General features: G+C 37.6%; 1 protein-coding gene and 1 pseudogene across 1 annotated transcript; both read left to right on the forward strand.

Moving 5' to 3' along the window:
- The first annotated feature begins 717 nt into the window (after nucleotides 1-717).
- Nucleotides 718-10,402, forward strand: LOC118723649 (annotated as a pseudogene).
- Nucleotides 10,403-11,126: 724 nt separating this feature from the next.
- On the forward strand, nucleotides 11,127-54,604 carry TMPRSS11A (transmembrane serine protease 11A). Its single transcript, XM_036414958.2, has 10 exons — nucleotides 11,127-11,320; nucleotides 19,515-19,636; nucleotides 22,567-22,685; nucleotides 36,623-36,690; nucleotides 37,725-37,885; nucleotides 41,962-42,000; nucleotides 43,910-44,081; nucleotides 46,675-46,934; nucleotides 50,911-51,053; nucleotides 53,785-54,604. The coding sequence occupies exons 1-10, from the start codon at nucleotides 11,310-11,312 to the stop codon at nucleotides 53,944-53,946; spliced, it is 1,257 nt and encodes a 418-aa protein (XP_036270851.1). The 5' UTR covers nucleotides 11,127-11,309; the 3' UTR covers nucleotides 53,947-54,604.
- Nucleotides 54,605-57,966: the final 3,362 nt, after the last annotated feature.

Below are 57,966 nucleotides of genomic sequence, written 5' to 3' on the forward strand. Positions count from 1 at the left end.
TGGTATGTGCAATATGCTAATGTCATTTTGGTTGCCAGAGAGGAGGGAAGGGTGGTGATGAGTAAGAAGGGGAAAAGGAATAAGAGGCACAACTTCCAGTTATAAAATAAAATAGAATAAAATAAGTCATAGTGATATAATGTACAGCCCATGGAATACAGTCAATGATATCATAAAAGTTGTGTACAGTGATAAGTGTTACTAGACATTGTGGAGATCACTTCATAATTAATAAATATATAACTGTTGATTAAATAGGTTGTACACCTGAAATTAATATAATATTTTATGTCAACTATTCATGAATTAAAAAAGAAAAAAAAAAATGCTGCAAGATACTAAGAAACTTAGACCAAATGTGCTACTATACTGCCATCTCCTGGTCAATGTTATTTTAAAAATATATTTTATTGTCATCTCATTTCAAACTATAATTTATACAATCTGTGTCCCAACATAGAGTAATACAAAGAAAAATCTGGCAATCTCTCCCAAATTTTCTCCTGAGTTAATAAAAGTTTCCAGTTTTGTATATCCTTTCATGGTTTTTTTTCTTTGTTTATATAAACATAATCTAAAGGATTTATCTACTTAAAAAATTATATATTTTTATCTGCCCCTCTCTCTCTCATTTCTGCCAAATTGGTGAACTAGCATAGCATACCTTCTCCCTCCAAATCAATCCAATCAAATAAAGTATATAAGAAAGCAGTAAACATGAATTCTAGGCCAGGAAATTATAATAAAAGTGAGAGACGAGGAGATGGAGGCTATCCTGAACTGGAGTACGTGTGTGGGTGGCAGGAGCCTAGAGTGGAATAAGTGAATATTAAAGGAGCAATTTCAAAGCTCTACTTTTTCATCCCTCACCCTGACCCCCAACACCCTTCCTTTCCCAACGTTGCCTTGAGACAATGTTCTCCTGCTTTTCATACCAGACACGAGTCCCAGCAACCCAGGCTGCCGATTTTGGACAGTATCAAGGCACAACAAGAGGATGGCCCTCTGTGAACCAAGCAGCATAAACTGGATTACATCAAAACTTAAAACTTTTCTGCCGAAACCGGTTTGGCTCAGTGGTAGAGCATCGGTCTGTGGACTGAAGGGTCCTGGGTTCGATTCCGGTTAGGGGCATGTGCGTTGGTTGCGGGCACATCCCCGATGAGGGGTGTGCAGGAGGCAACTGGTTGATGTTTCTCTCTCATTGATGTTTCTAGCTCTCTATCTCTCTCCCTTCCTCTCTGTAAAAAATCAATGAAATATATATTTTTTAAAAACAACAAAAAAAAGTAAAACACTTTTCTGCATCAGAAGACACTATCAACACAGTGAAAAGGCAAGCCATGGAATTTGCAAATCATATATTTGATAAGGAATAGCCAAATATTTAAAGAGTTTTGATACAATTCAACAACTAAAAAGCAAACACCAAAATGTAAAAATGGGCAAAGTATTCGAACAGATATTTCTCCAAAGAAGACATAGATATATCAATAAGCACAATACAATGCTCAACATCACTAATCATTAGAGAAATGCACATCAAGATCACAATGAGATACCACTTCACACCCATTAGTAGAGTGAAGAAAGGGAAAGAAGGACTGGTAAGAGATGTGGAGACAGTGGAACCCTGTGCATTCATTCCTGGTGAAATGTAAAATGGTATAACTGCTGTAGAAAATGTTATGGTAGTGCCTTCGCCCATTTTGGCTAACAACAAAAATACCATGGGCTAGGTGGTTTAAACACAAATAATATATTACTCACAGTTACGTAGTCTGGGAAGGTCAAGATCAGGCACCAGCAGATCTGGTATGTCGTGAGATCATGCTGCTTGGTTCACAGAGGGCCATCCTCTTGTTGTGGCCTCACCTGGGAGAAGAGACAAGAGCTCTCTGGGGTCTCTTCTCATAGGGCATTAATCCCATTCATGAGGGTTCCACTCTCATGACTTAATCACCTTCCAGTGGCCCCACCTACTAATACTATCACATCCAGAGCTAGGGTTTCAACATACAGATTTTGAAGAAATTTATTCAGTCTACTACAGGTGGTTCCTCAAAACATTAAGCATAAAATTGTCATATGAAACAACAATTCCACTTCTGGTTATCTATCCAAAATAATTAAAAGCAGGAACAAACAGATACTTATTTATATACCATGTTCACAACAGCGTTATTCTCAATAGCCAAAAGGAAAAGGCAACTGAAAAAGCCATTGACAGACCAATGGAGAAACAAAATGTGGTGTAGATTCATATAATGGAATATTTTTCCGCCTTAAGAAATCAGAACTCTCTGGCATCTGCTATAATATGGATGAACCTTAAGGACATTGTGCTAAGTGAAATAAAGACATGCTGTGTGAGGTACCTAAAGTAGTCAAATTAATAGAGACAGATAGTAGAATGGTGGTTTCCAGAGACTGGGGGAAAGAAAAATTGGAAATTAATGTGTGATGGGCACAGAATTCCAGTTTTGGAAGATGAAGTTCTGGAGATAGATGATGGTGATGGTTGCAGCACAATGTGAATATATTTAATGCCAAGGAACAATATACACCTAAAAACGGTTAAAACAGTAAATTTTGTTATATGTATATTTTATCACAATAAAACAAGAGAGTGCCTGGCTGGTGTGGCTCAATAGTTGAGTGTTGACCTATGAACCAGGAGGTCACAGTTCAATTCCAGGTCAGGGCACATGCCCAGGTTGCTGGCTCAGTCCCCAGTGGGGGGCATGCAGGAGGCAGCCAATCAATGATTCTCTCTCATCACTGATGTTTCAAGCTCTCTCAACCTCTCCCTTCCTCTCTGAAATCAATTTTTAAAAATTCTTTAAAGGAGAGGCTCTTTTGTTCAGCTAAGGAGAGGGCTGTTGGCGTCGGCCTGTTGTACGCCGCTTCAGTGAGGGGCTCAACTGCTGCCACTGGCCTGTTGCTTTTCTGGGCGCCACTCTTCCGGCCCTCCCCTCTCCCCCACCTCACCTCCTGCCCCCATCCCTGACATGACACACTAGTAGTGCAGCACCGATTCCTCTCTTGCTTTTGGGCGCTGCTCTGAGCAGTGTCACCCTTTATACCAGAAAACTGGCGGGCACTATGGGAGAAAAAACAAAACAAGAAGAAAGTGGAGGAGGTGCTAGAAGAGGAGGAAGAGGAATATGTGGTGGGAAAAGTTCTCGATGGTGGAGTGGTAAAGGGCAAAGTGGAGAACCTCCTCAGGTGGAAGGGGTTCTCAGATGAGGACACACGTGGGAGCCAGAAGAGAACTTGGATTGCCCCGACCTCACTGCTGAGTTCTTACAGTCACAGAAAACAGAGACAGATAAATCAGAGGGAGGTGAGCGCAAAGCTGACTCTGATTCTGAAGAGAAGGGAGGGGAGAGTAAACCAAAGAAGAAGAAAGAAGAGCCAGAAAAGCCTCGAGGCTTTGCCTGGGGTTTGGAGCCAGAACGGGTCATTGGAGCTGCAGACTCCAGTGGAGAGCTCATGGTCCTGATGAAACGGAAAACCTCTGATGAGGCTGACCTGGTCCCAGCCAAGGAAGCCAATGTCCAGTGTCCCCAGTTTGCCATATCCTTCCATGAGGAAAGGCTGATGTGGTACTTCTGTCCCTCAGAGGATGATGACAAAAAGTATGACAAGAGCCAGGACCGGTTTGGCTCAGTGGATAGAGCGTCGGCTTGTGGACTGAAAGGTCCCAGGTTCGATTCCAGTCAAGGGCATGTACATTGGTTGCAGGTACATCCCCAGTGGGGGGTGTGCAGGAGGCAGCTGGTCGATATTTCTCTCTCATCAACATTTCTAACTCTCTGTCCGTCTCAGTTCCTTTCTGTGTAAAATCAATAAAATATATTTAAAAAAAAAAAAAAAAAAAGTATGGCAAGAATTAACTCTCTGGAGTACCGGCCCCTGTCACATCTGACTGTGGGTTTCAAGGGGGCAGGGAAGGAGTTCTGCTTGTCCTGAAGTGGCTTGAGAAGATGTCCTTTGAAGAGCCAATATCGTTTCTGTGCCCTACAGCAGCCCAAGTGCTTTAAAGCCATCCCATGCTGCGTAGGTTGCACACACATCCACAGGGAGGGGAAGGAGAATAAGTGTTTCAAGGCAATTCATTCTGCACTTGGCTGAGAAAAGCGAAGGGCCTTTCATAAAGGACAAAACTTGCAGAATGAATATGTGTGAGAGCAAAAAGATACTGTAGATCTTCAAAGAGCATCTCCACAAGCCACAGCCTTCTTCTCTAATAATGTTAACTGCGTTTTTACAGCGTAGCATGTGTGCAGTTTTTGGCTATTACTGCTGTATTATTTGGGGGTGGGAAGGGAGAGGAGTAGGGTTGTTTTATTAAAATTTGGGACCTGGTTGCATAAACGGTGATTCACTTTAAGACACAAAACAAAACTTCTTTTTTTTTTTATTCTAAGAATTAACTAATACCCAAAATGCTGTCCTGACTCATAAAATCCGTCAGTTATTGACATCATCCAGTCCTACATTTAGAACTTCATTGTAAAATCCTTTTAGGCATGTGTTAGATTTCTGTGAAAATGTTGTTTAAATGTAAATTTCATATAACACTGTCAGTATTGTTTTAATAAAACTATAGATTTAAAAAAAATCTTTTAAAAAAAGTAACAAAAGAGAGGGACAGAAAATGAGGGAACACAGAAAGAACAGAAAAGACAGCCATATGGAGACTGAGGCAGAGACTGGAGTTTTCAGACATGAGCCAAGGAATTCCTGGGGCCACCAGAACATGAAGAGGCGAGGAAGGATCCTTCCTAGAGCCTTCGGAAGGAGTGTAATACTGCTGACACCTTAATCCCAGACATGTGGTCTCCTGAACTGTGAAAGAATTAAATTTATGTCTTTTAAGTCACTAGGTTTGTAGTAATTTGTTCCAGCAGACTCAGGAACCTAATACAAAATGTATGAAGAAGGTCATCAGCTAAGAGTGGGAATGAGAGAGTAGCTGAAGGGGTTTGAGGAAAATAGAGAGGTGAGAAATTGCCCTGGATTATGGGAAAGTCAATAGCTTGGAAACATATAAAAAAAGACTGCCTAGGAGCTACTTTAGGATCATAAACAGGAACTTAAAATGAGGTAAATTGGTTTTTGTGGTTTTTCTTACAGATCTGTATATTGTACAAAGGTACAGGTGAAGAATCATAGATACTTGGATTTATCCAAGGTTATCTTTTCATCAAGAGAGTACAAAGTAAAAGACAAGAAAACAGTTGATGATCTATGTAAAGAAATGATTTTAATGATTGTCTTCTTTTGTAACTGCTCTCATCTCCAGGTACCTATAACACACCCTGACACATCATAGGTACAGAGCAAATATCTACTTAACCAATTACTAAATGGCATGGTATTTACCATAGTGGGCTTCTCCAAAATGAACGTAACACAATAGAGTCTGAGCTACCTCACAGATAAACCTTGCCACACCACAATCTCCTGTGTGTGGGTCCATGAAATGCTCTACTTGTGAGCCTAGTTTCCACTAACATCATGACTTCTAAGCTTTGTGATGCTTTCCACCTAGTCCCTTCTTACATGACAACACTTGTTTGTCACCTGGTATCAATTCTGTCACTTCCCATTAGGAGAGAGAGAACAAAAATATCATTTGAAGAGAAATATTCAAAGAAATATTATATAAATTATATTCTCAAAAAAATGGAATTTACATCTCCAAGAAAAGTATATTGCCATTGTTGATATAATCCTTATGCTGCATTTATCAAAACTCAGCATTTTTAGTGAATAGTTCCATGAATTTTGGCAAACACATACAGCCTATAACCACCACCACAAAATAGAAAACCTTTTCATCATCTCTCGTAGTGAGTGCTTCCCTGCCACCATCGGACTCTGGAAATTCTGATCTGTTTTGTCCTTATGAGCATTGTTTTTTCTAGAATGTCCTATTAATGGAATCATGCACTGTGAGCCTCGATTCTTTTACTCAGACTAACTCTTTTAAGGTAATCTCATTTTATTTTCATATATGTTACAATTCTGAGAGAAGAGAAATTATTTCCAGAAAGCTAATGAACCTACTCAAAGCTGTAGTTATTGAGGGTCAGAAATTTGGTTCCAGTTGCTTCAAAGTTGTATGTTTCTTGTTCACTATGCCATATTGCCTTTTGTTAGCTGATGGTTTATACAACTCTCACTACCAATTCTTGAATTTAGCCATTTAGTCCTCTACCTTCCTGCAAACAAAGACCAGAAAGCTAAGAAGACAGACATCAGGGCTAATAGAGGCTGACTAAGCAAACTTCCTGCTATGTTTGCCATGCTGACATTGGTGCAGTCACCATGCTATCTTAATACCGTTAACGATTCAGTTCTTACATGTGCCACTAGTGTGGGGAGCATTTTTCATGCATTCTTTCACTTAATTCTTACAACAGTCTGGAAAGCTATTATGAATTCCATGCCCAGAGGCGGAAGTTTAGGTGCAGAAAGGGCCAACCAGCAGTAGTGTCAGGGAGCCAGGATTTACAGACAAAGGTGTGTTTTATTTTTTTATTTTTTAAAAATATACATTTACATTACTCTCAAATTTACATGGAAATTCACCAATAGATCTATTAAAATTAACAAATTTTAACATAGATATTATATAAATTATATTCTCAAAAAATGGAATTAAACTAGAGCTCAAAAGCAGAAAGATAACTGAAAAATCTCCAAATAATTGGTAATTAACCAGCATACTACTAGTAATGTGTATTTTCCTCCAAAGTCTGGGCTTGGGAAAGGAACCAGGCCTTCAGCCCCCTACAGTGGAAGTTGCTATTTAGTACCAGACAGTGTGCTAGGCAGTGCCACATACATTATGTTATTTAATTCTCACAAAAGTGGTAAACAAATGGTATCAGCTTGTTTCATACAGGAGAGCACATGCTGAAAGGGTTTTTGTAGACTGTTGAAGTTCACCTACTATTAAAAAGTCAGAATTCCATTCTAAGTCCATGCCTCTGTTTGCTATCCCTTGAAGCACTATGTCAGTGGGAGAGGAGGGAGGGGAATGACAAGGAGGGAAAAGATGGAAGGAAAGGAAACAGAAAGGAAGGGAAGGTGTAGCTATGTGTGCTTCTTCCTTGTTAGTTCAATCGAATGAGCTTCCCTAAGGGTTTATCTGAAAAACATTAGCTAAGGAAATATATACAAATAAGTCAAGGACTTCTAACAAGATTAGCTGATGTTTCTGTAATGCTTCCATTGCACAAGGCACTAATCCAAGCATTTTACCCATATTAACACGTTTGTACTTCAAAAAGCCCTATAAGGTAGTCACTAGTATTATTTCTATTTTATAGACTACTACAATTTGAACACTGGCACTCTAATTCTAAAGAGTTTGTCCATGTACAGCATGATATGCACAGTACTAAAATTATTTCAAATGTCCTCTCCCAATGTGTTAGAAGCAATAACTGAAAAAAAAACCTTTGTTTGAATAGTATTTCCCTTTAAATGGGTACAATTTAGTTGTAAGATTATAATCAAGGCTAAGCAGGGTGTTCATACTTCATATAGTCGTCAAACAGAGAAGGTAGGGAGAACCAAGATAGTGGCATCGGTAAGCACCTATACTCACTGTCTCCAACAACCGCATCAAAATTACAACTCAAATACAGAGCAACCATCATCCAGAACACGTGTCAAACACAAGGCCTGGGGGCCAAATCCATCCCGTCAGGCCTTGCAATGTGGCCCGCACCGAGCTGTCATCACTGCACTCCGCTGCGTTTCCATCACAATGACAGTTTATGACTGTTCAGCAAACCATTTGGCCCGCGATTTAGGCTGGATTTTAGATTTTGGCCCCTTCTCTGATTGAGTTCGACACCCCTAATCCAGAACCACTGGAAAGCTGGCTGAAAGCACACTGAGACTGGTAGGAGTGCAGAGGCACAGAACAGGCTGGTCTGGCACCCACCTGTGCTGCTTTTTTAATCAGGAGGGAGATCATCTCTGCAAAGGCCAAGCAGAGGAGCCAGGAGTCCCAGCCCCACACGAGACCCCCACAGTCCAGGGTCTCAGAGCTGGGAAAAGAAGTCCCCATAACTATCCACTATAAAAAACAGTGACACAGAGGCTGCTGGAGCCCCAGCTATTCCTCTTAAAAGGACAGTATCATGAAGTGAACTTACAAGGTCCTGCTTTCTCTAGGTTCCAGCTCCAGGGAGAGGATCTGAGGGATAAATTTGTCTAGCATCAGGGCAGGAACTTGTGGGTGGCTCTCTCTCAGACAGAGGTACTCCCAGGGATCATTGTTCCTGTGCAGGGACCTCCCAGGTTGCAGGGCTGACTGGCAGCCATTTCTGTTTGCTCTGCTCTGGTGATTCCCTAAAATACCACCTCATTCAATTTATTGTATACAATTCCACCCAAGCTGCCTGCAGCAGCCTTTGCATATAAATGGCCTGTCCTTGAAAATCTCATACAAGCTGCAGCTGGGTCAGGGAGCCTCAAGCCTGTCAATAAAAGGCCTAAGACCTGGAACAAGCACCAGCCTGCCTTGCTTCACAGCTGGGCCTCCTCTGAGCACTTCCATATCCAATACAAAGAGGAAGAGTCTATAGATCTCTCTGTGGCCCGGGGCCGTGGCTGACTTTACACCTCTCTAGAGACACACAGCCAGTGTACCCAGTGGTCAATGTCAGACCATACCAGATTATAACTCTACACATCCATAAGCGACATACTCAAGGGGCAGACTCAGTGAGCACCAAAGCCCCACTGAAGCAAATCCTGCTCCATAGGGGTGTTTCCTGAATGGTAGCTCTCCCACTGTAGTCACAGCTGGTCCTCATAGCCAATTCGCCTGGAGGTCAATTTCTCCCAGTGATGCCAATAGCAATAAAGGCTCAACTGTAACAAGACTGGACTCATAGCCCACAAAGGGGTGCACCAGTTCAGGTGACTGGAGAGGCTGAGAGCTAGTGGGCCCTATAGGACATCTTATACACAAGGCCACTCTATCAACTCAAGGAGACTTAGCAGCTACTCAGTACATTGAAACAAACACAGGAGAACAGCCAAAATGTGGAGACAAAGAAACAATTCACAAATGAAAGAAATGGAAGAAAGGTATGATAAAGAGTTCAAACCCACAGTTGTAAGGTTACTCAAGAATCTTCTAGAAATCTGTAAGGGACTTAGGGAAACTTTCAATGATCTTAGTGAGAAGAAATTAGGCATACATTGACTGAAATAAAGAATAATATACAGGTATTCAACGGTAGAGGGTTCTGAGAATCAAATCAATTATTTGAAATATGAGGACGAAAAAAACATCCAACCAGAAAAGCAAAAGAAATAAGAATCCAAAAATATGAAGATAGTGTAAGGAGCCTCTGGGACAACTTCAAGCATACCAACATTCACATTGTGGTGATGCCAACAGAAGAGAGAGAGCAAGATATTGAAAACCTATGTGAAGAAATAATGTTAGAAAACTTCCCCTACCTACTGAAAAAAATAGACTTACAAGTCCAGAAAGCACAGAGTCCCAAACAAGAGGAACCCAAAATAACCACACCAACACACATCATAATTAAAATGCCAAGGGCTAAAGACAAAGAGAGACTATTAAAGGCAGCAAGAGAAAGACAGTTAATTACCTATAAGGGAGTACCCATACGACTGTCAACTGATTTCTCAACAGAAACTATCCAGGCCAGAAGGGAATGGCAAGAAATATTCAAAGTGACAAATACCAAGAACCTACAACCAAGATTACTCTACCTAGCAAAGCTATCATTTAGAATTAAAGATCAGATAAAGAGCTTCACAGAGAAGGAAAAGCTAAGTGAGTTCATCATCACCAAACCAATATTATGTGAAATGTTGAAGGGTTTTCTTTAAGAAGAGGAAGAAGAAGAAAAAGAAAAAGATTAAAAAAAAAATATGAACAACAAAATAGCAACAAATACATACCTATCATCAACTGAATCTAAAAATCAAAATAAATGAATAAGAAATCTAGTGAATAAACTGGAGGATAAAATAGGATCAGAGGCATGGACATGGAACAGGCTGACAGTTCTCAGAGAGAAGGGGCCGGAAGAGATTAAACAAATATCTTATATGCATATATGCCCTACTTATAGTCACAGACAATAGGGTGCTGAAGGCCTGGGGTGGGGCAGGAACTGGGTGGAGGAAGGCAATGGGAGGTGGGGGGACATCTGTAATAATCGCAACAATAAAGATTTATTTTTTTTTTTAAAGAAGAAGATAGATCTGTATTTCCTGACCTAGGAAGATCTTCAAAATACTAAGTGGGGGGGGGGGGGGGGGGCTCCAAAAAAATGGGTGAATATGATGCTTTTAATTTTTTTTTCATGTGTTTTTTTTACAGATATAAGTGTGTGTGTAAATACTTAGTATGTTCTGTAAAAAGAGAGGTCTTTTTAGGACAAGATCAAACAGGACTTTAGTCTCATTTCTAATGTTTCACTATTCACAAAGAGCAGGTATTTATGTTATTTATCTAATGCTCTAATTAAAAATTTTCAAAAATGTTATTTGTTTCTCTTATCTCTTTTTTTGTTTTCTTTATGCTGATAAATCTCTCTCCATATATAGAAAGACATATTTGTGTAATATACACTAGTACAACATAAATGTAAATTGTAATATAAATTTATTATGTAAAATCATTTTGGGGAAAATCTGATTTGATATAAACTTATTTAAAAACTCTCAGAAGTAGATATTTTAAAAGAAAAATTATTATGTATTAATAAATTCACTATATCCTTGTGACACATGGAGATAGCTCTTTTCAACAAAAAAAAATGTAAGGAATATTTCTTGAGTTATTTTATAAATATAAGTTTTAAGAATATCTGGTTGTTTTTATTTAAAGCATTTATGTGAAGGCTTTTTTAAGATATCTGTATACCTACCAGTAATCTTCTTTAAACTCTTAATCCTACTGCATTCCTTAGGTGTTTCTCATTCAAATCCTTCCAACCAGTTTCTTCTCCTTTGATGAAATTAGTCAATACTAAAAAAAAAAAAAAAAAAAAAAAAAAAAAAAGATATTGCTTTCTTGTTGGGACTATGCTGTCTCTGAGCTCTTCAAGCTGTTCTATGGGTTGAGACTTCTCTGTTCAGACTTGTCAAACTAGTTTCATTTCAACTACTTGTAATTTGTTTCCTTATTTCTTGTAGCTGTAGACCTTTAATATACTAGAGATGTCATATAGTTGATTAGGAAGTCGAGTTCAGTGGGTGCATGCTTCCAAGCACATATTTTTCTCCTGTGGATGATGTTGCGGTAAGTTCAGCTTTGTTTTGTAAATGACTTGTTTGCTGTGCTGTGTGTCAGTGGCTAGATTCCTGGTTTGTCAGAGGTTCCTACAAGGTGTCCTCAGTGGATTGAATCTCCACTGGATTTTGTGAGATGTTTGAAGTTGTTATAACAGCTGGAGTAATTAATCTCTGTATTTGAAATTAGTGTTTTTGTATTTAAAGATCATTGTGAGCATGACTGCACATTGTCAATTTCAAATAGTTGGGATTTTAGAAGTTAACGAGAAATATATTACCTTGCATTCTGATTGATTCTGATTTTGGGGTTCGGGGAAAGGTGTTCATTTGTTTTTGAAAAGCCTATTAGCAATCTGACAAAATTTAGCTTCTTTGGTACTTTCCCTTTAGTTGCTTTTCCTTGTACCTTAAAGTTAGTCCCTGGGAACTAATGCAGATTGGGAGGCCAGTAACTATAGAGGCACCTGCCTTCATCATAGAACTGTCAGGACTTCTTAGGGGAAGAAAGATAACAGGAGACCCGGATTGGGGGAAAAACATGTCTATTGTCTTAAAATTTTTCTATTAAATATTAAGAAAAAAGAAAGCTATGATTTCAAGTTGTTTCTGTTTGTTTGTTTGTTTTCAAATGGGGTTTGCTACACGCAAAGGAGAGGGAAAATAAAATTTCTTAATATAACTATACATAATTAAAATAGTGACTTTAAACATCCATGATGACAATAATACTTCACCATTTATGCCATTTCAAAACAGTTATATTTATGTTATTTCATTTAATAGCCAGGACACTCTTGTGAGATCAGTAGAAGAGGTGTTGTTAACTATGACTTTAAAGTGAGAAATCTGAGGGAAACAGAAATGAAGAGGCCTCCCAGGTCTACAGAGCAGTGTAATGACAGAGCCGGAGAGCTGCACTACGCAGCTCCTCAAGTCCAGTCTTCCCAGACTCCTGCAGAGGCTCCAGGAGGCCAGGGCTCCACCGGGGACATGTCAGAGATGAGAACTTGACTCTAGATTGGCCACTAAGTTAATGCACTTTCCTTGGCTTCCTTCCCCACTAATAAAACCCACATTTGTATCAGCACTTTAGTGAGCACATTGCAATTGTCAAAGCTTCTCTGAGATCCTGAGAACAGGTCTAGAATGCTTCACACATAATTGGCACTCGGTAAATATTTGGTGAACACATGAATGAGTAAACATATCTAATTGTTTAGCATTAATGTTTTGCTTATTAAACTTTGTTGATTCTGAAACTGTATATCCCATGTTCATATAAAGCAGTAGTTCCAACCTTTCATATTCACATTCCCCAAATTATTCTTTAAAGAATATGAAGTCTCGTGATTATAGATAGCCAAAATCATTTTTTCTAATGAATATCTGTATTTATAAGAATGTGTTCAGTTTTAGGGAAGTAAATTATAGGAATCATTTTGGAAATCAATGCTCTTGTTTAGGGCACCCATAATATTTATTGTTAAAGAAAGGGGACAGTAGGAATCATCAAAGGTTTATGGTTCCTTTAAGATAAATTCAAGGAATACTAATCCAGGATTTAGGGGATTTGCAGGAGGTGGCAGGTCACACTAACAAGTGAATCTAAGGACTGAGGCAAAACAAAAGCTTAATAATTTCTGGTATCCCCACTTTTCAAAAGTTCATGATATGCCACTACACTTTCCAAAAAAATCTACATTAGTATCTGCTTTTGTTAACTGAAAGAAATTCAAAGAGGACTTTCACTTTTATAAAAAAACAAAAAAACAAAAGAAAAACATGAAAAGCAAAAATAGCATTCAGTGTTTGTTTTGCAGTGAGCGTCAAAAGTGGCATCACCAAGCTCAATCTAGTTTATACCGGCCATGTATTTACCACTATAATTTCTGTTCTTAATTCATGTAGGTGTTACTTTTAGTTACTTTTAGTTTACTTTTATGTGTTATTTGGTATGATCTGGTAAGTTATTTTGGGGGCCTGGGAATGAACAAAAATGTTCCTTACAAATTATTGATAAATGTTTCCTCCCTTTTTGCCATTTATGCTTATCAAAGGTGTCATAGGAATGCTCCACTTTCAGAGAGAGGGGAAAACCAGTGCCATGACATCCTATATCTCACCTACATTAAGTCTACAATATGTTCTACAATCACACTCACCATTCCTACTTCTCAAGGAACAAGAAATACAATGGGGACCCTTGTCAAATATAATTGGCCCATAAATTCACTGTTTCTGCTCTATGGAACCTTAGGTCTCTTCTCTATGGGTTTAGTGACCCTGTTCTCTACATCTCAGAGATATCTTTAGTGTTTGAACTTTGCTGTGAATATTCACTTGCTTTTAGTAATATCCAAACCCCTACTCTTTAAAAATGTATTAATTGGGAGAATTACTCCCTTAAAATCTTAATTATTTCCATTGTATAAATAAAATACTAAATGACTTCATCTGAGATTGTCCTTTTCCCATAAGTCTGCATATCTCTCTCTTCCTATAGCACATTATGTTTGTCATTGCTAACTAAATGCAAAAATTAGATTCTTCCTCTCCATTTTTATTCTTTAAAGGAAAATATCATCCTGGGAAAGTCTTTGCAAACATTTACATTTTACATTTTAATTTCATTCTGAATACTCATTTTAAACAATTTGTTAATTTGCCAAGCCCATTCTCTAATATATTGAAAAAAACAGAATTAATATCAAAAGAGCAAAATAAAACCTTCATGATTCTTACTGATTACTAAGCTTTGTGAAAATGATCAATTTTACTTTTTTTTTAATTTTTCAGCAATCTCATAGTGTTTAGATACTGTTAGATACTATTATTATTATTATCTTCATTTCATAGATAAAAAAGTAACTGGCTGTACATTATGCCAGGTAGTAAAGTGAGGAGTTGGGATTTGAGGAAATCTGGAATCAGAGCTTAACTGTTATGATATTAAAACTGCTTTTCTTGTTTTTGTTTTTGTTCTTTGGTTTATTTGTTTATAATTTTCAAGCCAAAATATTTTTTTTAATTCAAAAAAAGCTGTGGCAACAACTACATGAGATAACCCATATGAATACTCCTGGCCCACAGAATAAATTTAATATGTGCTAGAGTCCTTCATTACTCACGTCATTGCTTCACATCTCTGGGCCATATTTTTTGTCACTGTTTTTAGGTGGGACAATTGAAATTCAGAAAAGTCATATAAATTTCTCATGATACATGTTAAAAGTTACTAGCAGGACTGAAGCCAAATTCTTCTACTCTAAAAGATGAGGCCATATCTACAATATAGGATGCCTTCCGAACATTTGTCCAGGCAGGTGAAGACTTAAAGGAATTTTTAAAACCTTTGTGTTTTTCTTCACTTTCACAACACTTTGACACGGGCTGTATGGGGCTTTCCCCCAAACAATTCTGGAGCACCAGGTGTCCTACAGTTCAGTTCAGTGCTGACAGTAATCAGAATTAGCACAGATCCCCTGGGTGAAGGGCTCATCCCCTTCAGGCTACCCTGGCCCCACTTCAGATGCCAACTCCTCTTCTGGGTTTCTACTCACTTTTTTTTTAATGTTGCTTGAAATTTCACACATTATTCATTTGGGTGAATAGGAAGCTTGTTCTGAAGGGGGGAAAAAATCACTCTCAAAGGGAAGTTTGATATCTCAGAGAAAGATGGGCTTCTGAGTACTAGTGGCAAAAATTAGTGCCGACTGACTGTATGAATTGAGCAAATTATTTGCCTGTAAAATGAAGATAAATAACTCTACTGACAAGAGTGTTTGCAGAGGTTCTCAACCTCTCTGATGCTCTGACCTTTTAATACAGTTCCTCGTGTTGTGGTGACTCCCAACCATAAAATTATTTTTGTTGCTACTTCATAACTGTAATTTTGCTACTGTTATGAATCGTAATGTAAATATCTCTGTTTTCTGATGTCAGCCCTGCTATTGGTTCTCATGACCCACAGGTTGAGAACAGCTGTGGTAGAGCCTAAGACAATTGGAAAACATTACAATTCATTAACAGTAGCAAAATTACAGTTATGAAGTAGCAACAAAAATAATTTTATGGTTGGGGGTCACCATAACACGAGGAACTGTATTAAAGGGTCACGGCAATAGAAAGGTTGAGAACCACTGGTTTAGAGGATGAAAGATTACAAGATATCAACAACTCCTATAAAGTCAGCCCTTAATAAATAGTAGCTCTTGTTCTTATTATTTTTATTATTAAATGGTCATTCTAAAATAGTCATGCATTAGGTCCCCACAAAAGGATGCTTTTCTGTAACAAATGCCTGATATTAGTGGCTCAGAGGGAATGATGATTTTCACTGGTGAAAGGAGAGTTCTGCATTTTGGTTCTATAAGATCTTTCCTCCAGAGGTGGGAACCAGCTTGGAGAAAGAGGAGCATTTTTCTGCACCAAATGGCTCCCAGGAAGTTAGTGCACTTAGCACCTTTGTTCAGTTACATTAGGAGTTAAATAGACATCTTAGTTGGCCCAGAAGCTAACAGATAATTTCTTTTAAAATCAGATAGTATATTTTACACTTCAAAAACTGTCTTTATGAAGAGTTATGAGACCATAATCTATCTGTAAATTGGTGCTTGTAAAACAATCACATGTCTCTACCTGCATTTGTGTAAATATACCTACAAGGAAGCAAAAAGCCCTAACTGGTTTGGCGCAGTGAATAAAGCATCAGCCTGAAGACTGAAGGGTCCTGGGTTCAATTCTGGTCAAGGGCACATACCCAGTTTGTGGTTTTGATCCCCAGGAGAGGGCATGAAGAAGGCAGTCAATAAATGACTTTCTCATCATTGATGTCTCTCTCTTTCTTCTTTCCTCTCTAAAATCAATAAAAATATGAAGCAGAAAAATAATCTTGAAAAAGGAAATATTTGGAGCTTGTAGATAAAATTATAAAGGCATGTGGTTAACTGTTGAGTGAGCCAAAGTTGCTGCCTTCAGGGAAGGCCTTTCTAGAAAAAGGTAGATCCATGTGGAGTAGAGGGGGGCTTTTGCTAACTCACATATATAGAACTCACATATGAAGCCCTCAGGTTAGAGCATGGTTGCTGAGGAAATGAAGATCCCAACTCTGATCATTAACAATTCATACTGCTCTATGTATTCTTCAAGATACATGTCTTTCAATCTAAAATATTGCAAAAAGCAAAATTACCAAATTATTCAAATTATCGCATATTTTTATTGATTACATCTTTGAAAAAATCATGCCATGAATATACTGAATAATCAAGCTTAATGAAGGTATAATGGATATGAAAAACTGGATTTCATGGAATGCAGATTGCCTCATCCCAATGCATATGAGGGGTTAATTTTAGCTTTCTTTCTATTTTAATTTCCAAGGGTTCACATTGCATTCCTCAAATTATTGCTTGGGAAAATACCCCTTAATCTTCTAATTGAATGCTTAACAAAGAATTCCATTGTAATGAAATAATTCTTCATCATCCACACAATTTGAGATTTAAATCTCATGCTTTTTTATGAAGTCTATAGATTTCTGTCCATTTTTATCGAAGTCATAATATTTTGTAATAAATTTGTAAGATTCTTAATCCTGCATGCACATATTCCTTCTCCTATTTATTCAAGTGAATATAGGTGCTGCTGTGAAGGAATTTGGCAAATATAATTAAGGTCTGAATCAGTTGATTTTAAGATGGGGAAATTATTCTTGTGGGCCTAACCTAATCAGGCGATTCCTTAAAAAAGGACTAAGCTCACCCTGGTCAGGTGGCTCAATTGGTTGGAGCATCGTCTCATACACCAAAAAAGTTGTGGGTTTGATTCCTGGAAATTACCTAGTTTGTGAGTTCCATCCCCAGTCATGATTCGTAGAGAAGGGAACTGATGGATGTTTCTCTCTCACATCCATGTTTCCCTCTCTCTCCTCTCTCCCTCCTTTTCTCTCTCTCTCAAATCAATAAAAACATATCCTCAGCTGAGGATTAAAAAAGGACAAGGCTCTACCTGGAGAGAAATTTGGAATATGAGAGAGTTTAAAGTGAGAGAAATTCACCATCACTGGCTTTGAAAATGGAGTGGGCCAAATGGCAGAAAGATTTAAGTTCATAAAACTCCTTGAGTTCTAGCCTTATTTCTTTGGTTCTTTGTGTGGTGTGTGTGTGTGTGTGTGTGTGTGTGTGTGTGTGTCTGTGTTTAAATGACTTGGATACTGATAAGATTCTCTGAGAAAATGAATGGTTAAATGTATAAAGAATAAATGAGTGAGTGACTAAATAACTATATAAATAACAAACATATTTTTAAAATATATTTTATTGATATTTTACAGAGAGGAAGGGAGAGAGATAGAGAGCTAGAATCGTCAATGAGAGAGAAACATCAACCAGATGCCTCTTGCCACACCCCCTACGGGGATGTGCCCGCAACCAAGGTACATGCCCTTGACCGGAATCGAACCTGGGACCTTTCAGTCCACAGACTGACGCTCTACCACTGAGCCAAACCGGTTTTGGCAATAATAAACATATTTAAAAATTAAAATGCAACCAATGGAAAAGCAGTCTGGCCTTGGGGAAAAAAAAATGGTTGAAAGAGTGAAAATTCATGAGTTTAATATTATTAATGGTTCTATTATATTAGAGAAATGACTTTTTCTTCTCTGGGCTTCAGTTTCCTCATCTAGAAAATGCATTAAACTATACTAAGCAGTCTCTAAATTCTCCCTCATATTTGAATTTTTAGACTTTAAGCCATTTAAAAGAATAAGTAATGTTACTCCCCATGGATCTTCTGCTTTTAGCTCATATCATCTTAGTTCTTGTCCATCAGAGGACACACTGCCTTTCCACAGCCAGTTAAAAATAAAATATAAAAAGTAAATGGAGTAAGATATTCTTCTTTTTTACAGTGTATAAATTTACCTGCCACAGTTTTGAACCCACTCATTTACTGATGGACACTTGGGTTGTTTCCAGATCTTAGCTATTGTAAATATCACTGCTATAAACATAGGGGTGCATATATTCTTTCTGATTGGTGTTTCTGGCTTCTTAGGATAGATTCCTAGAAGTGGGATTACTGGGTCAAATGGTAATTCCTTTTTTTTTGGGGGGGGGGGCGGTGGAGGGAGGAACTTCAAACTGCTTTCCACAGTGGTTATACCAATCTGCATTCCCACCAGCAGTGTACTAAGTAGAGTTCCTTTTCTCCACATCCTCACCAGCACTTGTTGTTTGTTGATTTGTTGATGGTAGCCATTTTAGCAGGTGTGAGGTGGTACCTCATCATCATTTTAATTTACATCACTCTGATGGTTAGTGATGTTGAATATTTTTTCATGTCTCTCGGACATTTGTATGTCTTCTTTGGAGAAGTGCCTATTCAGGTTCTCTACCCATTTTTTAATCAGGTTGTTTGTTGATATGGATGAGTACTTTCTTACCCTTTGAGAAATCATGGAGGGACGTGAGAGTATTATGCTAAGTGAAGTCAGCCAGTTAGAAAAAGACAAGTATCACATAATCTCACTTATATGTGGAATCCAATGAACAAAATAAACTAATGAACAAAAAAGATCCAGAAACATTAAAGCAAGTAACAGGCTGACATGTTTCAGAAGAAAGGGGAGGGATATGGAAGAGATTAATCAATGAATTTACTAGTATATTCATAGCCTATACACAGACAATATTGTCGGGAAGACTTGGGGAGGAAGTAGGAGCAGGTAGATTGGATCAAAGTGGGGGAGGAAAGGGAAACATTTGTAATACTTTCAACTGTAAAGACAAATTTTAAAAATGTAAATGGGATTATAGATTTGAAATCACTTTGTATACTCTAAAAGGGTAGACAAATACCCTTAGATATGGTTTTTAAAAGTACCGGAGAAAGAAGAAATGGTCCTTTTTCAAGCATGCATGCTACTTTGGACCACACTGTTAAGGAAAGTCAGATCTGACCACGACAGAGAGCCATCAATAGAAATAGAAGTAGAAGACAGAAGCAATATTCTAGATTCCCAAATTTTTATCTTTTCCACACCTCCCCTCACACCAAGATGACCTTGACCAAAATGGAAGACAAATATCGTCTTGCTGGGAAAGGTAAGCTAAAGCAATTTTTACTTATTCAAGGAGTATCAGAAAGCCTGTAACAATGACTATGTAAGAGTTACTGGTGAGTTTTCCTTTATGCAGACCAGTAGGATTTGGCACCCGAAGCCGAAGTTTGAAACCATGGATGATTGCCCTTCTGGTTGTGTTATTGCTGATTGTGGTGGCAGTGACCATTGCTCTTCTGGCTCACTTCTTAGTCTCTGGTAGGTAAAATTATGGATTTCACTCTGTTTGAGTTCATTTTTCTGTAAAGCTTCACTCGCATACTATGTAAATGTAGTTTCATCCAAAAAACATTTGTACTTTTACCTGTAAATGCCCACATTCTGAATATTTTTATTTATTCAATTATTTCATCAATAACTAATAACTGAATGCCTACTATATGTAATTTAATTACTTTTCTGAGTATTCAAGATAGAGCATTAAGCAAAGCAGACCAATTCCCTATATCTTTGGAGCTCACAATCTAGTATTCTTTTGAGAAATACACAAAAGATCAAAGATAGTAATCATAATATATTCTAATCATCATTGTACATTCAAGGAAAAAACTATGATAAATTACTTACTAAATTTGTAACTAAAATTGGCTCTTTTACTCATCATTTTTCTGTCCACCAACATTTCAAAGCTAAAAGCAAAGCACATGTCCAAGAAAATAATTAATTTTTAAATGACTGGTAAACTATAAATGTGACACAATGTTTTCACTAATTTTTAGAAAAAAATTTGCCATCTCCAAAATAATATTCAGGGATTTTTTGCATTGCCTAATATATTTATAATCACACAAACAATGCATTTTAGAATTGTGTCTTCTAACATGACATTTTTCTCCACACAGAGTAAAATCTATTTACGTTTTTTTGACAAATCTCTACAATGTGACTGACCCAGATTATGTGATATAACAACTACCGTGTTTCCCCCAAAATAAGACATCCCCTAAAAATAAGACCTAGCACAACTTTGGGAGAAAAAATTAATATAAGACACTGTCTTATTTTCGGGAAAACAGAGTAGTTCAGGCTGCTAACTTGAATGGTCTTATCTGCTGTCACTTTCCTCGAACTTGATGAGGGACTGAAGACTCGGTTATGAGCTTTAAAGGGCTTAAGAACATAGTTCTGGCTCCAATATAACAATCCAACCTATAGTTTACATGATGGGAAAGAGTTTTAGGTCAGTTAATTTGATTGCACAAAAACTCCTTTGCTATGATTAAAAAGATGGATCATTGTGGATTGTATAAATAAGTATCAGGGGCACTAAAAAAGCATTCCAGATCCAGAGATGTCCCACTTAGGAGAGAGAGACCATCCCGGGACCCCTGTTTCTTTCCTAGGTCCCTGGGAAACCCTCATCATGTCCTCTCTGTGCCAGGCTCCCCAAGGAGAAAGGTTGTTTTGTGGTTGCTCTGTGCTCAATTTTTAACTCTCTCATAGCTTTCTTGCCCACCCACCCTTCACCTAGAGGCGTTGATCCTGAGATTACCAAATACCTCAGTTTTTTCCACAGTTCTCTGTGTTCTCTGCTTTCTTACTAGTTCATTCCAGTTACACACTGTTCTCACTACCAACCTGATAGTGTTTCCCTGCCTTTGTTTTCATGTATTTCTTAGTGTGTTTGGTTCTCACATTACAAAATAAAATGTATAAAGATTTTTATTTTAAAAATTAATTAAAAAAATAAGTGAAAATATCAATAATAGGGCTCTAAAATTAAAAACAATTGCAAATAATGCCAATGCAAAAACTAAACCACATACATGTTATTTTCAAAACTTGAATGTCAAGAGCAAAACTCTGGCTATTAAATAATAACAACAATGCCAATGCAAAACAGCAAAATGAGAAATCAGAATTATGGACATATTATTATTTTTAGCTACTAAATGAGTCTCTTTTGTTGCTGGTGTAGAGTCCTTGGATTTGCTGCCCAAGACTTTGCAGAAGACTGGAAGCTAACAGATGCTAGCATGAGCAGGAACATGATTTAAGAAGTAGCTTGTAATTGTTTTTAATTTTAGAGCCTTATTATTGATGTTTAAATTTTATTTTAATTAGTAAAAAAGGGTGAGATGTAGAGAGCTGCCTGAGAAGGCACATGGACATTCTTTTAATTCTTAACAGCTGAGACCAAGGGCACTGGCAGAATCCTCTTATCAGTACTGATTTCTTAATCCATGTGCTTGGAATGAGGAACAAATAGGACCTGGACTCACCCTGATGCTAAATCTTGAACCAAAAAATAGGGAGCTTATCCAGATTTTGATGAATAGGATCTGGGCACACCCGAAACTCCTTTTGACCTTAAACTCCCCTTTGGAAGCCAATAAAAAAAATTAAAAAAAAACAACACAAGGGAATTAAATAACCTGATGAACAATATTAACTGTTGAATATAATAGAATCAGAGGTATGGAAGGGGAGTGGATTGATGATTCTCAGGGAAAAGAGGAGTGGGGGGTGTGGGAAGAGAATGAACATAAACTGTGCATCTATAGATGAGGACAAGGGCGGTGGGGAAAGGGCAGAGGGTGGGGTAGGAACCTGGTGGAGGGGAAAAAATGAGGAACTTTTGTAATAATATGAACAATAAAGATTTATTTTTAAAAAAAATAGTGAAAACACACAAAAAAGGATTTTTATTTACGACTACTTCCAGTAGAGTATAAGATGGCATACACTTCACCCCAGCAAGGAGTAATATGGTAATTAAACATTCTAGGACTAGAGCCAGACTGACTGGGTTTAAAACCCAGGTAGGTCACTTACTGCCTCCATAGCATAGGTCAAATTTCTTAACACCTCAGCCTCACTTTTCTCATTGGTGAAATGGAGGTGATTATAATCTTAGAGAGCTGGAGTGAGGAAATACTACATGCAGAGTGCCCAGAATAGGGCTTGGCACATAATAGGCATTCAATAAATATAAGCTACTGTTATTAATCGGCAGCATTAATCATCATTTTCACTATACTTTTTATTAAACTAAATTAGAAAGGCTCTCAGCAATATATTCAAGACCATATTAGCTTCATTATAGTTGGATTCTGAATTTTCTTTGCCCAAATCACTTCATTTTCTGCTTTTTTTTTTTTTTTTTTTTTTTTTTTTTTTCACCACAGGCCAGAAAACAGAGTATTATCATGGTAGCTTTAAAATTTTAGATGTACGAACCAATGGTAATTCTGGACACAATGGCGTATACCAACTTAAGGACTTAAAAGAGATAAGTGAAAACTTGGTAAGTCAGATACAATTATTCCTATCATAGGATAATGCAGGTAGAAAGGGTTTTGTAGATCATTTCACTCAATATTTTTCAAAACGTAAGTTTCAGACGACCTGCACCAGAATCCTCTTGCAGGTGCCGAGGTCCCACTCCAGACCCTCTGAAGGGAGGGGAGCAAGAGTGTCAGCATGTCTAACAAATGGGTCGTTCTGATAAACCACTCTTTCTGACTCAACTACTTCATTTAAATGTGAAAGAACTGAGGCCACAATATGACCCAAATGGGAAAGCTTAACCATATCAGAAGTGGTTATTTGAAGGCCACATGCTTGTTTTTGGAGACCCCATTTTAAAATTTTAAAGGTTTTTAAATCTATGTGGAAAGATGATCATAAATATTCATTTTCTCTTACAACCATAGTAATAAAGTTAAAATACTCAGACTTATTACAATTTATAAGTAATGCTAACACATTTTTTAAACTAAAATTAAAGAATGCTCCTAAAAGGGAAAAAAAAAAAAAAAAAAAAAGTAAACTTAGCTGTAAAATAATTCTGCTCAGGATACCTGCGAATGCTCACTTAAACACTAAGTTCAAGTTAACTTTCCTGTTAACACAGACATACAGTTATTTTAAAGATGTAAAAATAACAGTTGTATTGGTTTGTTTTAGTCAAAGAACTTTTTTCCCCTCAAAACATTTTCTTTTTTCCCTTAAGTTAATTTATATTTTTCCATATCACCATCCAATCTTTGTCATAGGCATTTTCAATTACAGCATATGGTAAATATAGAGATGAGGTTTATAATGTATATTTTCAATTACTATTAAATCATGCATACTTATCCTATATTGAAGTTTCATACCCCCCAAATCAATAATCATTTATAGATTTATATACATCCTTAAATTCTTCTATATTCTTGGCACCTTAAAAAATAGAATTTGTAATCAGTTCTTGATGAATATCAGTTAAAAACTATATACATACTCTAGTACTTCCTTTATTCCTCTAATCCTGAGAAACTCCACATAACTTCCTCAATGAAAAATATGAGAATACTGTAATTAAAATGGTATGCAAATTCTTTGAACAATGGGAAATGTTATAGTAAATGTTGGGACAGTTAAAAATCTGTGTTTTGTGTTTTATTTTATGTTTTCTTCCCAACATTGTTGTTGCTTTAGGCTAAGATATTTGCTGTATTGAAGTGAATGAACAAGAATGCAGTAGATGTTTTAAAAGAAAGCAAAAGAAATGATAAAGTACATCTGTAAAGGAACTGTGTTTGGAAGTAGACTTTTAGGTTTCAAAATAGCATGCATTTCTAGGAAGGGAGAAGCCTTAGAGGCAAAGGCTAAGTTAGGTAATGACACACTATCATCCTGAGTACATGCAAGGCCTTCTCTAGGCATCACAATTTATGATGCTTTATTCTCATAGTACACTCCCGTTCATCTCCCCTTGCAGGCAACCATTCTGTATTTCATGAGTAGACTTTTGTTTGTATTCATTTAAAAAAAACAAACACACATTTTATTGATTTTTTACAAAGAAGAAGGGAGAGGGATAGAGAGTTAAAAACATCGATGAGAGAGAAACATCAATCAGCTGCCTCCTGTATACCCTCTACTAAGGATGTGCCTGCAATCAAGGTCCATGCCCTTGACCTGAATCAAATCTAGGATCCTCCAGACCACAAGCTGATGCTCTATCCACTGAACCAAACAGGTTAGGGCTGTTTGTATTCATTTTTGCAAAAAATACTTTTTGTTGTTTTGTATGTGCGTGCTTTAATTATTCTTTGTGTTATAATATAAATCATTGTCTTAGTCATGTCTGGCTGCTTCCCAAAGTACTACAGACTGAGTGGCTTATAAACTTCAGAGAGTCATCTCTCACAGCTCCAAAGTCTGGAAGCCTAAAGTCATGGCACCAGCATAATCAGGTTCTGTCAGGGCCCTCTTTCAGGCCAGACCATAGACTTCTTGGAGTATCTCACAGGATGGATAGCATGGAGCTAAATAGCCTTTGGATTCTCTTTTGTAAGGGTACCAATTCATTTATGGCCTAACTAGAGGCCTAGTGCATTAAAATTCATGCACTAGATGGGTTCCCTCAGCCCAGTCTTTCTCCTCTCACAGACCAGGAGCCCTTAGGGGTGGGAGGCAACCCGGTGATCAGGGGAAGGCGATGCCCTTATCACACCTCTGCTGCTGCCACTGCTGGAAGTGCAAACCTCAGCTGGCCCTGGGCAGCTGGGCATCCACCATCCGAGGCTTGCCTGTACCTCGGGCTGGCCCTGGGTGGCTGGGGGGCTAAGGGCAAATCCGGATGCACCATGCACCTGCTACCCTGGTGGGGCTGAAAGGACTTGGGGACTCCAAAGGGGCTGAGGGGACTAGGCACCTTCACCTTGTGGCTATGGGCTCCGCCATCTGTGTGACAGCATGATGGTCAATTTGCATATTCCCTCTTTATCAGATAGGATTACCTCCCAATATCTGCTCACTTCCTGATATCTTTACCTTGGGGGTTTTGGGTTAAACAAATATTCAGTCCACTGTATAACTTTTGTTTCAGACATTTTTACTGAAATTTGTTAAGATCTATGTTGTTAAATATGCATCTAATTAATTGCGCTTAGCAACTACATGATGATTCATAGTATATACCTACCATGTTTTACCTCCTCCCATTATTCCAAGAAATGCTGCCCTAAACAGCCTCCTCCTTATTCCCTTATGAACCCATGCAAGTTCTTCGGAAAGCAGAATTACTGGGTCATTAGGTGTGTATACACTTAATTTAACTAGTAATTGGTGTTGGCTTGCTCTTTAGAGTGACTGCATCAGTGTGCACTCCCATCTGCATGCTTGAAGATCCCCATGTCCCAACATATTCACTAACACCTGGTATTAGCTTTCTAATTTCTGCCAATCACTAAGTTGTATCTGTGATTTAGTCTGCATTTTTCTAATTGCTAATGAACTTGAGCATTGTTATATCTACTTGATAGATAGGACCTGGACTCACCCTGATGCTAAATCTTGAACCAAAAAATAGGGAGCTTATCCAGATTTTGATGAATAGGATCTGGGCACACCCGAAACTCCTTTTGACCTTAAACTCCCCTTTGGAAGCCAATAAAAAAAATTAAAAAAAAACAACACAAGGGAATTAAATAACCTGATGAACAATATTAACTGTTGAATATAATAGAATCAGAGGTATGGAAGGGGAGTGGATTGATGATTCCACTTTGTGATTTAGTCTGCATTTTTCTAATTGCTAATGAACTTGAGCATTGTTATATCTACTTGATAGCCTTTTGATCTTTCATTTCCATAAACTGCCTCTACCTTTGTGATTTAGTCTGCATTTTTCTAATTGCTAATGAACTTGAGCATTGTTATATCTACTTGATAGCCTTTTGATCTTTCATTTCCATAAACTGCCTCTACCTTTCTTTTGCCTGTTTTGTTTTGTTTTTTTTCTGTTAAGGCTGCTTTGTTTTATTAGCATTGCTTTGCAGGAGTTCCAATGTAAACAACCCATTGGCTACAGACATTGGCTACAGACATTATGCAGTCTGTCTGCTATTAATTTGGGCCATGCTTCCTAAAAGCAGAGATTTATAATTTTGAAATAATCATATTCAACAATTCTCTTTGCTTTACTGTTGTGTTGATAAGGTTTTCATGAAGTCATTCCCTCTCTCTAATTCTATATTAAAACACTTTACTATAAGTTCTTCTATTAACTTTATAGTTTGGTCTTTTACATTAGGTCTTTCATGTATATGGAGTCTACATTTGAGTATGATGTTAGGTAGGGACCCAGGTGTTATTCTCCATATAATGAACCAGTTTTTCCAATTGAACCAAAGCAATCTGTTTTCCCAAATTTCCCAACACATGGTATGGTTATTCAGCTCTTTATATTTTCGGCATCTGAATCTTACAAGAAAGGAAACATGATCTGTTCCCTAAAGCTGCTCCCAATCTCTTTGGAGAGATGAGAGTAACACACATGAAATTCAATAGCATGACACGATATAATTAAGGATTAAATTGTATGTTGAGGAAATAAGTACAGAAGGACTTCAAAGAAAAGGAAGATCAACTAGGGTTCCCATGGTCAGGAAAGGCTTTGTATTGTTTTGGCCCTCTTTAAATAAGACAGGTGTCTCTTTCCCTCCACTCCCCACTAAGTTCCCTTTAGGAGAATTACAGGAAAGGTTCATGCCTCATCCTGAGCCACGCCTATTTATTGTTGTTAAGTTCCAATGAATAAAACCAGATTCTTCTCTCTGCCCCATAGGGGTGCTCACTACACAGCCAGGACAAACAGGCTACAGTCCTGTTCTTCCTCAGAATTTGAGATTTAATAGTTTGTATGCAAATGGAGATGTAAAAGCAAAATGAATTCATACTTGCATACTGCTAAACCCATCCCAGGTTCCTGAGATAGTGGCACAGACCTATCTCATCTTTCATACAGTTCTTGGGAGAAGACACCAGTAACCAGAATCCAGTAACTCATGACACTCCCAAGTGGATAGGTCACTTTCATCATTAGTATAAGTTTGAGTAGAGTCACTGACAAAGGGAATACTTCATTTGGAAAAATATATTTCAGAAATGTCAAGAAATATTTTTTAAATGATAAGGTCATTACAAATAACACCATGACAATAACATAGCTAGCATGTATTGAATACTAAACACCACATTAAGCATCCTATGTGTCATTTTAGTTAATCCTCAAAAAGCAGCCTTATGAGGTAGATCTAATTACTATCACAGTGTTACACATGAGAAAACTAAGGTACAGAAAAGTTAACTTACTCAAAATCACACAACCAGTAAGTGATATAGTTGGGACTTGAGATTACATGTTCTTAATCAACTATCATCCATAAGAATTATCTATGTGATTTTCTTTCCCATCAACCATCCCATAAAATACCAGAAATCAAGTAATTATTCTTGGTACATTCGTCTCTCTCAACTATACTATTAACATGGGCTAGTGATCATCATTTTCATTAGCAAAGGCAACAGTCAGGAATTTTCTTATTGGGGTTGTCTCCCACCAAAAAAGAGAAACAACACTCTCTACACCTATACCCAAAGCAGTTCTAAATTTTATCTTCTTTGTACCCAGGGACACCAAGAACAGGGCCTGAAATGATCCTCAAAGTATCCTTGAGCTTATGTGTTTAGAGTTGTAGTGACAAAAAAATTGGAAACAGGAAGTGATGCAAGGAGATGAATGTAATTATTATATTATAGAAACACTCGGTAAATGAATTAGAAGGCAAACGTGAGATTTGGCTCAGATCAACACTGAAGCAGGAAGTTCTACTGAGAAAAAGCAACTGTGTCAAGGTATACTTAAACTTAACAAAGGTATTAAACTATTTAAAGTTTGGGGCTGAATAAGGTAAGAAAGGTAAAAGACACCTCATGCTTGGTGAAGGGCTACCACCCTATGTCTAGAGAGAACAGATAGGATTGAAAGCTTTCAGAGAAAAATAAGCAGATGCTACCAAGAACCTTGTTCAGAGGTTAGAAAAATTGGATGTAGAGAATGGGTGAGTCCTTACTTGAGAGCTAAGACTTACTTTGTTTTGTAATTAAAGATTAGGCAGGATGAAAAGAGGAAGATGTGTAACACTACTTCTACTTCCTATGTGTTTAAATTGAATCATGAAGGAAAAGGCTAGCTGTTGTATATTTCATGTCAAATCTTCTATATAACACTGCCAAGGAGGCATTATTATCCACACTTTACAGATAAGAGAATTAAGCCTCTGAAGTTAAAGTGTACAGCTAGGAAATGATAGAGGGGAGATCTGAAGAAATCTAGGTTACTCAAACATAAGCTCTTTTCTCTAAATTGCTCTACTAGTCAAGAAAAAACTCAGCTAAGATAGAAAACTCTGTTCTATTTAAATTTTTCTCTCATAATATTTAAGCCCATAAAGATTATAAATCTCATATATGGTATTAGATTACTTTCAGTTATGTAAAATGTGTATAAATACTAGAGGCCCAATGCATGAAATTCGTGCAAGGGGCTCAGCCCTCGCAGCCCAGCTGCCTCATGGCACTGCAGCCCCGACCACTGGTCATTCAGGAAGGTTGTTCCATCGTCTGGTCTAATTAGCATATTAGCTCTTTATTATATAGGATCTCTTTATCCTTACTTTCTTTGCTTCCCTGTTTCAGTTTTTATCCAGCTTTATTGAGGTGAAATTGACATATAACATTGTGAAAGTTTAAAGTGTAAACCATGTTGATTTGATACACTTAAATACAAGATAATTATCACCGTAACAATATTAATTGTTACAATTCATGAATATAGGATATCTTTCATTTGTTTTTGTCTTTTTCAATTTCTTCATCAGAGTCTTACGGTTTTCAATGTAGAGATCTTTCACCTCCTTGGTTAAACTTATTCCTAGGTAGTTTATTATTTTTGATGCTATTATTTTAAATCAGATTGTTTTATTTCTTTCTCAGACATCCTGTTGTTAGTGTATAAAAATGCAACTTGTTTCTCTATATTGACTTTGTGTCTTGCAACTTTACTGAATTTATTGATTAGTTCTAACAGGTTTTTTTGGTGGAGTCTATAGGGTTTTCTATATATAATAGTGATGTTCCTTCTATATGCAATTTGTTGAGCGTTTTTATAATGAAAGATGCTATATTTTGTTAAATGCTTTCCCGAATCTATTGAGATGATTATGATTCTTTCTGCCAATGTGTGTATACATTACTTATTAATTTGTGTATGTTAAACCATTTTTATATTCCAGGAATAAATCCACTTCATTATGGTGCATGATCTTTTCAATGTGCTGTTGAATTTGGTTTAGTAACATTTTATTGGGAATTTTTGCATCAGTATTCATCAGAGATACTACTGGCCTATCATTTTCTTTTCTTTTTAAGAATATTTTTTATTTCAGAGAGGGAGGGAGCAAGAAAGATAGAACCATCAATGATAAGAGATAACCATTGCTCTACTGCCTCCTGCACACCCCACACTGGGGATGTGTTCTGTTAGATCCATTGGCTGCACACCCCACACCGTCATGTGTCCTGAACATGGAACCATAACTTCCCAGTTCATAGGTTGCTGTTCAACCACTGAGCCATGAAGGCTGGGCTAGTTTTCTTTTCTTGTAAATGTCCTTATCTGGCTTTGCTATCAGGGTAATTCTTGCCTTATAAAATGAATTTGGAGGCACTCCTTCCTCTTCAATTTTTTTGTAAGCATTTGAGAAGGGTTGGTATTAATTTGCATTTGAATGTTTGGTAGATTCACCAGTGAAACTATCTGGTCCTGGGCTTACTTGTGTTGGGAGGCTTTTGATTACCCATTCAGTCTCCTTATTCATGTTTTATCTATTTGGATTTTTCTATTTCTTCATGATTCAGTCTTATTAGATTGTATGTTTACAGAAATTTATCCATTTCTTCTAGGTTATCCAATTTGTTGGAATATAATAGTTCATAGTAGTCTCCTGTGAACTATAATAGTTCATAGGATATAATAGTTCATACTATTATATGTATTAATAGTTCATATATAGTATGAATATAATAGTTCATACTGTGAACTATAATATAATAGTTCATAGTAGTCTCCTGTGATTCTTTGAATTTCTTTTGTACCAGTTATAATGTCTTCTCTTTCATCTTTGATTTTATTTAGTTGACTCTTCTCTCGTTTTTCTTAATTTGTCTAGGTTTGTCTTTTTTGTTAATCTTTTCAGAAAACAAGCTTTTCCTTCTCTTTTTCTTTTCTTGTTATTTTTCTAGTGTTTATTTCATTTTATTTCTGCTCTGATCTTTGTTATTTCCTTGCTTATGCTAATTTGGGAGTTAGTTATTTTTCTTGTTCCTTGAGATGTAAAGTTAGATTGTTTATTTAGCATCTTTTTTTTCTTAATGTTGGCATTTCTTTTTATGAACTTCTCTCTTAGAACTGTTTTCTTTTCTTTTTTGTATAACATAAGTTTTGGTATATTTTTTTAAAAATTTTATTTGTTTCAAGATATTTTTTGGATTTTCCTTTAACCCATTGGTTGTTCATAAGTATGTTGCTTAATTTCCACATATATGTGAATTTTCTAGCTTTCCTCCAGTTAATTGATTTCTACTTTCATACCATGATAGTCAGAAAATATACTTGATATGATTTTAATCTTCTTAAATATTTCCAAAGATTTGTTTTATGACCTATTATATGATCTATTCTGGAGAATTTTTGTGTGCACTTGAGAAGAATGTATTATTTTGCTGCTATTATTAGATATAATGTTCTGTTAGATCCATTGGCCTGACATATGGTCAAGTCCAACGTTTCTTTGTTTATTTTCTGCCGGGATGATCTATGCACTGTTGGAAGTGAGATACTGAAATTTTCTACTATTATTTTATTATTGTCTATCCCTTTAAATCTGTTAGTATTTACTTAATTTAGGAGCTCTGATGTAGGGTATTTCAAATTCAACAGCATATATATATTTATTATGGTTATATTTTCTAAATAAATTGACCCTTTACTATTATATTCTTTGTTTTTTGTTACCGTTTTTAACTTACAATCTTTTTATCTGTGTCAATTTGTGAAGAGAAAGACAACAGTTAAAGCAATTGTAATAGAGAGAGGAAGGAGGTTAGTGGATATATTTGCATTTACTGGGTGTCCCCAAAAAAACATATACACACTTAAAATAATTATTAATTCCAATGAGTTAAATCTGAAAAGGAAAAACCAGCAATTGAGCTATCAAGAATGTATGTGTATAAATTTGGGGGGAAGGGTGACATAAATAATCTATGATTGGAGGAAAGATGTGGATAGGTGTTTCTGAAGGAAGTTTTTGTGTGAAAGGAAGCAATATTAGCTATCTCTAAACTTCCTAACAAAGATGTAAATATTTCACAATATTCATTCTATTAGATAACTTGTTTAGGTTATTATTCATTAATCAGGCACTATAAGAGAGTCTAAGAGAAATTATTCTCTCTTTCTCTCTCTCTCTTTCCTTCTGAAAGAATAATCAAATTTAGACATTTTAAAGACAATCACCTGGAGAATGAATATTCTAAATAATGATCATCCCTTGCTTTGAGCATTTTGGTTTAAATATCTTCAGTACAAATTTAAACAGTGACTAATTATGTATTTTCCTCTTAAAAAAGATCATTCAGAGATCTAGGCTTTTGAAGTATACTTAAATTACTATACTTAATAATGTTTTTATCACCCTTAATTGCAAAAAAAAATTCTATGACTTTATTTTGCCTGTTAATCTCAGGAATATAAACCAATTTGAGATAAGTTTACCCAATGTATTGCTACTTGTGACATATGGTTAGTCACAGATGTCTGTTTCCTTCTGGCATTTTACAAAGAAACACTGAGAAAGTAGTAGTACAATAAAAAGAAACAACTTTGGTAACATCACATAACAATACAACCCATGGGGTGCTATCATTACTTCCTGGTTTAGAGTAATCAGAATGTCACACTTCCAAGAAAATTGCTCGCACACCCACAGATCCCATCTGACAATGGATCCAGCTGCCTTCTCCAAAAGACACCACACTAGGTGCAAAGCTGTGGGAGTTATAAAGAGAACTTTTGTGAAAATGAAGTGACTTGATTCCCAGAAGGTCAACAAGCCCCCAAATCCTGGGAGCCCCACCAATGCTCAGGTTAGCCATGGTCTATACATGCTTAGAATAATGATTCACTTATTGAATCTTGCGTTTCACCAAAAATCTGGATACAATAATTTTAAAGGATTGTAATATGACCTTTATTTTGGGGAGCAAAGAAAACAAGCTGCCTTCAGAAAGGAGTATAACAACATGTCTGGTCCCCCTAGCATGCTTCTTGTTACATGTAAATGGATAGGAACCCTTAGTGAGAGCCACCTGTGTCCTCACACCGAGGTCAATGGGCTCACTGCTGTGTCACCTTGGGCAATTCACTTACTTACCTATATGATAGTATTTACCTCAGAGGTTGGTGTGAAAAGCAAATGAGCTGAGATATAATGGAGTCTGTGCCTGGTGCACAGGTAGAAGACATACTAGTCTTCTATCATCACTAGTGTAGTCTCATTATGGAGGAATTTTCCACAAGGAATCAAATTACCTGAACATGTCAACAAGGAGGAAAATGTTTCAAATAATTCATGGGCAATTTTTTTCTCTAGGAGCATTAATCACAATTTGACATAAAGCTCATTAAAAACTCATAAATGTCCAGATAAATGCAAGACTTCCTGATAAGTAAATTTATTTTATTAACACACTCAACAAAAACATGCTGTATTCCTATATATTGTAGAGCATGAAAAGATGAATCACAGTTCCTATTGAGAAAGAGTTTGCCATTTAGTAGAGGAAATAACATATTTGCATAAGTAACTATATTAAGGCGTGGAGGTTTAAGAGGGATAAGAAAAATTAGACAAGAGGAAAAAATGATTACTCTGAGGTTCAAAAAATAACTCCAATGAAGGTATTATCTGAAATAGACCTTGAAGGAGAGCTGTGCTTCAGAAACACAGAGCTAGCAGAATGGGGGACGGTGCCTCTGACTGAAAGAATAGCTTGAGAAGGGCAAGGGCATAGCCAAGCCTTAAAGGTAGTAGTGGTGCTGAAGGGGGTCGGGGGCATTGTCACATGCTGAGGCCCTTGAATGTCTGACTTTATGACTGGAGGCTCAGATTCAATTGTGTTCTGTTCTCTGTTCTCTGTTTCTACCTTGAGTTCAACCCTTGCAGCAAGCAGCATCCATTCAACCTTATGAAGGCTTAGTGACATATTTTTTAAAAACATTCTTTATGTGGTATTCTTGTTATAATTATGAGAAATGAACAGAATCTGAAGTTTTCTTCATGGCATATGTTGGTTCATCGGGGATCATCTGGTATGATAGTGGAAGGAACTGCTTTTATATCTCACTGGGCAATCTTCAGTGGCTTAACTATCTGAAGTTTGCCTTCTCAGCCCTGAAACTCCCCCTACGTGATTACCAAGGCTGCTGAGAGAGGATTCAGTTGGGAGCATCTGACAGTGAGAGGAGGCTACGGGTGTAAACAGAGTTAGTTTTGGAATGATCGTTGAATGGTTGGGTGAGGTCTGTTTGTTTGAGTTGACAGCCTCTCCCTAACTCTTTCATTAAACACCCAACTAACCTCCAATTGCCCTCTTAGAACTTAATCTCAGTGCAATTACTAGCATTTCAAAATCATCCAACCCAAAGAGGTGCTACCCTGAAAGGGGGTCTTTATTCAACATTAGGAGAGTAACTCCAACTACAAAACTCTACAAGTGCCCCAGATGAGAAGTAGGATAGATTTAGAAACCACTTATTCTATTAGGTGGATTAATAATAAATTCATAACAAGCTGGCACACAACGTAAGTGTCCTCCAACATTTCTGGGAATTTAGAATGCCAAAAAGTGTTGGTGGAGTGTTTCTGATGAGGTAGGCCTCCATCTACCAGGGAAACATGATTTCGGCTCTCTAAAAAGCTAGATCATTCATACTAGTAAATGCCAGTCAGCAATAAAGTTTATGTTCGTGTTTGCTCTAATTTTTCCCATCATAAATTTAGTTAGTGCAATACTCCTAAGCCTGTCTGTGCCCTAGCATTTCTCAAAGTGTTTTTCTCAAGCTACCTGACCACCTGGAAATCCTGGCCTCACCCCAGACCTAATCAATGAGGCAAGGTCCTGAGATTTGAGTTATAGGGAAGGAAGTCCTTTATTTCTAAAATTACTGAAGTTACTTCTACCCAGATTCTTCTTATGCTATTATTTCAGCTCCTGTCTTCCCAGACAGTTGAGTCATTCAAAGATGAAGTTGATGCTGGGTGTAGATAGTCTTCTCAGTAGGCATGTTGCCATATGAATGATGTCATCGAGAGTCAAAAACTTACTCCAATGCCTTCACCAACAAGTTACAAAGGGCCAGAGGATTAACTGTGGTTGGGATTTCAGAGAATCATTACAAAACAGATTTTGAAAGATATTTAACTGCTATTAAGTTTTCTTCTTTTTAATATTTTTCACTTTTATCTCTGTTGTTTTTTTGTTTGTCTTTGCTTTTCTTTTGGATCTCCTCCAGAAAATGGAGTAATAGGACTAGTTGTGGATTAAAGAAAGAAGTGGTTATAATAATGTCATTCTTGAAAAAACATATCTTCCAAAAACAGTTTCATTACTAGTGAATAAACCTCTTACCTCCTCAGACCCTTTAAGCTTTTATTTAAACACAAATAAAATCATACTTTGGATTCTAGTAAGTTCTCTGTTTTCCAAGTGCTGCTTTTGATCTTAAATGAACAGCTATTACCAAATGCATATCTTTACATCTTTTATATTTTGTCTTTTAAAGTCAACCAACTAATTATTTTATAATTTACTATTATGTGTTCTATAAAAAAAAATGAAGTAAGGTGTATATCATATTTAACAGGGTGGTTGTGTGTTTGATGAGAAAAGACCTACAGACTGAAGACCTAGGTTTAAGTCCAAGTTTATTATTCATGTGATTCCAGAGAAATTCATATGATGTCTCTGAGTCTTAGTTTCATATTTAAATACTAGAGGCCTGATGTACTAAATTTGTGCAAGAGCAGGCCTTCCTTACCCCAGCTGCCAGCACTGGCTTCCCTCTAGCACCCAGGACCAGGCTTCCCTCGCAGCCCTGGCTTCCTCTGGAAGGACGTACGGAGGATATCTGGTCTAATTAGCATATTATGGTTTTATTATTATAGAAAATAAGAATCGATATAATCCTAAATTCACAGAGATATTGTAGGGATGCCTAATGATGTTAAGGAAATCATAACATATTCCTTGATCCCTAAAACAGCTTTCTGTTTATTTCTATATTTTGTGTTTTTCAAAACGATAGTTGGTCTTCTTGCTCCTTCCATAAGGATGTAGGACATGTTTTCTTGCACCTGTGGCTGCTCTACCAAATGTGAAACGCAATGCCAGCATTCTGATGACACTGTTGCCACCAAGTGGTCATTATAGGGTACTGCAAGCCAAATCTAGGTGCGATCAACCACAACGTAATAGTGCTATGACAAGCAATTTAAACTGTGCATATCGACTAAAACAGTAGCTTTTCTTCTCCTTCCTTGGTGACATAAACGGAGTAACACAATTCTCATCTGACTTGAAACACCACCTTACTCTTTCTTCCCCCTTGATTTACTCTAGAGCCCACAATCCACAACTTAAATATCATTGTCTCTCTTCTAAATTCCTAATTTATCTTTCCTACTAGTATACATACAGCCGAAGACCTGCAAAGAAATCCGAGACGTGAAATACCCAGAGGGAGACTAGGGAACCACCAGTAGTTGACTACCATAATATATTCAACATCTTATTGAAACCCTAGGAGCAGCATACAATATCTTTATCTTCCAGGTTAAGAAAGTAAGGCTCAAATGGACTCAGTTTGTGAGAGCAGGATAGGCTTCAAACCCAGGAAAGAGCCAAGTTCTCTCCAGCACTTCTCAACATCTCCCTTTATGCCTGGCGGCTGCTCTGTCATTTTCTGCTTTACCTTCTACGGCGTTTAGGCATCCTCTACCTGAGATACCTATACCAGCACATTCAGAATCACCTGGCCAAAGTTTTACAATATGAATGCCTAGGTCCCTTCCATACCAATTTTAACTAAAACTCTGGAAGATAAACCCCAGCATCTGTAATTTTAAAAAAATTCTGCAAATTACTCTATTATACTGTGAGGGTAGAGTAAATAATGATATTACTCATGTTAAATGGTTTTTCTACTGCTTTAGTATTTAATCAGGAGCATATTCTTATTATAAAATACTTTATTAACACAAAGTTTCTCTCTTGTTGTGATAACAGGTGGATGAGATATTTATTGATTCAGCCTTGAATAAGCATTATATCAAGAACCGAGTAGTCAGACTGACGTATGTATATTTGGGCAAAGGTGGAGTCACAGCCTAATGGGACAAAGGGCCAAGGGGACAGGGACCCTCATATATTCTGAATCTCTAGGAGCCAGCCTTTGGCTATGGTTTCTCATAAACATCATCTCTACAACAGTCTCAAGACATAGCACTGATCACCATCTTGTAAAGGAGAAAATGAAAATTTGGGGGAAGGGGGAAGTTAAGTGATATGTTCAAAGTAGTTTCCCAAGTGAAACAGAACCAGGCTTCAACATCTGGAACTACCAGAATCTGTGTCAGGGGAAAACCCAGCAGCCTGTCACTGCAGGCACTGCATTGTATTTTTTTTTTTTTTTGGACAATTATGTCATTTCAAAAACATTAAGAAGGAAAAGTTGACTACAGTTTGGGACAATTAGTTTTACCTGTAATAAATCCCCCAGTATCAGCAGGCACACCTAAACAAAAAGAAGTTTCTGTGTTAATAAATGTTCTGTTTGTTGTAGTGGAGGGGGAAGACTCATATCAGTTGCAGGAATTGCTCAGAGGTTTCTACTATGTTATTTGGAAAGCACATAGCAGAACATATACATAATAGGTGAAAATGTATGGGCCTGTATGACTCATCTTCTTAAAGAGAATGAATATATTTAGACAGATTTATTTGAAGGAAATAATCACTTTTCTCACCCATAGACAAATGCCTAGTAACAGACTTACTCCAAGTTCCTTACAACTTTGCTGACTAACTAGTGACCACCGAATAATTTTATAAAATGGGTAAATTCTATAATATTTGGGAGATAAAAGGAACATATTTGCTAAAAATTTCTGGGCTTCATGCCTTTTATTTTGGAATTCTGATTTGCCATAATATTCAAGCAACGTTATCATAATCTTACAAACTCCTTTAAATTTGTAGCCATTGTCAATGAATTTTTGTGTGAATCCAACAATTGAGGCAATAATTCCAGGGAAGAAAATACAGGAAAGAGTGTTAGTTTATACTAGAATATTACTTCGAATAATCACCTTTCTCTTATGTCTCCAAGTCCAGAGGACAATGGTGTGAAAGCAGATATCATTATGGTGTTCCAGTTTCCCTTTGCTGAGCCAAGGACAGTAAGGAAGAAGAAAATCCATAGCATATTAAACCAGAAGATAAGGAACACAAGAGCCTTGCCAATAAATGCCTCATCGGTGCAAGTTAAAGGTAAGTAGGCACCTGTCATGTGATGTGAAATTCTCTGTTAGGTTCATTTTGTGTCTCATCTTATACTTACCTGCCATATTTCTATTCCAAATAATAGCTAGAATCAAGATTAATTTTTTTTTCAGTTAAAAAGGTAAAATTTCACTGAAACTGGTTTGGCTCAGTGGATAGAGTGTCGGTCTGCGGACTGAAAGGTTTCACCCAGGTTCAATTCTGGTCAAAGGCATGTACATTGGCTGCAGGCACATCCCCGGTAGAGGGTGTGCAGGAGGCAGCTGGTCAATGTTTCTCTTTCATCAATGTTTCTAGCTCTCTATTCCTCTCCCTTCCTCTCTGTAAAAAAAAAAAAAAAAAAAAAAAAAAAAAAAAAATAAATACTATATATATATATATATATATATATATATTTATATATATATATTTTAAAGGTAAAAGTTCAAGGCTTTATTATTCGCTGATGAGAGCATGTTTGCAGATAGTTGTTAAGTGTTTTTTTCCTGTAGTAAGTGACTGTTGCTCATCCCTAAATAAAGGCCAATCTTTACCATTAATAGAAAATTAATCTGACCCACCACTGCCTCCATGACTAAGTAAGTAAAAATATTAAGCATTTAGCAACAAGTAATTATAACAACTGCTTTTCTGGGTGGGACCTTTCTAAACAAACTCATGTTTCTGTATATACTGAAATTATTACATTTAAAAAATGTATTTTAATTGATTTCAGAGAGAAAAGGAGAAGGAGAGATAGAAATATCAATGATGAGAGATAATCATTGGTTGGCTGCCTCCTGCATGCCCCTTACTAGGGATCAGGCCCACAAGCTGGGCATGTGCCCTTGACTAGAATCGAACCCAGATCCTTCAATCCACAGGCCGACATTCTATCAACTGAGCCAATCTGGCTAGGGCAATTAAGAGATTTTTGTTAACTTTTTTCCTATGGGCATTTGGAAAATTGGTAAACCAACTTTGGAGCCACTAAGGCAATCTTATAATTAACAAGTAAAAATCACTAACCTAGAAAAAAATTATCGAAACATTTATACCATTATCACTTCTCTGAAATAGAGAATCAAAGTTTATCAAGGCCCTGTCTATGTCCTTTATATGCTGCCTCTAATTTCTAGATCCCTATGAAGTAGGCAAATGTTATAGATGAGAACGAAAGCCTCAAAAGATCAAGAACTCTAATTGTTAAAAGGAGGTAAAGTTCAAACCTAGATCTCTAATTTCTTGAGAGGCTCTATTTAAAATGGCTCTGTGATCAAACACATACTAGAAATTCTGTTTTTTAAGATTCAATCCTTATTAGCATACCCTGATGAGTCCAGCAAGACAAAAACCTGTCTACCCTTGTACATTAAGCTTCATCTACTTCTGGCAGACAAATGCAGACTTCCCTACAAATCCCAATGGACACCATCCTTGGCGTCACAGAGAGAATCAGAGTGATTAATATCAGGCAGGAAACAGGGCGCCCTGCCCTTGTAAGGGTCTGACTGACTCTTCAAGAGGAAACCTGACCAGGAAGCAAAAACCTGAGTGAATGGGATGGGCAGGATTTTGCTGATGTGGCGAAGCGTCAGCTACTCAAGGAATAAAGCTGTGGACCTCTCCCAACCCGAGGGGGAAGAAACTGTCAAGCGCTTAATCCACCTTCTTTGTCAGGTGGGAAAGCCAATGAATCGAGGTTATGAAATAGTGGCAGTCCTGATAAGTTACATGATATGTTCTACTTAATTCCCAATAACCAGTCAACTTACCAGGAATGTAAAAGCCTGACCTATCTGAAAGTTGAAATGTGGTGTGAAATGGTCATGGATTGCTTGGTCTTTTTGTTTCTTGCAGACTCAGGTTGTACACTGCAGTTTGTTTTAATGACTGGAGTAGATTAAGGGTAGAATGTGCTGATGGAGAACCTGATTTAAGAGTTACCTGATTAATTTTAACCCCACTGAGTCACTGCAGGACCAACCAAGTAGTTGGCCCAGGACTTTGCTTCATTTTCTCATCTATAAAATTGTAATGAAAATGTTTGCTCTTCCTGAAATCATAAAAATACCGTGAGAATATAGGGGAACACACACACACACACACACACACACACACACACACACACACACACTCTCACACACACACACACACAATATGGAATATATAGGCTATTACCATGTAGAAAACTAATAAATTGGGCATATATTTTAGAAACTGAAAGCATTAATGTGAGTGACGGGTAATAGAAAAGGCTAGGAACTTAAAGGTTTCCAAATTTAGAAATGTAAAAAGAACAGTGTTTGCTAGCACTCAGGAAAGGCCTAGTTAGTGGAAAGCTCATTAAGAAACCTCAAGGCTGTTCTTACAGGCAAAAACGTTGCTCTAAACACTTAATTTGGGGGACTCCCAAGGAATAAAAAACTGCAGCCCAAATTAATCCATAAATTTGCCAAAATATGTGTTTTGTTTTGACAAATAAGTGTGTGGTGTGGGTCCTTCATGTGATGCAGTGTGTGAAAGCAAAGCCAAAGTCAACATCTTGGCATCGCAAATGCCGTGGCAGAGCAGTCACTGCCTACCTGCAGTGGGAGTGCTCCTGCTCCCATCTGTTACCTGTAGGTTGTAGAGCCTTGAATACTAACTACATTACTCCCGACTCAGGGTTACTTTCAAGACTAGGGTGTTCATGTTTCTTTGTGCTCCTAGATGTGGTAAGTCAAAATATTGATACAAATGAGAAATCTTCAACAGCTAGTGACTTGTGTATAGGTAGTTTACGTCTAGGTGTAATCATACTCCCTAAAGAGTCAACCCTTAAAAATCCAATCACACTTATAACCTTTACACTTAACATGGTATAATTCCTGGAAAAGAGATATTTGCATTGTGCTCAAACTAAGCTGAAGAAGTTTTAACTGAAGAATTCTATCATTATACTATTTTCCATTTTAGTGCATTACTACTGTGCGGCATTTTAAATTGTTGTTGTTGTTTTTTTTAAGTGAAATAAGAAATTTACTAAAAACAATATTTGATAGAAAATTGAGTTCCTTCCATAGAGTAAGCATTGAGAATGTGTCCTGAGAAACTGATTCTTCACCGTATAATAATTTGGGCATGCCTTCAAGGGTATCTTTGAATTCAATATTTTCAAAACTCCAATTTACAGAGTTCATCATTACCAGTTTTCCAAATGGGACTTATAGAAGGTGGAGAAAATTTTTTATTTTGCACAATGAGAAGTTAAATGCATAAAACATGGGTCTAAACATCCCACTGGTGGAAATTTATATAAGTTTATCTTTATTCTACTCAGCAAGTAATTTGATCTTGAAAATCATCAGTATTCAGGCAACCTTCCACTAACTTAACTTTAAGTATTCATGCTTTCTGTATCAGATCCCTAACTTTGTTGGAAATAAGCAGAACTTAATCTTAGTATGTGTTCAACAATTGATATTGGATAAGAATACAAATAGTTTTTACTCTTTAGAAAAAATCATTTTGATAATTTAGGAACTATGTTTTAGAAGTATTTTAAGTACAGTTGGCATGGGTGTTTTCAATGTGTGGCTATTATTATTATTATTATTATTATTATTATTATTAATTATTATTCCTAAACCCTTTTACCAAAGAAAAGCTTATGTGAACTCTTAAACAGAAGAGATAAAAGCAGACCTGCTCTGGTTGAGGCTGGGCTTGAGCCTCAAAACCCCACCTGCTTGCTCTCTCGTTCCTCACTTTTTCTATCTTCTAAGATAAAATACAAAGAGGGTGTCTTCTGCACCTTTGGAAAAACCACTGTTCTGTCATAATATAAACTATTTGTGAATTTTAATCTTCACTATCTGTGCCCTAATCACGCTCTGCTTGAGGTATTATGCACCTACTTGGAAGTTGCCTATAAATCCCTACAAAAATTGTTCACATATCCTCTTACATCTGGTAGTCATTCTCCTGACTGATGAGTGCTGTCTAGAATCCATATATGGTCAGCATTTCCTGATAATTTCAGGCCATGGAGGCCCAACAGGAGAATGTTAAATTATTATTCTTTGTTCTATTTTGTTTTTCAGCAATGAGCTCATCAACAGGGAAGTTAACTGTCCAAGCATGTAAGTCTAGTTAGCTTCTAAAAACAAGTTCTATTTCCACATCAGAAAGAACAATATCTTCAAATATTAGCTAATAATTCCCCATCTATGTCCCACTTTTCTTGGGAGAGAATAGTAATTAGACAATATGGAAACACTTTTATTTCTAACCCTGAGGTTGATCTTTTCTCATGTTTAAGAAAACATTTTACATGATTGAAATTTTGAGCATTTTGCAGAGGTTAAATATACAGTATATATATTTCTGGTTTGGAATAAATGGACTTGCTTTTCTAATTTTTAAATGCTATCAAATGTGCTTTCTGCTGAGAAATAAAATGAGAAAGTGAGATGGAGAGGAGATAGATTCCATTATCTGTGACTGACCTATACAATTTGCTTAATGTATCTTTCCTTTATGGTGACAGCAGCTCCACTTGTTTATTCTATATCAGTGTAACCAGATTTTTGAAAGATTTTATAAAAGTGGTGATGAATTTGAGCAAAGCTATTCACTCATTCATCTATGTGTCTTGCAAACACGCCACACTACACATTTTAATTCATTCATTCATTTAACAAATACCATTTTAATATCTATTAAGTGCCAGGAAATGAATATCATTGAAAATAAGACACAATACTGCTTCTAAAATTAAGAGTTTGAAGTTAGGGGAAGACATAAGTAAATCAGGAAGTGTTAAAATGGTGTTATAAATGCTATGACAGAGAAAGCACACACTGCTATGAGAGTCAATCAGAGAGTTAGCTAAACTGGTCTTGTGGAGTCAGAACATGATCTGAGACAGCAAAGAGGAGAGTCCATGAACCTAATGACGAATAGGATGGGTGTCCTGGCAGGAGGAGTAGTACATAAAAATGTCTTCTAGAAAGAAAGGACATGGTCATGTCTTGTAATTGCAAAATGTCAGTGTGACTGGAACACAGAATGGGGACTGAAGGTATAAGAAAGAGGCATGGTTAATAGTGATCAAAGACCAGAATCCTGCTGACACATTTTGACTTTATTTGGAGAGCAGTGAAAAATCACTAAAGGGTTTTACTCAGATCAAAAAGATTACTCAGTTTTAATGTGGAGTACAGATTGGAGGGACAAGATTAGAGGCCTGGAGATATAACGGGATGCTGTAGAATTCTTCCAGAGGAGAGAAATTGTAAACTAGAGCATTAGCAGAGTGATGGAAATTTTTAAAATGACTGGCCACAGTTGGAGTGTAATCAATGCCTGTAAAATCAGTTTTGTTTTTTGATACCTAATTAGTTAGAACAAGAAGGGAAGCTAGCTTATTTCTAATAAGGAGGCTGATTCTTATCAGGAACCCTAAGCAGCAGACTAATCTCTGATCTGATGCACATAACAGAGTACATACTTATTCCCTACAATAGTGAATGTGATGTTTATGTGGAAAACATGGAACCTCCATCCTGAAGGGTGAGAGACTGGTCACGATACATTACCTTATGCACACTTTAAGAACTGGCCACTCAGAAAAATATAAAGAAGAAGGAGCTCCAACACATAGGCAGTTACTTGTCTGGTCAGTTCTTCTGTGAGAGTTCATGTCAAAGTGACACTGTTGAATCACCTAAAATTGAGAAACAGTGATCTCAGTATGAGCTCCCAGGACATGTAGATAATTAATTGATGCCACAAGTCCTTAGGATACACCCTTTGAAGTGTGCCAACCCTTTGCAGCTGCACATAGTTTCAGCAGGCAATATATTCCACAAATATAAAGGGAGGGAAAGAATAAAACATCAACATATTGGTAACTACAGAGGAGGGATATTCATATTGTGCATGTTCATATAATGATAGATGAAAATATTGCATTGTAGTACTCTATTAGAGGTTCTTTCCATCAAAATTAACACATCTCTTAAAACTCAATAGTCTCATCTCTTTCAGGTTGTGGTAAACGGGCTGTTCCATTAATAGTCAACAGGATAATGTCTGGAGAAATTGCTGCCAAGGCTGCCTGGCCTTGGCAAGCTTCCCTTCAGTGTGATAACATACATCAGTGTGGGGCTACTTTGATTAGCAATACGTGGCTCGTCACTGCAGCACACTGCTTTAAGAAGTAAGTTATAGACCTTACATTGGACTCCACTACTGCTAAAAAAAAAAAAAAAAAAAAAAAGTCTCTGAGATTTATTATATTCTGAGTAATGATCAATGCCCCCAAATATTACTGAGGTAAAATGAGAAACTCAGGTTCTTTTCTAAAACAATGTTACATTTGCAGACTTACTTGAAAAGCTGGAATAGGTATTTCTTTCTTTCTAACTAGGTTCACTTTATAACCTTTCCCAAGTACCAAATATCCTGGTAAGAAAAACAGAAATTTCAAAAGGACTTTATCAATACTAATGAAAGAGTAATGTGCTAATTAGACCTGATATCTTCCAGACATTCTTCCTGACAAAGCTGGGCCCGGGACAAGCCACCTGCCCTGCGATCCCGAGTCCCAGCACCTGTGGCTGCAGCCAGGGAGAGGGCAAAGCTGCCCATCCCCTGTCTCCTGCGGCTGTGGCAGGCTTGGGGAAGCAGGCCCAGGTCCAGGGTGATTGCAGCCAGCCAGAGGGAGGGAAGCCTGGGTCCCGGGAGCTTGCGGGGGCCAGAGGAAGGAATCCCGAGTCCTGGGTGTGGGGCCTAGGCAGAGATGGTTAGAGGTGATCAGGCAGGCAGGCAGAGGGGTTAGGTCTGATCAAGCAGGCAGGTAGGTGAGTGGTTAGGAGCCAGCGGTTCCAGATTGTGAAAGGCAATGTCCCACTGCCAGTTTAGGCCCGATTTCCATCCCGGCAGTTGGACATCTCCCAAGGGGTCTTGGATTGGAGAAAATGCAGGCTGGGCTGAGGAACCCCCTCCCTCATGCGTGAATTTCATGCACCAGGCCTCGAGTGTTAGAGTAATAGCAAGAATTACATGATGTGCTTTAACATGTAAAAATTGCTTAAAAATTTCTGTTGGAAGATAACCTACTATGAGTCAATTCACAAAACTACAATTGTAATTTAGACTATATTAAAAGAAATGCAAAACCCATAATAAATGAGATATCAGACTCTTTGTTGGTCAGATCCTTCCTTAAAATAGTGAATTCTGTCCTGGACAATACAGTTAAAGAGAACTTGACAAAACAAAATGCTTTTAGAGTAGTACCGAGTCCATGGTGATAAAGAAAGGTGCTAGTATATCTGTATAATCTTTCCACTCAAGGCATAGTTCATAGACCAGCAGCATTGACATAACTACAGAATTTGTTAAAAATGAAAGAATCTCAAGCCCTATCTCCACTCTACAGAACCAGGAGCTGCATTTTAATTGGCTCCCCAGGTTATTTGTTTGCACATCTGGTAGAGATGATAAATAGTTATATTCACACTAGAGGCCAGATGCATGGAGGTGTCCCCTCAGTCCAGCCTGCACCCTCTCAATCCAGGACTCCTCAGAGGATGTCCAACTGCTGGACATCCCCCTCATAATTCAGGATGGTTGGCTCCTAACTGCTCACCTGCCTGCCAGCCTAATTGTCCCTAACTGCCCATTGCCAGCCTGGTCACCCATAACTACTCCCCTGCCAGTCTGATTGCCTCCAACTGCCCCCCCTACCAACCTGGTCACTCCTCACTGTCCCCTTGTGTCAGCCTGGTCATCCCACACAGCCTGTTGTTCAGTCATTTGGTCATTCTTCACTAACCCTCCTGCACCCCCCTTCAGGCTCCTGGCCCCATCCCCACTGCTTCCACTGCTTGCCATCTGTGCAGCGCTGCACGTCCCCTCCCCTGCCATTGGTGGCCTCCTTCTGCAGGTGACAGGCATGGGGTGAGATAGCTTGGCTGGCCTGGGTCTCCCTCTGTGGGCAATCACTGGCTGTCCACACACCTGCCATAGGGTTGCCACAGATGGCCTGGGCCTCCCTCTTGATTTTCTGGGGAATGGGGCCAGCCCTGCTAGGGGCCTTCTACCTCTACCTGATTACCTTTAACCACTTGCTTGCCTGTCTGATCACCCCTAACCACTTGCCCTAACTGATCACCTCTAACTGCTTGCTTGGGATGGGGCCAGCCCTATGAGTGGCCGTCTGCTTATCTGATGCCCCTAACTGCTTGCTTGGGGGCAGGATAAGCGCAGCAAGAGGCCATCTGCCTACCCGATCACCGCTAACTACTCTGCCTGCCTTCCTGATCACCCCTAACCACTTGCTTGGGGGTGGGGTCAGCCCTGCAAGGGGGCTGGTGATTTTGGTCTCTGGTCGTTCCCATTGTTATGTTTATGGTGGCTGGCCTTTTATTATATAGGATTTGTTAATTTGTTTCATTCTTTTTCCTTCACTAGAATCTAATTTTTTCTGTCTTATTCACCACTTTATCCTCAGCACTTTGAATAAGACTCAGCACATGATGTTCAATAAATATTGGCTGAAGAGATAAATGATATTTTATGTGCCTTTGCAGTTCTAAAATCTAATAATTCAGTATTAGATTCAGGTCTAAGATGCTTTGTGTATATGTTTTATCCTTCAAAATAGTAGCAGTATATCCCATTTAAATAGTCAAAGAAAGTTATTGGTGCAATCAAGTATTTTCAGGATGCTATTTTCCCTTTTATTAGCCTAGTGCAATTATTGTAGTGCAGTTTATATATTCTGTTCATTTGCCAACCTTTTCTAGGAATGCAAATCCACGTGACTGGACTGTTAGCTTTGGAACAACAATCAACCCTCCGCTAATGAAGAGAAATGTCAAAAGAATTATTCTCCATGAGAAGTATCACTCCCCAGCAAGAGTGTACGACATTGCTGTTGTGCAGTTTTCTCCCAGAGTCACCTTTACTGATGACATCCGCCGGGTTTGTTTGCCAGAAGCTTCTGCAACCTTCCGACCAAATTCAACTGTCTATATCACAGGATTTGGAGCAGTTGAATACGGTGGTGGGTATCACAAAAATGATCACAGGGTGTGATTTAATTTCCATCAATATTGCCAGACATTTCCATAACTTGGTTGGATTAGATAAGGCTCCTGTTTTGCAAGTGACAAAAAAAATTCAACTCAGATTAGCTTAAGCAAAGGACAATGATGAAATGGCAAGTTTTGCCCTTGTAATTTGGAAATCAAGAAGTGAGTCTGGCTGGCCTAGCTGGTTTGGATCAGTGGATAGAGCGTTGGCCTGCAGTCTAAAGGGTCCTGGGTTCGATTTCAGTCAAGAGCATGGGTTGCAGGCTCGATGCCCAGGAGGGAGTGTGCAGGAGGCAGCCAATCAATGATTCTCTCTCATCATTGATATTTCTATCTCTCTCTCCCTCTCCCTTCCTCTCTGGAATCAATAAAAATACATTTTAAAAAAAGAAAAAAGAAATGACTCTGGCTTCAGACACAGCTGGATTCAGGGCTTCCTATGATGTCACTAAGTTTCTGAATTTCTGAATCAGTCCATTTCCTCTCTCTGTTTCCCCCTTCATATGGAGGGATTCCAGCTCCAAAGTGGCCAACAGCAGCTCAGGGTTTACCTCCTCTCACCTATAGATGCCAAGGAAAGAACATATCTCTCTCTTTGCCAGAATCTATGTTAACCCCTGAAAATACCTCTTTTGGCCCAGCTTGTGTCCAGGGGTACTCAGATTGATTGGCTAATTCAAATACTCAGACCTATGCCTACACCAAGAAAGACAGGTGTGTGAGTGGTAGCCTGGTTAGCATCACATGGAATGAGGGAAAGGCAGTTTCGCTTTAAGGAAGACTTCAAAGGTGTTCCTTCAGCAACAATAATATCTGTTTCTGTGTGCCATTCTAGATGCAATACCAGGTATTGCCCTCTCTAAGAATATTTAACTTAATAATACTAACTTAATCTCCTAACAAGTAAAAATGATTTTATTTTTGAATATTTTGGGGGCATACTTAGACACACTCTGGATCCCAAAATCTGGTCCAGGTACATACATATACAACAAGCGAGAGGGTTTCTTTAACTCTGGGCTTGAGAAAACGAGAAAGGGTTTTCCGAGAATGACAAAATTCATTCACAGAGCTCTATACAATTTAAATACAAAAACCTCTAAAGAATGAATCTTTAATTCTTAGTCTCTACTAAGAAACTGGGAATACCTTTCCCTAATGTGGCCCAGAATAGATGCCCCATGTGGTTTCATTCCTATTATATGAGCTGAGAAGCGTCTTGCTTTCTTTAAGGCAATATAACTAGTCATAGAAATTATTATCCATAGTTTTTTTTTAATCCCGGGGGTGGCTGAGTAGAGCTGTAAGCCTGACACCTCTATGTCTGTATTCTATCTGAGGGGTTTCATCCTAAGTCAGAGTTTGCATTCTCAGCTTCAGGATGACAGGAGGGACATCTCCGATTCCCTTTGGCATGGTGGGAAGAAACATTCCTGGCTTGGAGTCTGAGGCTGATACAGAACCATACCTGGCATAATTTTTTTTTTTTTTTTTTTTTTTTTTTTTTGCATAGCAATAGATTCTGACTGTCAAGTATAGAACACCATACCAAACAACAACAAATACTCTGTCAAGCACCCATGGACATTCACCAAGATAGACTATATCTACGTCCATAAAACAATCATACACATACTTTAAAAAATTGAAATCATACATGGTATACGCTCTGGTCATAATGGAATCAAACTACAAACTAGTTACAGGAAGCTACCAGGAAAATATACAAATGCTTCGAAATTAAACAACTCCCTTGTAAATAATCCATCGGACAAAGAGGAAGTCTTGAAGAAAATTTTAAGTATACACAGAATTGAATGAAAATGAAAAACGAAATATCAGTTTATACAGAATGCAGCTAAAATAGTGCAGAGAAGGACATTTATAGCCAATGTGGAAATTAGAAAAGCATAAAGGTCTCAAATCAATAATCTAAATTCCCACTTTAGGTAACTAGAAAGGAGCAGCAAGATAAACCTACAGTAAGCAGAAGGAAGGAAATAATAAAGATTAGGAAATGAATAAAAACAAAAACAAGAAAACAATCAAGAAAATTAATGGAGAAAAAAAAGTCAATTCTTTGGGGGGAAAAAAAAAGTCAATATTCAGCATTCTCACAAGAGTTGAGAAACAGTTCAGGGAGTTCCAGGATTTATTTAAAACAGCACGCAAAGTCTTGATTGGGGTTGTGATCTCATTTGCAGCTCTGGGTTGTCTTCCAAGCTCATTGACTGGTGGTGGAATTTGGTTGCTTGCATCTATAAACTTCTGACAACTTCTTGTTCAATGCCATAAAGAAAGTCTTCACAACCAAAGAAGGCCTTAGCCCTTTTTAAAAGGACTCATCTGATTAATAACTGTGGTCAAAGGAACAAACCTTGGAAAGTCTTCTTTTTGATTTTGAAAGTATCAAATGGAATTTATCTTAGTTTACACCTAAAAAATTTCATCATCTGTGCCTCATACCATAACCTAATCATATGCAAAATACACCCTATATTCAGAGATTCCTCCCATCCTTGGGGGTAAGGAGATCACAAAGGAATTGTAAGGGATCTTCACTGAATTCTGTCTATTATAGTGTCAGTTTCCCAGTGACTATAAGGTTTAAAGCATCTGTGAATGCTTGTGATACTTTGTTTGTACCATAGTTATCTTCCTGCCATAATATTGATTTCTATAATTCAAAATCTAGTTTATAATCTGGAGCCCCAAACTTACAATACATAAAAAATGAAATTGTTGCCTCTAAATGTCATTTTATGTGTGAAAGTTCTTCATAAAATGCAAAGGATAAAATAAATATACATAGTTTATAGTTATTTTATCAAGCCAAGGGAGAAAACTATACCTACAAAGTTCTGAAAATAAAGTCCACAAATATAAATATTATTTTTAAAAATTAATGTCTTCCTAAATATATAAACTGATCATTTTTAAGGTAAGGATATGAAGATTTTTCCAGGAAAAGTAATAAAATGGTATTTCATGCTAGTATAGCAATTTATAAAAATATGATAAGGCCCCCCACCTAGCCAGTTTGACTCAGAGAATAGAGGGTTGATCTGTGGACCAAAGGATCCCAGGTTCTATTTTGGTCAATGGCACATACTGAGTTGCAGGCTCCTCCCTGGCCCAGGCTCTGGTCAGGGTGCATGCAGAAGGCAACCAATTGATGTGTTTCTCCCACATCAATGTTTCTCTTTGTCTTTCCTTCTCTCTTCCATTCTCCCTAAAAATCAATGAAAAAAATAGCCTTGGGTGAGGATTAACAAAATGGGATAAGGCCCTTGCTCATGTGGTTCAATTGGTTGAAACATCATACCATGCACCAAAAGTCTCGGGTTTGATTTCTGGTCAGGATACATGTCTAGGTTGCACTTGTAGGAGGCAACCAATGGATGTTTTACTCTCTCATTGATATTTCTCTCTCTCTCTCTCTCTCTCTCTCTCTCTCTCCCTCCCTCCCTCCCTCCCTCCCTCCCTCTCTCTCCCTCTCTCTCCCACTTTCTATACAAATCAATAAAAGCATGTTCTCAGGCCCCGCCAGCATGGATTAGTGATTGAGCATGGACTTACGAAACAGACATTAACAGTTCAATTCCAGATCAGGGCACACGCCTGGGTTGCTCAATCCCCAGTGTGGGGTGTGCAGGAGGCAGCCTATCAATGATTCTCTTTCATCATTGATGTTTCTATTTCTCCTTTCCTCTCTGAATATATATATTTAAAAGATATGTCCTCAGGTGAGGATTAAAAAAAATGTGATATGGATAAAAACCATTTAAATGTGCCAGGTTTTAAACAGAATTTCATTTTCCTCTAGAAACTGCTTACATTAAACTCATACCGTGTTTAGTATGAAAAAGATTAGAATAATGTCTGCTCACTTAATTCTAACCAAGAATGCTGATTACAAACACTAAAATTATTTTGTTTTTCCTTAAGGGGAATCTCAAAATGAGCTTCGAGAAGCCAGACTCAAGATGATAAGTGATGATGTGTGCAAGCAACCATATGTATATGGCAGTGATATAAAATTTGGGATGTTTTGTGCTGGATATCTGGAAGGCATTTATGATGCCTGCAGGGTAGGTGGAGAGAGATTATTTTTATATCATTAACTCAAATTTTTTTTAATCTCAATTAAGAAATATTCTATGTTCTTTATACTAGTACAAAATATAGATATCTTATCAGCTCAAAAATGTCTAAATGCAAATTTCACAACATACATATTTTTAGATGTTTTATTACACAAAATAAGCAGAGTTCCTTTGATACTGTCAAACAAACTAACCAATAAAATTAAATGTCCTTGCCCTAGCTGGTTTTGCTCAGTGATAGAGCATTGGCCTGTGGACCAAAGGGTCCCAGATTCAATTCCAATCAAGAATGTACCTTGGGCCGAGACCAGTTTGGCTCAATGGATAGAGCGTCGGCTTGGGGACTGAAAGGTCCCGGGTTCGATTCCGGTCAAGGGCATGTACCTTGGTTGCGGGCATATCCCCAGTAGGGGGGGTGCAAGAGGCAGCTGATCGATGACTCTCTCATCGATGTTTCTAACTCTCTATCTCTCTCCCTTCTTCTCTGTACAAAATCAATAAAATATATTAAAACAAAAAAAGAATGTACCTTGGTTACAGGCTCCTCCCTGGGCCAGGGCTGGTATAGGAGGCAACCAATCAATGTGTTTCTCTCACATCGATGTTCTTGTCTTTCCCTCTCTTTTATTCTCCCTAAAAATCAGTGGAAAAATATACTTGGATGAGGATTAAAAAAAAATTAAATAATTAAATGTCCTTAACACTAAAAGTCCAAAGACTCATAAAACTCTCTTCTATTAAAGAGCTCAAATATAGGAAGGAAATATTCAGGAACAATGAACGATGATGTGATGTTATAAATGATATTAATGAAGACAAATATTTTTACAGCAAGTATCAGAAAGGTCACATTTAAATGAGGCCTGAAGGATAAATAGCACTTGCCCAATTATAGACTAAGAAAATAGTATTATAGACAAGAGGGAGAGCATAGCCACAATTATAAAGGTGTGAAGCTGCAATTCATATTTGAGGGGACCCCAGGCAATCTGTTGAGTCTCACATAGGAGGATGAGAGGTGAGAAGTAGCAAATGCTCAAAAGGTGGATTAGACCATGCCATGACTACCCAGGGCCCTTACCATGTCCCCCTCTGTTGTCCAATATCTATCCTGCATGTATGTGTACTGACAAGGTACAAAAGTGTGTTTCTTCCTGGAGGCACTTGCTCTATAAATGTGAGATCCTTGAAAATCCCAAGGAGGTGATTCTACCTGATGAAATGATGGTGTTATTAATGTCAGGTGGCAGCAAGCCCTTCCCAGAGTCCCACAGATTACAAAACATGGGAAGCCTCTGTCAGAAAAAGGTATGCTACATACATGTACATGTAGCATATGGGCTGGGAAAGAACAGAATCTGACACACACCTGGCCTCAGTTGTTAAGAATGTGAAGGAAGGCAGCTAGAATTCAGGAAATCCAAAGAGAGGCCCATGCCATGGCAGATAAGTGGAAGGTGTTAACAGGAGTCAAGGAGCAGACAGGATAGGGGAATCTAAGCAAACGTTGAGATTAGTGATAAGCCTCAGGAAGGATTAGTGTTCATGAAGAGCTTTCCCAAGATTGGAAGCCGACATAAGATTCCTAACCCATGACTATGCAATTGAGTAATAAGCCAGAGTTATACAAAAAGTGAGAAAGTTATCAAGGAAGGGACTCAGGCACAAGTTCCAAGACAAGAATACCGCAACTGTACTGGGGTATATGATGTGGAGTTTAGTCTGTCTGAGAAAACAGAAGTCAAAGCACTCTACTTAGATTCAAAAGAAAAGCAACATCAGCTTGACTTTCTGTGTTATATATTTGAAATTTGCTAAGAGTAGACCTTATGTATTCTTACCTACCCCCTACACACATACACACACACACACACACACACACACAGTAACTATTTGAGGGATGGATGTAATTAACCTGATGGATATGTTAGTTAACCTGATGGTCATTTCACAAAGTATAGTATGTCAAATCATCATGTTGTTTGCTTTAAATGTATACAATTTTATCTGTCAATTATCCTAAAAAAAATAAAAGCCTAATATGCTAAGTATCCAGTCATCCCATCATCTGTTCAACCAATCAAAGCGTAATATGCTAATGATATGCTAAGACCATTCAACCGTTCACTATGACGTGCACTGACCACCAGGGGGCAGACAGTCAACTGGTCAACCAGTCGCTATGAGGTGCACTGACCACCAGGGGGCAGACACTCTGACCCATAGGTTAGCTTGCTGCTGGGGTCCTGTTGATCAGGACTGAGCAAGACTGGCTGAACATACCCTGGAGCTCTCCCATGGTTCCTCCCAGGCTGCCCAACCTCCCACATCCTTTCCTGGCTCTAATTGCGCACCAGTGGGATCCCTCAGCCTGGCCTGTGCCCTCTCTCAATGTGGGACCCCTCGGGGGATGTTGGAGAGCCGGATTTGGCCCAATCCCTCAGGCCAGGCTAAGGGACCCCTCTGGTGCGCAAATTTATGCCCTGGGCCTCTAATATATCTATAAAGCTGAAAAAATTAAAATGTGGACATTTAAATTTTATAGACTTTTTAAATGATTTTATAACTTTTAAAATACATCTTTTAATTAATTATCCAATAATTGGTAATCTGTACATATGGCTAATAATAAAATATGTGCTTTATCAGAATATCTTAAATAATAAGCTTTATATTTAAGTAACATTTTATTTCTCTCTCTTTTTTTAACCTTCAGGGTGATTCTGGGGGCCCATTAGTCATAAAGGATCTTAAAGATACCTGGTATCTCATTGGAATTGTGAGCTGGGGAGATAACTGTGGTCAAAGGAACAAACCTGGAGTCTACACAATGGTGACTTATTACCGAAAATGGATTGCTTCAAAAACAGGCCTCTAAATTACTGTAAAAGTTCAACATCGAGAGCTGTATGCAGGACACACATGTATGAGAACCCAAATATTCAGTGGGGTTAAATGACTGGTCCTAGCAACATAGAACATATGTGACTATTTATTTTAGAATCACTCTAATAAACCAATAACCCATAGCCAAATCATAAAGAATTTAAATTTGTAAAGTCGTGGGCCAATTTAGCTTGGCTTGAAAAATACATCAGAGCTACTCAGCTCTTAAAATCACACCAGGTGGAGCATAAAAGAGGAGCAATGCAATCTATTGAGGATAATCCATGAGATTTGTCAGGGGTGTCACCTTTAGTGAGTAAATTTTTAAACACTCGAAGAGTTCAGGAAACCTTTATATAATCTCCAGAACTCACAGATACTTTTTTTCTTCTTTTTTCCTCATTCTTCCAGGTTTTCCAAAGAGATTTTCCACCATAAGAAACTATTTTTTTTTCTTATAAACTCATTGGAGGGATCTTCATAAAAGAAAGTTATATCTGGGAAACAAAGTTCTCTGATAAATCAAGCCAGAGATATTACCTTTTTATGTTGGTTCTAACCTCCTTAATTTGTGGTGATTTTTCACACACACAAACACACACACACATACACCTCCCACTACCCTACAGATAAAGTCTGATTAAAGAATAAGTATATATATATATATATATATATATATATATATATATATATGTATATATATATATATATATACTAATCAAAAATATATTTTTGTTATAAGAAATTTGGGGGAATGTGATAACTTTATGAACAGTCTCAAAACAGTGGCACAACATTTTGACATTTTATAGATGTATTTACATGTTTGGACTGACAAGAGGTGACTTTATGGATTATCACTGCAAGGTTAAATGCCTAGAAAAAAATTAAAAATTTGCCAATACACTAAAGAATGAAAGAGCATCATCACCTTTCTAGACAGAAATCAAGTGTCTGCATTGCTGCAGCTGATTATCCCCTAACACTTGTGGCAGTCAGACCACTGCAACCATGAAACTCTAGTTTAAAAAAAAAAAAAAGTTTTAAAATAAATATAAATTTTAAAGACCTCCCACAAAGAACACATGAACAATGTCATCTGAAAGAACAAACAAGCCCTCTAAATAAATTCCCTTGTGAAGACATCGGGAAAGTCAGGCTCATGTATTCAATGATACAATTGAATGAAGGCTTTGTGGGAACTTTGTGACAACACCAGCTAACCTTCAGCTCTGCAGTGTGGTGTCATTTTTTCACGTAGTCCAAATATAAGCCAAAGCATTACAATAATTTCTCCTCATGTGCTATTGAGAAGGCATGAAAATAACCATGAAAAAATGGGGAAAAAATTTACAGTTTACTCACCAAAAAAATAAAAATAAAATTGATCCATAACTTAGACTCACAAAAGTTTAAAAATTAGAAAAGACTGTACAATTCATGCAGGCCAGTACACATTGTTCAGAGACCAGAATCCAGGAAGCATAAATGATTTGGTGAGGCCTAGACAGCTTATATCCAGCAAGGGCCATGAACCCAGGTACCAATTTCACATGCTCTTTACCTTGCAAAGCATCTTTTTTTTTGTAACATCAGATCTAGAAAATTTTCAATAAGGGCTATTATGGAATCTGTCTTAAATTAGGAAACTCTTAAGAAATTAATTTTAAATGATGAAATTCACTCAGGCAGCTGGCTGCCAATTCTCTGAACTCACTCCAAGATAAAGTTGCTTGTTTATAGGCAAAAATATACACAGACATATAAATTATTCTATATTTTGGTGGTATATAATTCTGACTTTCAATGTTAAGATTCAAAATAATCTTAGAGTTATGAACTTTGTATTTCTAAACTGTTTGGTGCAGCATTTCATTCTGGGACATGTGCAAGCAAATATTGATATGTCATTTTAAATCAATAATAAAGTTGGTGATTATTCTATAAATACCATTTAATCTGTGATAGGCCAATAGTATGAATCTTTCTTTCAACTGCTCTTAAGAATTGCCTTTCTTTCTTTCTCTCTCTCTCTCTCTCTCTCTCTCCCTTCCTTCCTTCCTTCCTTTCTTTTTCCTTCCTTTCTTCCTTCCTCACCAGAAGATATTTTTCCCATTGCTTTTTCAAAGAGAGGGAGGGAGGGAGGAAGAAAGGGAGGAAAGAAAAAGAGAGAGAGAAAAACATCGATGAGAAAGACACATTGGTTGGTTGCCTCCTGCAGGCACCTGGCAGAGGCCAGGGAGAGAACATGCAATCCAGGTACTTGCCTTTGACCAGAAATCAAACCTGAGACCCTTCGGTGTGGGCCAATGTTCTAACCACTTACCAACACTGGTCAGGGCTGCATTTCCTTTAAATAACTAGTTTGGGTCACACTGAAGCAGGGTTTCTCAACCTTGGCAGTTTTGACATTTTGGCCTAGATAGAAGGGCTATCCTATGCAGTGTAGAATATTTAGCAGCACCCTGAACTATGCTGCTAGCAGAAAATATAAAATATGATATTTCCTCATTTCCAAGGTGAATCTTTTTGTTATCAATATGTTTAGGCAGAGAACAGAAACTAAAAGCTAAATATTATGCAGCTTAAAATTCTGTGGAAACTGATGGTGATAAAGGACCAGTACAGGCAAGGACTAATAACTTCAGGAGGGTATTGGAGACCTCCAGGATAGTATTATGCTAATGTTAGTAGCCTTGAAATAGGTTTTCTGGGTTTGGACATGTTGGACATTATGCAAGTATGCAGGGTCACTGAGGATCCCTGTAAACCTGCTGACTATTTTTGCATTGGCTGTAGTGATCAACTAGTGGTCAGCAAACTCATTAGTCAACAGAGCCAAATATCAACAGTACAAGGATTGAAATTTCTTTTGAGAGCCAAAATTTTTAAACTTAAACTATATAGGTAGGCACATTGTTATTAACTTAATTAGGGTACTCCTAAGCTGGCCATTGCTAAAAACGTCCTCAATCTGATTGAGGCATGTGGTTCTTGAGCCTCGGTTTGCCGACTACTGTAGCTTCATAGTACAGAGAAAGCACGAGGATAAGTACCTACCTGACTGAGCGATGAGGCCACTTCCCTCATAGAACAGACTGCTCTCTGGGCCTCCCAGAGCCAGCTCTGGCATTTGGCTGTCCAGGAGTTCTCTGCTACCCTTTATGGAACTTAGTAGGAACCTGGAGGCTAGAGGACATCCGCATTCTCAAGTTTGTTTTATTTTCCTAGAAAACGTTTATTTGACCTTTCCCTGGTTTGGAGGAGTTGTCTGGCAGTTTTGAAACTCTATTCCAGTGAACACAACACAGCTGAAAGAGTAGTGGCTGTTACCATGTTAGTGCAGGCCACGGATATCTGGTCACATCATTCCATGATGCTGGCTCCCCCCAAAGGAATACTTCTAAATCTTAAAAGCATGCTTTGTCTTGAAGATATAAGGCATTTTTATCTTTGTGGAGAATGCTTTCCTGGAGAATTTGATATGAATGGAGAAGAGATACTCTTTCAATGATGGAAGGTAGGGTTAATTTAGGGAAGGAGATTGGGTTAATCCTGTCACTATGTACAGGAACTACATGTATCTCTACGGTTCCAGACAAACCTCCTTCCCACATAAAGGTTTGTCTTCTGGGGTATGTGTGTGTTTAGAGAAGTGTGAAATGAATCAATAAGAACCTTGAAATTTTTTATCAACCTTGAAGATTCCCAATGATGAAACTGTTGTCAATTATCTTGCTGGGATCATGTACTAGATGGAGAGAGCACTCAGTGTTCCTGTCAGTTGCTCTTCCTGAAATTGTTCTAAAAAGGGTAATGTAATCTGGCTCCATCATACACAACACCATGGTGGTCCAGCATAAGGCTTTACCTGTGCCTGCAACACCCAGAGCTCCTTAGCGTTCCAGGATTCTGTTGGACAACTAGGGAATAGGACAGAGCATGGAGAAGCCCCTTCTAGGTCAGAAGTCTGGCTCATAGCTAACCACAGCTCTGTTTTTTCTCTTCTCTT

The sequence above is a fragment of the Pipistrellus kuhlii genome, unplaced genomic scaffold (assembly GCF_014108245.1).
Source record: "Pipistrellus kuhlii isolate mPipKuh1 unplaced genomic scaffold, mPipKuh1.p scaffold_m20_p_1, whole genome shotgun sequence".
NCBI lineage: Eukaryota > Metazoa > Chordata > Mammalia > Chiroptera > Vespertilionidae > Pipistrellus > Pipistrellus kuhlii.

Excerpts from the sequence above, each read along its gene's own strand:
- TMPRSS11A (XM_036414958.2), top strand. Across the intron at positions 19,637-22,566 it reads GGCTCACTTCTTAGTCTCTG|GCCAGAAAACAGAGTATTAT; the intron begins GTAGGTAAAATT and ends TTTTCACCACAG. Across the intron at positions 37,886-41,961 it reads CTCATCGGTGCAAGTTAAAG|CAATGAGCTCATCAACAGGG; the intron begins GTAAGTAGGCAC and ends TTTGTTTTTCAG.